The 72,089-nt window shown below is 34.9% G+C and overlaps 4 protein-coding genes and 1 pseudogene across 6 annotated transcripts; 3 read left to right on the top strand and 2 right to left on the bottom strand.

Moving 5' to 3' along the window:
• Nucleotides 1–19,492: 19,492 nt before the first annotated feature.
• On the top strand, nucleotides 19,493–24,930 carry LOC120166983 (annotated as a pseudogene).
• Nucleotides 24,931–25,247: 317 nt separating this feature from the next.
• Nucleotides 25,248–28,239, bottom strand: LOC120167041 (L-Ala-D/L-amino acid epimerase-like). 3 transcript variants are annotated; one of them, XM_039176167.1, is made up of 6 exons: nucleotides 27,653–28,239; nucleotides 26,550–26,716; nucleotides 26,251–26,483; nucleotides 25,720–26,053; nucleotides 25,506–25,567; nucleotides 25,248–25,413 (listed from the first exon to the last, which is right to left on the bottom strand). In XM_039176167.1, exons 1-6 carry the CDS (start codon nucleotides 28,214–28,216, stop codon nucleotides 25,337–25,339), a joined length of 1,437 nt encoding a protein of 478 aa, XP_039032098.1. In that variant the 5' UTR covers nucleotides 28,217–28,239; the 3' UTR covers nucleotides 25,248–25,336. The 3 variants fall into 3 exon arrangements, with proteins under 3 accessions (XP_039032098.1, XP_039032099.1, XP_039032100.1); XM_039176168.1 differs by having other exon boundaries at nucleotides 25,249–25,413; nucleotides 26,251–26,467; nucleotides 26,606–26,716; XM_039176169.1 differs by lacking the exon at nucleotides 25,248–25,413 and having other exon boundaries at nucleotides 25,528–25,603.
• A 2,676-nt stretch (nucleotides 28,240–30,915) lies between these two features.
• Nucleotides 30,916–32,553, bottom strand: LOC120167054 (guanine nucleotide-binding protein subunit beta-like protein). Its single transcript, XM_039176184.1, has 2 exons — nucleotides 31,633–32,553; nucleotides 30,916–31,102 (listed from the first exon to the last, which is right to left on the bottom strand). Exons 1-2 carry the CDS (start codon nucleotides 32,509–32,511, stop codon nucleotides 31,001–31,003), a joined length of 981 nt encoding a protein of 326 aa, XP_039032115.1. The 5' UTR covers nucleotides 32,512–32,553; the 3' UTR covers nucleotides 30,916–31,000.
• A 4,035-nt stretch (nucleotides 32,554–36,588) lies between these two features.
• Nucleotides 36,589–37,510, top strand: LOC120166997 (protein C2-DOMAIN ABA-RELATED 4-like). The gene is made up of 4 exons (XM_039176141.1): nucleotides 36,589–36,607; nucleotides 36,688–36,926; nucleotides 37,012–37,107; nucleotides 37,186–37,510. The coding sequence occupies exons 1-4, from the start codon at nucleotides 36,604–36,606 to the stop codon at nucleotides 37,489–37,491; spliced, it is 645 nt and encodes a 214-aa protein (XP_039032072.1). The 5' UTR covers nucleotides 36,589–36,603; the 3' UTR covers nucleotides 37,492–37,510.
• Nucleotides 37,511–65,649: 28,139 nt separating this feature from the next.
• Nucleotides 65,650–66,547, top strand: LOC120166998 (protein C2-DOMAIN ABA-RELATED 4-like). Its single transcript, XM_039176142.1, has 4 exons — nucleotides 65,650–65,668; nucleotides 65,739–65,977; nucleotides 66,053–66,148; nucleotides 66,227–66,547. Exons 1-4 carry the CDS (start codon nucleotides 65,665–65,667, stop codon nucleotides 66,530–66,532), a joined length of 645 nt encoding a protein of 214 aa, XP_039032073.1. The 5' UTR covers nucleotides 65,650–65,664; the 3' UTR covers nucleotides 66,533–66,547.
• The last annotated feature ends 5,542 nt before the right edge of the window (nucleotides 66,548–72,089 follow it).

The following is a 72,089-nucleotide window of genomic DNA, read 5'->3' on the forward strand; positions in this document are numbered from 1 at the left end:
TCATTGAAGCCACCGATATAAATCTCAAATGACACACAATTGTGTCATAAATCTATGGCGCGCATTTATGACACGCATTATGACGCGTATTGAGCGTCATTGAAGCCCCCGTCATAAATGAAGATGACACATATTTTTGTGTCATAAATTTATGACACGCATTTATGACTTACATTACGTGTCATTGAAGCACACATCATTAAAAAAGATGACACACATTCGTGTGTCGTGATTGTATGTCGTAAAATATATATATTGTAGATTGACAAATAATCAAACTAAATCACATTTAATGCCTCATAATACTAAATATATATATATCATTTATATATAAGCAATCCATTTGCATATATATTAACATTAAGTTATCAAAAATATTATAATCTATGTCGATACAAAATCACGACATAACAAAGTTTGCCACATAAGTACCCATTCTTTGCGAGTATCATATCATCATCGTGTATTCTTCCTTCCCATCGCCAACCTAAGTAAAAAATATGAAATAAGTATATAATTTATACTGATTTAAAGTGAAGTATATAACTATCAAAGAGTTAGCAAGCAATTGAATTATATACAGATGTCACTTTAATATGCTGAGTTAGCAAGCAAACGTGTGATTGTTAACATAACATGCTAACTTTTGAATTATACATGTCACTTTCCAATTTAATCTCTCATCAGGCCAACTCGGGTAATATGATATATGAGTGTGCATGTGTACCATCCACAATTGTTTCAAGCCATCAAATTGAAAACAATAACATTTATTTCTAACCATAAATGCACTATACTAGTAATTGATGTCAAATGCTGGCTTGTGACAAAAGACATCTCAAATGCTCTGCACATTGCTAAGATCGTAGAATAGATGAGGCTAGTCACTCAAAACTTCAATTGAGTCTATTTCTTTAAGCATGACCTAAGGATTAAGGAGAAAAAACAAATATGCAATTACCAAGGCAAAAGAAAGTTATAGGATAAATACTCTCCAAAAAATAACAGGTTATTTGTATACATTCTTTAGTTCTAATGTCAGACATAGAGTAACGATAGTTGTTTAATTGTTGATATGAATAATAGATTTAACGGTGAGATAATAGACTTAGTGCCATGTACAATATAATTCTCATCTTTACAAGTTTATCTTACCAAAAGTAAGTTGAATTTCTTTTTAATGCTTGTCCTAAAAAATAGAGTTATGTGAAATAATAATATTATCCTGCAAATTAAATTCCTTCTACTTCTCAAATTAATTTCTACATTTTAGAACTGTAATGTCCATAATTATAACATTTTCACACAAAATCTTACAAAAACATAAATTTGACTATATTTTTCTCACCTCATTACAAATTTTCATGGCTCCACTACTCTTTTGCCTTTCATAAGCCATCAGCCATTCATATGCTGCTAGAAGACCGAAATGAACTGTTACGGTTGCTTGGGCTCGAATGATCCTTCCTCAGCATTGCCTCTTGATTTTGAAAGCACTTTGGTGGTCTAATATGCACATATTGCAAGCAACCATAGAGAAAGTATTTCAGGCTAACTGTAAAAGAATGAAAAAAAATGGACCAAAAAGATTTGGTAGGTCAAATTAACAAGATGATCAATCATCTCTTCTACCCAACATATAATAAAAAGACTAACACTGGTACTCGTCAAACAAAACCAAAGAAGATGATCATGTTTAATAACGGCATAGAGTGGACTAATCACCTAGATTTGCTAGCCATCTAAGAGAAGTAAATTTGGTATTTTTTCAAGACATTGGAACGCGAGAATACTCTTTCATCATAACTTCCGACTGTTCATTTGGTGTCCTATTTATACAGCAGGTGATAAAAAGCTTCCTATAGGAGAAGCTTTGATAGTAATATGAGTGCGAGAGAACGGTAGAGTGGGACTTTGACGAAAGAGAGAAAATACCTTCCAACGCTTTTTATGACTGAAACTGTTGTGAATAGATTCCAGCTTGGTATAATCCGTTCGAATGTTGGTCGCTTGGTGGGATTCTCATTCCAACAATCCTCATTTACCTCCTACTGCAAAACTTATAATGTTCCAATAATAGTAACCCAACTTCAGCTTTTCATGAGATGTAATAAACTCCTACATTCACTTAGAATTAGCAATAATTAAGCCATGAAGTCACCAAACCAATCTCTGATTGATTTCAGCAACCAAGCAACAGCGTAGGCCCTAAATCATTCTGAATTCAATCAAATTTGTCCTGAATCATCTGCAGTCAGATCTTGACAGCTGAATACTTACTGTGAGTTAAAAAACGAAAATCACGGCCTTATAAAGACTGATTGCAGCAGAAAGTAAATTCTTAACGACTTGAATTGTTTTCAAAACAGGATCCGAAGTGTATACCTTCATTCAAATTGCCCAAGTTCTAAAGACCTTGCGAATGAATTAACAAATTAAGACATGGATCTATCCTTGTTTCAATATTATGCACTAAACACTTCATTGAAATCAACCCAAGTTCTAGCTTTAACCTTGTTTTCAATTTTGCTCTAAAACACCCCCTCAATAATAAGCACATGAAAATAATCTGAACATTGCTGCTAGCGAATCATAATGAAAACATCAACTCTTTTAGCATATATAGAGCACCATCAATCCAATATTACTGATACAACAATAATCCACTGCATTTTTAGCTTGTTTTCAATTTTATGCTCTAAACAACCCTCCCCTCAATAATAAAGCACATGAAAATAATCTGAACATGCTGCTAGCGAATCAATAATGAAAACATCAACTCTTTTAGCATATATAGAGCACCATCAAATCCAATATTACTGAGTACAACAATAATCCACTGCATTTTTTAGCTAGTTGGCATCAATATTTCAAAACATTGCCTGACACTAGTAGTAACTTGTAAGATTCGCTACTACTTAACATTTGAATCATATATTTCATAATCACTTTCAACTCAGAACTAAGAAACCAGGAAATATATAGGGAATGCATTTGTGACCTTAGCTTGACACATTTTAATCCAGCATAATCGGGAAACAAGAGAAAATCTAAGAAATAGACATTTTCCTGCATTCCACTTTTAAATCACTCCTGAAAAAGCACATGAGTGTAAAAGCACAGTGATTTTCTATTTTAGCCATCTCCTTGCCCCTCTATCTTTACATTCTTCCAGTATTCAACACTCTTGACCAAGAAAGTTTCTAAGTTCAATAAAATGCAAAGAATTTGGAACTTTATTTGTTTGTACCAATAAATAGATGTTGTGTCATCTTTCAATAGACATTAGACTACATTGATAACTGATAAGGAAGAAAAATGCTAGTTAAGAAAAGTGTTGTCAAGGATGCAAGGCGCTGACACTAGACCTTAACATGGAAGTGCAAGGCCCAAAATAGATGTTCTCAAGCAGACACTTTTTTGCAACAAGTCCCTCTCAAAGCACATCAAACTGTATGAAATAAGCGCATTAAACAAAACCCAGTAAGTATAATCCATTGCACAAAAACTGCTCTATTTTAGTAACATGAAAACATCTAAAAGAACACAATAGCAAAAGCTCACTTCTAAACTCCATACAGACCTAACATAGAGTAGCCATACAATGTAGCGCAACTAAACACAACAAGAAATAAACCCAATTTGCAAAGTGCCAAACCCAAATTCCAAGCATAAGTCATCCAACATTTCATGATACGCATCACCAAATTTCAACATTTTCCCGATTTTTAACAAAAACAAGAAATTAAAATCAAAGAAAGAACACAATATTCAAATACTTCTAATTGAAAAAACTGATTAAAGCCTAACAAAGAGATAAATTGGAAAAACATGCCTGTAATTCTGTGTTTAACTTGGTCACATTGTAAATACCCCAAACACACGCTCCTCACCACAACAGCTGCTGATTTTACCGCCGCCATTGAGGACGAAAACCATAACGATGCAAATTGAACATTTTTTTCTATTTCAAATTGAACAATTGCGAGAGAAAAAAAAAACAAAAGAATCGAACACAACAACGGGAGAATAACATGCTTTCTAAAGAAAATAACGAAAACCTAGAAAAGATTGGGGGAGGAAAGGAGGCAAACCAAGCTTTATGAATTCACTGGAAGCCAGAGCATCGGCGTAGTACTTTTCGTTGTAACGAACGGGGAAGATATCAGTGTTGAGCTTCTTTAACAACATCATCTTGTCCCTCACACCATCGAGTGATATTGCACTTCTCGACCAACCACCATTATTATTAACTCTCCAAGAAAAATAAAAGATTTGGGGGAGGGATATAACAATGGCGTGGTGAGGGGATTGTGTGTGAAGACAGAGGAAAGGTAGGCTTTGAAATTTGGGGGGGGGGAGAAACCATGCGTACGTGATGAAAATAATGGGGGGGAAATTAAAATACGACTTTTACAGATGACACACAATTAAAACTGTACTCTGTGTTTTTGCAATTTTTTTGGATTATGACTATTAAATATGACACACATTATTGTATGTCATAAACCGTTCAGATTTTAAGAAACATGACATTTTTTTATGACACACATTTTTTGCAAGTCATAAATTAGCGTGTGTCGTTGTGTGTCATTAAAAGTATTTTCTTGTAGTGTTACAATTGATGTATCATCTAGTAGAGTATTACAATTGATCCATATAGATCTTTTAACTCTATTAGAACTACTAGCTTAGGGAAACAATTGTTTTTTTACTTGTTGATGATATTTAGATAATTGGGTTCTTTTCTTAAGTACAAAAGATGAAGCTTTAGAAAATTTTATCACTTTCTCTAAAATTAACCAAAATGAAAAAGGTTACTCAATTTCAAGTGTTAGGAGTGACCATGAAACCGAATTTAAAAATCTTGGTTTTGGTGAATCTTTTAATTCTAATGGAATTAACCATAACTTTTCAGCCCCTAGAACCCCTCAACAAAATGAATTTGATGTGAGGAAAAATATAACTTTAGAAGAAATGGTTAGGACCATGCTTTGTAAAAATAATTTGCTAAAGTATTTTTGGGCGGAAGCCACAAATACCGCTTGTTATGTGATTAATAGAGTAATGATTCGACCTATTTTAAAGAAAACTCCATATAAACTTTTCAAAAATAAAAAGCCTAGCATTAGCTATTTTCCTTCTGGATGCAAATGTTTTTTTAAACAATGAAAAATATAATCTTGGCAAATTTTATGCAAAAAGTGATGAAGATATTTTTCTTGGTTATTCTTCAAACTCTAACGCTTATCGGGTCTTTAATAAAATAACTCTGGTGGTAGAAGAGTTCATACATGTTGTTTTTTATGATAATCCCCTTTCGAGGAATGATTCTTCTATAGATGATGATGTAGGTACCTTAAATTCATATGAAGTTGGTGAATCATCATTGAAAGAATCAAAGAATGAGGAAACTCAAGATGCCCTCAAGAATCTAACTCTAGAGGAAAGGGAGCTCATACAAGGGAGTACAACTATATCAAAGGTGGAGAAATTTTGGGTGATTCATCCAAAGGGGTAACCACTAGATCTTATCTTAAGAATGTGTGTAATTATGTTGCATTTATCTCATGTATAGAGCCTATGAATGATAAAGAAGCATTAATGATGAACATTGGATTTTGGATATAAAATAAGAGTTAAATCAATTTGAGTAAAGTATGTACATTAGTTGAAATTCCTAGTAATAAGTCTACTATAGGTACAAAATGGGTTTATAGAAACAAACTAGATGAGAGTGGTAACATAGCAAGAAATAAAGCTAGACTAGTTGCTCAAGGTTACACTCAAGAAGATAGAATTGATTTTGATGAGACATATGCTCCCGTAGCTATAATGGAAGCCATTAGATTATTACTTGCTATTTGCATGTTTTAATAATTTTAAGCTTTATCAAATGGAAGTTAAAAGTGCTTTTCTAAATGGCTTTATTAATAAAGAACTGTATGTTGAACAACTCCAGTTTTGAAGATTCAAAATTTCCAAACCATGTTTTCAAACTTTCAAAAGCTTTGTATGGTTTGAAACAAGATCCTAGAGATTGGTATAAAAGATTATCAAATTTCTTAATTGGAAAAGGTTTTTTTAAAGGGAATGTTGATACTACACTATTCATTAAAATAAAAGAGAATGACATGTTAGTAGTACAAATTTATGTTGATGATATTATATTGTGTGCTACTGATGATCTTCTTAGCCAATAATTCTCTAAGTTGATGCAATATGAATTTGATATGAGCATGATGGAAGAGCTCTCATTCTTTATGGGACTCCAAATCAAGCAAAAGAAGGATGACATCTTCATTAATCAAGCTAAATAATAAAGGACATGCTCAAGAATTTGACTTGGAGAATGTGAAACCTCAAGTCACCCATGAGCACTTCAACAAATCTTTACAAAGATGAGGAAGATAAATGTGTAGATATTAAACTATATAGGTTAATGATTGGTTCTTTGCTTTATCTTACCTCAAGTATATCAAATATCATGTTTAGGGCTTGCTTGTGTGTTAGCTATCAATCATGTTCATGGCAATCTCCTTATACACCATTAAGAGGATCTTAGATACCTTAGAGACACTTCTAGTTTAGGAATTGGTATCCTAGAGACTCAAACTTTAGCTTGCATGCCTTCTCAGATGTTGATTTTGGAGGTTACAAATTGGATAGAAAAAGAACCTCCGATACATGTCAATTCCTAAGAAAATGTTAATTTCATGGTTTTCTAAGAAACAAAATAGTGTTGCAATATCAACCCTGAGGCGGAATACATTTCAATGAATAGTTATTGTGCACAAGTCTTATGGATGAAACAACAAATTTTAGACTATGGAATTGATATTGGTATATTCTAATCAAGTGTGACATACTAGTTCAATTTATCTCATAAGAATCTCATCGACACTCTAGAACTAAACACATTGAAATTAGGCATAATTTCATATAGATCATGTCCATAAGAAAGATATAGTTCTAGAATGTGTTGATACTTTGCATTAAATAGCTGATATTTTACCAAGCCTTAGATAAAAATATTTTGGACACTTAGGAGAGTGTTATGACTTTCTAGCATTCCCTAGGTCTTAGTCCAACATTTTGAACTTTTATGCTCTCAATTGATTTATTGGCTCAAAATTGATTATATACATGTTTGATTGATTTATATGGTTATCTATTGCATAAATTAAGGGGGAGATATGCATGTCATTTCATGACCTTTAGGACTAATTTTTTTAACATTTCAAAATTCATCAAGTATGCCTAAAACAAATTTGTCATAATTTTTTCAATTTTTTTAAATCATGCCATACATATTTAATCACATTTTACAATAATTCTAAAGTCTATATCCATGCATAATATATACTGGATAATTCTTACTCAAATGCAATCAACTTAGCATTAAGAAAAGGTTTTGAAACCCCCTACGTGTGGATTCGAAACCATTTGGGCAGAATGCTTTTTGGGCCAAAGGTTTTGAGACCTATTCATAATGGTTTCGATACCATTCAGGAAGAAACAATTTCGAGGTGCTAGTTTCAAAACCCCCATAAAGGTTTCGAAACCCCTCATTAAAATCACAAGTTTCTTTTTTAAAACTCCAAATTCTTTTTTTCTTCTTTTTTTATCCACACAAACAACCGAAACTCTCTTCTCTCACAAATCTTTCAATCCCCTTCTCGCCACCATTGATCCTTCACTTCGACCAGCTCTTCGGCGCCATCACTCTCGTGGTCCTCTTTTTTGCTTTCTTGCTTTATTTTTGATGATTTCAAAGGTAATTTTCTCTTAAACCTAAACATTTCTTTTTAACAAATTTTCATTATTATTCGAACCTTTAGTTAAATTTGTTACTAAATTGCTTTTAAATCCTATTGAATTGTTCTTACATGAATTTCAAACTTATTACAGTTTTTTTGTAATTTTTTAATTAGGGTTAGGTTTTATTTGTTTGGTGCACAAATTGACTTAATTTGTAATTGGGTTGTTATTTAGATAGTGTAATATATATATATATATATATTTGATGTAAGAGGTTTACCCACTCATTTTTGCTAAATACCCAACACTTAATCTTGCCCACCAATGTTTGTGAAAAGTCCTAAACGAAATATATTTCAAAAATGGCTCCTAAACGTCTAGGTCTAGCCTTTCATTGGGTCAATCTTCGAATCCTTTATCTTTGAAAGCCTTTGTTTTCCAAATTCTGAAGCTCTTGTTGTTACAATGAACATTTCATCACTCGTTCCATCTCCTCTGAATGTAATTTTGGTTTAATTTTCTGAGTTTGAGTGAATATCAATTTTTATCGTACTCTTGTGATTGGAAATGGATTCCATTTTCTCTCAATTAAGGAATCTTATCACCTTCAACTTGCCCGAGCATTCTATTGCAATGCTACTTTTTGTAGGAAATTTTGTTCTAATAAAATATTTGCCATTAAGTCCTTCTTATGGGTGATCAATTTAGTTTTTTCGTACTCTTGTGATTGGAAATGGATTCCATTTCTCTCAATTAAGGAATCTTATCACCTTCAACTTGCCCGAGCATTCTATTGCAATGCTACTTTTTGTAGGAATTTTGTTCTAATAAAATATTTGCCATTAAGTCCTTTCTTATGGGTGTAGAACTTGAACTATCTCTACAATCTATTTCAAAATATTTAGGAATTCCTTTTGGTCGCCCTTTTAATGAAAACCAAAAATTTCCATTTGAAAAAATTCTTAATGCTAATCCAACTCATCTTGAGTTTGAGGAACATCTTTTACAACTCTTTATCACTTGGTTCCTCCGTGCTTAGGGTGGTCGCACCACTCGTATGCGTTCCTTAGATTTTAGCGGCTTTATCATTTTCTCATCAAGGAATGTCCTAAAATTACAAAATTTATATTTCTTGAATTGGAGGGCACTATCTCTAAAGGCTCAAAGTCCACTTTTTCTTCACCTTACGCTTGTGTTTTGAGCAATATTTTTTGTTCCCACTCCATCAAAACCTCTTTTGATCCACCAATGCCCCTTTTGAGCCAGCTCGATTATACATTCGTTAAGAAAATGGGGTTCAAATTTGAAAATGGGAATTGGGTTAAAAATCCTGAAGGCGCTCCTCTGGTTGATGATCCGGCTGCTCATGACGAGGATGGTCCCTTCGATGTCGATCCTCCTTGCCCCCCCCCCCCCGTCACTTTGGACTCTCTTTATGACCTCATGGTTACTCATCATTATCTTGTCGATCATCAATTTTATGCCATGGAAGCTAATGTTTCTGACTTGAGAGCTAGTTTTCATGCTTTGGAGGCTCACTTTTCTAGCTCGTCTCCCTTCGGGTCCTTCTTCCTCCTCTCACAGGACATTGAGGATTGATCTTTTGAATTATTTATTGGACTTTTAGGATGCTTTCATATTACATGATATGATGGATATTTTATGTTTCTTTTGGATACTTTGTTGAATATTTGTCAGATATTTGCTAGTACTTGCTAAATACATTGCATTGATAAATTTGCCGATTATTGATTATCTTGATATTTGTTGGAAATTTTCCATTTTCAAAGTTAACAGCCAACATCTGAAGGCTTATCAAGGAGCTCCGCCCTTGCGTGAAAAATCGACACTCTTCTCGCACGATGTCGGAATCTGCTAAGCATTTTGAAGATGCCATTACATTTTAGATTTACTCTTGTGCATAAATAATTGTTTATTTTTGTTTTATATTACTTTATATTAATTTATTTTTGGTTAATTATTTTATTTAGCATTTTTTTAGGGATCACACAAAAGGCATGCGGAAAATCGTACGGAGTGGGTGTCACCAAGATAAAATTAGGAGGAAAATTTTTACTTTTGACCTTTTTAATTTTAGGGTTACTTTTTCATTAATGTTGTTTTTGCATTTTTCCCCAACCAACACCCCATCCACACGTTAAATAACCCCCCATTTTACCTTTTCATGTTTTTACTCTCTCACTTCATCTTCATCTTATCTTCTTTTTCCCTCTTTCAAACTGAACGCCATAACCAAAAAGCTTCAAGTTTTTTCATCTTTTCTTTATTTTGTCAATCAAACCATGGTGCGCTCACATCCCTCAAGCATGGCTTCATCTTCTCCATCGCGTTTATTCTATAAAACGAACGCAAAAATGATTTCAAGGGCTCAAGAACCGTCGGCCTTTATTTGAGTTAGGTTTTACCTTTTCCAGCGCTGAAGATGCTGACCTCATCAGTGATGTCATGGATATTGTTCACCAACACCGGTGGCAAAAAATTTCCAAGCATCCGGGGAACATGAATGCCTCTCTGGTGAAGGAGTTTTATGCCAACTTAACCGACCCAAACCAACATGACGTGGTGGTTCGTGGTATTTCTATTCGCTTTACCTCTTCGACTATTAATCGTTATTTAACTTGCAGGATATTGTTGATAACCACACCACATTCGCAAAAGAGGCATATCAGAAGACCTCTATTTTTCAAACACAAAGTGGAATGGACAAGTCAGCAGACGATCGGTGGATCGCAAGAGGTTACAATCGAGGGCTAAGTTGTTGAATCATTTCCTGAAGCACAAGCTTCTCCCTACTGCCCACAACACCACAGTCGCACTACAGAGGATACTTCTATTGCACTCTATTTTGGTAGGGCATTCCATTGACATAGACAAGATAATTATATAACAAGTTCATACTTGTTTGAAGTGACCTGCCAGTGCCTTGGTATTTCTAAACCTCATTATGACTCTTTATCGTAAGAGAAGGTGTTAGGGGAGCAGTTTGATGAGATATTACTTAGGATGTCTGGTATTACAAAGGTCAAGCTTCCTATGTTACTTGGATTTAAGAAAAACAAGGGCAAAGAAAAGAGGAGAACACCTCCCGTTGATGCAACCAAAGATGCCAGGGCAAACGTTATGCTCTAGAGGAGGTCACTAAGCGAACCCAAGATCACCTAGAACAACTGACCAATAATATGATGACCTTATTTACTTATGTAAAGCGTCGGGATGTCAAGGAGATTCTCCCGCATGTTAATCTTGATATCCCAGTCTTCCCTGATACACTCTTGTGCCATTTGAGAATGCCAAGGCATCAGAAGATGCTCACCAGCCCACTAATGAGAGCTAGTAGATCCTGATCCATTCCACTCCGTGGCAATAATCAAATGTTAAGAAACCAAGCTCCAACTCTCGACCTTACCAGTACCCACGCTACCCAAAGAGCCACTAAGGACGTACAATCAGAAATGTCGCAGCAAATTCCTTTGCGAAGGAGTAGACGCCGATTAAAGAAGGTGTCTAGACATAAGGAGCCTCAACTATCCCCATTCCTTGAAGGCCTTAGGACCCCTGTTGCACCAGCATCAATTCTAAACACTCCAGCCCCCACAAAATTATGCAAGCGCCCACGTCGCACGACCGTCGCACCACCACCAGCATAAGTAGTCAAAGTACCTTGCATTGCATTGCATGTAGTCTAGTTTTACCTTAGTTTTTATTTAGCATTGAAGATAATGTTTTTCTCAAGTTTAGGGGAGGCATGGTTCTTAATTCATTGCATGATAGTATTAGTAGAATGAATATGTCATGACATTAGCAAGTGTTCTAGTTAGTTACTAGAATAAATTAATGATGCCCAATGATAATGAACTCTTTATGCCTAGAATGTAAATGATTGTTGAGGGTGATAGAACCAACTCTAGGACTTGCTTCTTTAAAACCTTTGGATACATGATTGTATGTTTTAGCTTAAGGAACTTAGAAATTTGTTATAGATAACTCTTGCATGCCTTCGCATAAAAATTTGATAATGAATGATGAAAACCCCATATAAAAATAAAATAAAATTGAAAATAAATGCTTCGGCATATCTGTAGAGGGCATTCCTCTATGCCATGACATTGCCTGGAAATTGCATTTATATAAATGGCAGCCACGACATATAAGTGAATGAAAGTAGTCACATGATGACTCTACCTGACTAGCTCGGGGGTGGAAGCTTCCTTTCACCTAGAGTGTGGATGGTAGGTGTGATGGGCTGACTCCCCTCGTAGAAGTAAAAAAACAACGTGGAGTAAACTTGTAAATGTCATGGCAAAACAAGAGAGTTTTCTCAGAAATTTTCTAGGTTTGTTAAGCATGGACTTGATACAATCACACACATACTCACACAAAGGATCTTGCCCTAGGGGACAATACTTGATTTCTCAAACTAGTCTAGCATGTTAAAGCCAACTGTTCTGAGGGCTGAAATTCTATCCCTTATCACTTGCTTGAACCTGAACTTGTCATGGTATTTTTATTTGCTTAATATTATCCATTGCTTGAGGATAAGAAATATCTTAAGTTGGGGGTGTGATAACTCCGTAAAAATGTCATATTTAGGGCCTTTTCACTTAAGTTATTGCATGTCTAAGAGCTCATATAGGATCATATAGATGTATTTAGGAGCATATAGTTGCATGTGGTGGAAATATATGTTGACGCAACATTTTATTTTGTAAACGGTGTTGTCTATGTGGAAGGTGTTTTGTTTGATGATGTGTAGGATTTGGGAGAAAGGATAAGAAAAAAGGAATTGTCATGACATGATGAGACTACTGAGCAGAATGCAAATGTCAAATGGAAGACATTTTGGAAGTGAAAAAAGATGAAATATGATATTTTTATGAGCCAACTGTCCTTTTCTTTACATGCCCTCAATCGCTAGTCACCTAGGAAGAGACATCTGCCACCTGTGTTGTCCGATTCTGTCGGGACCATGCCCAGCTGCAAGCTGCCCAGGAGGGGACCACGTCTAGCTACCCTGGAGGGGACCACTGCCACAACTGCTCACCTCCTGACGAAAGGAACCTGATCAGGGTATCCTACGAATTTTAACACAAATTCCTAGGTTTATTCTCCCCCTATAAATAGGAGATGAATCCACCAAAAGAAAAGACTTTACACACACTGGCTTGGGCTTAATTTCATTGAGAAAAGTCTCTCCTTTTTCATCAATCATTTTTGTTGTGGCATTCCTCCATTAACAAGCTAGAGGGAGTGGCGAGCTAGGCGTCCGAGAGGAGCTAGAGAGCTGAGGCAGTTCATGGTGCCGGGGGAGCTTCGACAGTGCATGCCGAAGGTTTTTCCTCAATCCCTTTGATGTTTGCTCTCTTTTATCTTATTTGGGTCGTATGGAACGGATTAATTTCATGCCTTGTGCTTGGAATATTCGAACCCCAGCATGAACTAGTCTTATTGGTGGAGTTCCTTATGGTTATTTAAGTTTTATTTTAATGGATGGTTTTTTGTATGTTGTTATTTGTTTTGTTTATGATGTTTAATGCCTTAAGGTTGTAGGAGCTATGAGAGTAGTCATTCCTTAGGAGATTGCTCAGTGTTTGATAGAATGACTAAATATGTGTTCAAGAGAAACTAGGGAGGATCCACATAAGCAAAGGGTTATAAGTAGTAACTAGGCCTAATCTAACATTAGACATAAGGCTAGGATTTCAATCGACTAAAAGGAGTAGTGCTTGGTTGAGAGGTTAGATGTTAGTGCTACTACTAAAAGGTATTGTCAAACCAATAGGATCCATGCACTTGCTAACGCCAATAGGTTTTCCATGCATCCTGAACCTGTCGAGTCCCTTGATAGAGATAGCGTAGGGCACCCTTAGTAAACTCTGTCGGGTAAGTAAGGCATAGAAGTATCAACCTAAGAAGTAGACTTAAGTTTCCTAAGTGACTCCTTCATTCATTCCATAGTAGCTTGTTTGTGAGGAGTCTAATGTCATTATAATCAAATCCATTGTTACATTTAGTTTTTCCTTTACATTTTCAATTGATTCACTACACTCAATTTAATTTTGCCAAGACATTTTCATCATTTGCCACGACATTTCCATTTACTACTATATTCAGTAAAACCATCATTTCATTCCACCAACATCCATTTCATTTGCCACATCATTCTCATTTGTATATAACATCACTATACTTAGGTGAAATAGTAAATTGTTGTGATTAAGTTTATAAATTTCCTCCAATCCCTGTGGATACGATACTCACTCATCACTGTATTACTTGTTCGATTGTGTATACTTGCACATATTTTCATGACCATATTTAGTAGTCACAATTCGCGGACAAGTATCTAGCTCGAGTGTGGGACATCACTAATCTAGCTCGAGTGTGGGACATCACTAAATTGCCTTTGGGGCTAAAATTACCAATTTACCCTTATGGGCCTCTATGAATGAAATAACTTATACAAGTTACTTACGCATGACGAAATTATATCAGGCGTCTCTTCAATTCAAGGGTCAATCGAGGGGAAGCATGATGAGATTAACTATAGTGTCACCATTAATTAGAAAACCTGAGTCGAACGTCAGACTAATAGATAACCCAACAAATAAATAGTAGTAACACGATTACAGTTTGTCTATGTCACATATATCTTTGGAACCCTATTGATATGCATAATTGGTTAGTTGGGTTCATGAAGCATACAAATAATCCATGGTAAATTATATGTTTGATGTTTTTAAGCATGAAAGGTAACTCCTTTTGACCTCTAAGACCTCAAATAAACTCTAATAACGCTTAGAGCCTTAGCGGGTGAATGAGTGAGTTTAAGATACATTTTCATGTCCAAAGTAGGGCACTTCCGGTCGTAAGTATCGATATTGGAAGAATAGCACCGATAATGTTCTTTGAATAGTGTAAAAACAAGGGCATTTTGAGAAGGTAGTATCGATACTCTCTCAAGGATATCGATACTCGTGGTCGGTTTCGATACTCAAAGGGTGGTATCGATTCTGGTGGTAAATTAAGGATTCCAATAGCCATTTTTGGTATCGATACACATGGGTCAGTATCGATATTGCTGGTTTAAATGTTTGGATTTGGGGGTTTTGAGGTCGTATAAGCTTTATGTACCCAAATACAAGTGGAAACAATAAAGTTAATCGAAAACATACTTAGAAATCAAGCAAGTTAGGATGACATAAGATTTGCCTTTGTATGATGCTTGGATAACGGTAAGGACACCCGGGTTTCTCTAGCATTATGACAATCGTCCTCTTTTTGTGAAATATTTGATCATATTGATACTCATCTGATGCTCGTAAAATTCTGAATCATACCATATACTCAAATAGGTTCGGAATGTGAGCTTTTGATACACATAAAATGATGATCCTCACCCAGATCTTTCGAGTATCTGAGATAGACTAGGGTGATAAGTTTCAATGCACGTAAAATTTTGGTTCTTACCTCGAAGCTATCATGTTCAAGATAGGCTAGTGTGATTCGATGTGCACATAAAATTCCTCCGACCATATTGCTAACCTATCTCATGTTGTCGATATGTTTCTGTATACTCATGAGATGCTAGGTAAGCTAGGGGTTTCATTCTAAGATGCACATAAGATTCCTCTGACCACACCACTAGACTTACCTCAGTATGTTTTTCTGTGTATTTGTATGCACATAAATTTGTTTGTTAGCATAATCATTTAATGAATGCATGTAGTGTGGTAGAGGTATTGTGTGACGCGGGCTTGCGAGCTCAACGTTCAGATGTGTTTCCATTCGCAGGTTTAAGGTTTCGTAGAGTGCGATGGATAACGACATCATTGGAAGAGTGTTAATGAAGTACCAGAGTATAGTGATGGCGACATAGTGGGCATGTAGAGATCATGATTTGAAATTAGTCAGCTTGTAACATTTTAATTCTTTATTTTATTTATCAAAATTTTAAATTAGGGCCCCACTTTGTAAATTGTTATGATTTCATATGTTGTATAATATTTTAAAGTGAGTATGGTTTCTGGAAAAAAAATTGGGTTAACCCTTTGGTGGTCTTGTGGCATTCGAATCCGTGGGATTTGGATGTTACAAAACAAGTGCAAATATGTTCATGTATATGTATGATATGTAATATGAACACAATAATGAAGTTATATGAATATGTGTTGGGGAAAATGGGTTTTCCCACACGAACGTAGTTTTAAAATTGACCTAAAATGACAAGATTAAAACCACCAAAGGTTGCACAGCGGATACCTGTCAAACTATTGAATATTGATACACAATGGAAAAGAACCGAATAAAAAACATAAAAGGAGAGAACACCAAATTTACGAGGTCGACGAGAATATCGTCTACTCCTCGGGCACCACACCGGATGATAACTTCACTATATCGCAATATTACAACAAATGGAATTCTTTGGAATTCCCAAGTGGGAGAATGAAGATACAAGAGGAAGAGAGAACTTGTTTTTGGGATGATTTCTAAGGAAATACTTAGGCCTATTTATAGTTGAGTTTCAAGAATAATAAGTTCAAAGTTTGGCCACCTAACAAGAATTTTCCAATGTGTACAAGTTAGCCCACCAAATATGAAATTCACATGTTCAAAGTTTGGCCACCAACCAAGATGAAATTTCCATAAGTTGGCCACCAACCAAGATGAAATTTCCAACTTGTCAACTTAATTTCTAGACAAATCTAACAAATCTCCACCTTGGCTTGAAATACCTTATAGCAACCTAAACAATATCTTGCAAGCATCTTATCATGTCGTTTGTTTTCTATCTTCTAACCTAAAATGTGCATGTTCTGAATAAGGTGGTAATGGTATACCAAATGAGTGAATATGAAGTTATAATATGATTCTATACTTTTTCTGCCAAACCGTTACTATCAGTGGCTCCACCTCTTATGGGCCCTCACATGTAGGGGTGAGCGTTTAGAATAATGATTCGACAATGCTATAAACAAGCTGTTAGGAGTTCAAACTTGATGCTACAAACCAAAGTGTGGTGGGAGGAGTCTACGAAGAGCTGAAACTTCGTCAGGTCCAAAGAAAAAAAGAATATGGTGTTTGGGAGGGAGCTGATGAGGTGAGAGAGGCAGGGAGGGGAGGAATAAGATGGTGATCGATATTTGAAAATTATGAAAATTAAAATGTTTTTGGGATAAAGTAAATATAAAATATTTGTTTAAGGATTTATTTGATGTTTTAGTTTTAGTTTAGGGGTAAAACAAAATATTACCCTTTTTTTGTTAATGTTGCCATTTTGTTATAAATTGATAACATTAGTGGCTAATATGTTACTTTTAAAATTTCAATGAGGAATACAAAAACTTAATCAAACATTAATGACCATTTGTATAATTTACGCTTAAAAGTAATGTAATATTTTTTAACAAATTATATATATATTCCTAATTCTACTAGAAAGGAATGTGTTAGGTCAAATTTTTTTTATCAACACCCACTTGAACCCGACCTAATATTATATACTCTCCACCTGATCCGACTCGACATGAAAATATATAACTAACACCGATAGAGATTTCCTAGCACATGTGAAATGGTAGAGAAACTTTTGCGTTTCACTATTCGATTCGAGTGCATTACTTTGATTACCTTATAGCAACCTAGAACAATATCTTGCAAGCATCTTATCATTCGTTTGTTTTCTATCTTCTAACCTAAAATGTGCATGGTTCTGAATAAGGTGTAATGGTATAACCAAATGAGTGGAATATGAAGTTATATATGATCTATACCTTTTTCTGCCAAACCGTTACTATCATGGCTCCACCTCTTATGGCCCTCACATGTAGGGTGAGCGTTTAGAATAATGATTCGACAATGCTATAACAAGCTGTTAGTTCAAACTTGATGCTACAAACCAAAGTGTGGTGGGAGGAGTCTACGAAGAGCTGAAACTTCGTCAGGTCCAAAGAAAAAAAGAATATGGTGTTTGGAGGAGCTGATGAGGTGAGAGAGGCAGGGAGGGAGGATAAGATGGTGATCGATATTTGAAAATTATGAAATTAAAATGTTTTTGGGATAAAGTAAATATAAAATATTTGTTTAAGGATTTATTTGATGTTTTAGTTTTAGTTTAGGGGTAAAACAAAATATTACCCTTTTTTTGTTAATGTTGCCATTTTGTTATAAATTGATAACATTAGTGGCTAATATGTTACTTTTAAAATTTCAATGAGGAATACAAAAACTTAATCAAACATTAATGACCATTTGTATAATTTACGCTTAAAAGTAATGTAATATTTTTTAACAAATTATATATATATTCCTAATTCTACTAGAAAGGAATGAGAGACTTAAAAGAAAGAAATGAGAATGTCCTAATAATTCTAGAACTAATAAACTAAGAGAATATGAGAGAAAAAAGATGAACAAGGATGACAATGGATTGTGTTAGGTCAAATTTTTTTATCAACACCCACTTGAACCCGACCTAATATTATATACTCTCCACCTGATCCGACTCGACATGAAAAATATATAACTAACACCGATAGAGATTTCCTAGCACATGTGAGAATGGTAGAGAAAACTTTTGCGGTTTCACTATTCGATTCGAGTGCATTACTTTGATTACCTTATAGCAACCTAGAACAATATCTTGCAAGCATCTTATCAGTCGTTTTTTTCTATCTTCTAACCTAAAATGTGCATGGTTCTGAATAAGGTGTAATGGTATAACCAAATGGTGAATATGAAGTTATATATATGATTCTATACCTTTTTCTGCCAAACCGTTACTATCAGTGGCTCCACCTCTTATGGCCCTCACATGTAGGGGTGAGCGTTTAGAATAATGATTCGACAATGCTATAAACAAGCTGTTAGGAGTTCAAACTTGATGCTACAAACCAAAGTGTGGTGGGAGGAGTCTACGAAGAGCTGAAACTTCGTCAGGTCCAAAGAAAAAAAGAATATGGTGTTTGGGAGGGAGCTGATGAGGTGAGAGAGGCAGGGAGGGGAGGAATAAGATGGTGATCGATATTTGAAAATTATGAAAATTAAAATGTTTTTGGGATAAAGTAAATATAAAATATTTGTTTAAGGATTTATTTGATGTTTTAGTTTTAGTTTAGGGGTAAAACAAAATATTACCCTTTTTTTGTTAATGTTGCCATTTTGTTATAAATTGATAACATTAGTGGCTAATATGTTACTTTTAAAATTTCAATGAGGAATACAAAAACTTAATCAAACATTAATGACCATTTGTATAATTTACGCTTAAAAGTAATGTAATATTTTTTAACAAATTATATATATATTCCTAATTCTACTAGAAAGGAATGAGAGACTTAAAAGAAAGAAATGAGAATGTCCTAATAATTCTAGAACTAATAAACTAAGAGAATATGAGAGAAAAAAGATGAACAAGGATGACAATGGATTGTGTTAGGTCAAATTTTTTTATCAACACCCACTTGAACCCGACCTAATATTATATACTCTCCACCTGATCCGACTCGACATGAAAAATATATAACTAACACCGATAGAGATTTAATCCAAATTTTTAGAGTATAAATCTAATTTAACCTGACCTGATTTAGATACTAAAATATATCAAAATTTATAGTTTAGATATTAGATATCTAGTTTATGCAAACTTATATTGGTACGAGAAATCGAAAAGAAACTTAGAAATACTTAAAAATGGCGAGAGAAAATAAAGTAGCCGTTACGATCTAACTTTCAAATCTATTGGTTCGCGGCCCCGTCTCTCTTCAGTGGCTTTTCTTTTTTCCCATTAGACAAAGTTTCAAACCCTAATCCGTCTTCTCTTCTATTTGTCTGCTCCTTTCCAGTCTTCTGTCACTGGTTGTACTCTCAAACAATCTTTGATCAGATCCAGAAATTTGAGTAAGCTTCTCAACTTTCTTAGAAACATATTTTCTTTCTGTCTGTTTTGGGTAAGATTTGAGTTGGATATGGAAAATCATTGAAGGAAGTAAACTTTGCTTCGAAATTACTGATACCCAGTACTTAATTAAGTTCCAATTATCAGAAAATGCTTCGTTTTCAGATAAATAAAGGAAACTTTTTATGTTAGCAAACGTGTGATTCCTGGAGTTTTATTTATTTATTATTAATTTGCTAGAGAAACTTCAGAATTCACCTTTGGGATTTAGTCGATTTTGTTGCTGATATGTTAGTATGAGTGACCTCTTTAATTTTCGTATTATTTCCTATTTTGCTTAATTTTTTTCAACTGATTTATACAAACTGTGATGGACTGAAGATTTCAGGAGTCATAGTTTTTCCTCCTTCCGCTTCTTTAATATCTAATTATTGGAGTTGAGATTAAGCTTGTATTTATATGTTTTTTCAGTGTGTTGACTTTTGATTTTAGATTTTTCCATACTTGCTTATAATATGCTAATTGTTTCTATTTCTATTTCATTTCTCAGTTACGATTTGAGTCGATTTCCTTCGGCCCGGGAGGTGAGAGGGTTCTGACTGCATTTTCTTCGGTCTTTCTAATTTTCAAACACACAAGGAATTAAGAAAAGGGGGAAAAAAGATGACAGTTAGAACTCCAGGAACCCCAGCCAGGAAGATAGACAGGGCACCAGTAACCCCGGGAGGCACGAAATCAAAGGAAGAGAAGATTTTAGTTACTGTAAGGTTGAGGCCATTAAGTAAAAGGGAACAACTGGCCAAAGATCAAGTAGCATGGATTGTGTAGATGAATACACCATTGTTTCTAAGCATCCTTCTCAAGAACGCACAGCTCAGCTCCCATCTTTCACATTCGGTAACTTAACTACCAGCTTGTTATTTAGTTGGTCGATGCTTCGTGGTAACTTTATGTTTGAGGTTATTGTATTTCGTTTACTCAGATAAAGTTTTTGGACCTTCATGCTTAAATGAAACTGTGCATGAAGGAGTGAAGAATGTTGCCTTGTCTGCTTGGGAGGCATAAATGGTACTAAGTTGTGTTTTCTGTTATATCGATTTTATTTGGGAAGCCTGTCCATTAGTCTTTTGTTTCCCTTTATTGAACACTTCATTTATGTAATTTCTGGTGCAGCTACTATAAATACGGTCAAACCAGCAGTGGGAAGACATACACGATGAGACGAATAAGTGAGAAGGCTGTAAATGACATATACCATCATATTATGAATGTGAGACTGACCTTCCCTTGATTGAACTAATTGTTCTTGACATCTTCAACTTGCTTTGCATTTATATGAGTAGTTTGTTGCTTTAACATAAAACATTGCATTGAAATGGCTGTGATTTTTCGTAATCAATTTATTGTTTACTTGGAATTTTTGCAGACACCAGAGAGAGATTTTACTATTAAAATTTCAGGATTAGAAATTTATAATAAGAATGTTAGGGACCTGCTAAATTCAGAATATGGCCGCAATCTCAAGCTTCCTGATGATCCGGAGGTAATGGCCTCTCTTTTGTTAGCGTCCTCTTTCTTTCCTTAACTAGAACTTTAAGTTATAATCTGTGCCTGCAGAAGGGTACTGTGGTTGAGATGTTGGTGGAAGAAACAGTTAGTAACGATCACCATCTAAGACATCTAATTAGCATTTGTGAAGGTAACTAAAGAAGTTGTTGCTTTGAGAAAGTGAACTTTTTTCTATCCTTCTCTAAATGTGGAGCTAATCATTTTACCGGCATTTTGCAGACGGCAAGTTGGTGAAACGGCCTTAAATGATACTAGCTCGAGGTCACACCAAATAATAAGGCTGGTAATAATGATGATTTCTGTCGGTTTCCTTTAATATACGCAATGCCCTAAGGAAGCTAACTCATAAATTTGTTTGGATAATGATGCAGACAATTCAAAGTACTCTGCGTGAAAATACTGATTGTGTGAGATCATTTGTTGCAACCTGGTAAGAACGATTTTATCCCTTCTCCAGTAAAATGAGAAATTTTAGCTTAGAACCACACTTGTTTCGGTAGTTATTAGATAGAAGTTAAGGTTAGGGTTTCACTTGACCACTCCCATCTTATCCAAGTATACCCTAAGAGGATGTATAAATTCTTGTTCCTGATGACAAACTGTTCGGATTAAGACTTGCAGAACTTTGTGGATCTAGCTTGAAGTGAAAGAGCTTCTCAAACACAAGCTGATGGTGCAAGGCTGAGAGAAGGCTGTCATATTAACCTTAGTTTGATGAATTTGACAACTGTAATCAGAAAGCTCAGGTACTTCTGTTAATCTATCATCATATTTCTTGGCTTTTGCCCCCTTCATCTGTTCAAAAACTTTGTACTCTCGAATGGTATCTTCTTGTGATGAATGCAAGAAGAATAACGAAATGAAGAAAAAGAAAATGCATATTGTAATAATTTATTGTCCATTACAACATCCCTTCGACCTATCTTGCACCAAAAGGAACTTTTTTTTTTTGACGAAAATCTAACAAAACTACTTTAACTTCTCTAAATGTCGCCTGTTCTATACTTGGCTGTACAATCAGTACTTCAATAAAGTTAAATGCAAATTCTCATCTTCTTAAGCTATTCTAATTGTCGAAATTCAGGCAGATCTACAACTTCTTACATATACTCTTAACTCTTCTCTAGATTGAACATTTTAATTTATATTTTTCATTTTACATTCATGATCGATTTGTCTTTTGTATTAAAGAAAATTTTCTCTTTTCAGTGTTGGAAAAAGAAGTGGTCATATACCATATAGAGACTCGAAGTTTACTCGTATTTTGAAGCATTCACTTGGTGGAAATGCACGTACTGCCATCATTTGCACTTTGAGTCCAGGACAAAGTCATTTTGAACAATCTCGTAATACTCTCTTCTTTGCAACCAGGGCAAAGGAAGTGACAAATAATGAGCAAGTCAATATGGTACTCGTTTTTTCTTTGTGCTTAATGAGATTGACATGGATTTCCAAATGCATGTCCGTTGAAGTGAATTGACAAGATTTCATTTTTCTCTTTTTATGAAAGGTTGTTTCAGATAAACAGCTAGTCAAACATCTGCAGAAAGAAGTAGCCAGGCTAGAAGCAGAACTTCGAACCCCTGATCTATCTAGGGAGAAAGACTTCAAAATACAACAGGTAACAACTAATAAGTTATTCAAGTTGGTATCATTTGGAATAATTTTATATTGCAAATGAAACTGAAACCATAATCACATTTTCTGTATTTTCTTTGTAGATGGAAATGGAGATTGAAGAACTGAAGCACCAAAGAGATCTTGCACAATCCCAAGATGAGTTACGCAGAAAACTCAGGAGCAGCAGCAGGTTTCTTCTATATCCCCTTACTCTCTTTCTTTCTCTTCTTTTTCGATTAATTTCAACTAAATTTTTATTGTTTGTTTAATATATCTATTCAGACCTCAAGCTCTATTAAATGTCTGTCGTATTCTGATTTGTTGTCTCCGAAACTTGAAGGGAAGGAACTAAGCCGTAATGATAAATCGAGGAAAACATTGTTAAGGCAGTCTATGAGGCAATCATCAACTGCTCCTTTCACACTTATGCATGAAATTCGTAAACTTTAACACCTCCAAGAACAGCTTGTAGAAGAAGCAAATTGAGCTCTGGAAGTTTTCCAAAAAGAGGTGGCTTATCATAGACTAGGTAATCAAGATGCAGCTGTGACAATTGCCAAGCTGCAAGCGGAAATAAGGGAGATGTGCGCTGTCCGGTCTATTAAAAAGGAGGTTGAAGTTGGAACTGCTATAGCTCCTAACAAAAGTGTCAGTGCTAACCTCAAGGAAGAGATAACAAGACCTCATTCACAAGATAGCACAATAGCTAACCTTGGGAGCAATTAGAGAACGTTCAGAAGTCGATAGACAAATTGGTCATGTCTCTTCCCAGCAGTAATCAAGAATCCGAATATGAAGCAACCTCCAAAACTAAGAATTAGTCTATAAAGAAGAATTTGCTTCCTTTATCTTCAAGTAAGGTTACAAACCAGAAAAAAGTTATAAAATCTCTATGCTCACCTCTATCAACCTCTCAGCAAATGATGGAGCCTGATAATGAAGAAAACAGACCTCCAGAGGATGATGAAATTGTCTCCAAGGAGACGCAGAGTCCAAGAAAGGAACACCTGCTAAGAGTGAACAGGTTGGAGAAGTCTCTTCAATGGAAGGCACACCTCAAGGCTATAGACGTTCAAGTTCAGTTAACATGAAGAAAATGCAGAAGATGTTTCAGAATGCAGCTGAAGAGAATGTAAAAAGCATAAGAGCGTATGTAACTGAACAGAAAGAGCGTGTTGCTAAACTGCAATACCAGAATAGCTACTTGTTTTTCAGGTAAAATGATTGCCTTTTCTCCTTCTTATATGTTGTGTCTTACATTCTTTATTTTTCTTTTTCCCGTTCATAGAGACTTTACTTATTTTTGGACTTGTTTTTAGGTGCTTGAACTGGAAGCAAACGAAGCTGCTGGACACAATTTAGAGGATGACAAGAGTGAAATCGAACCAGAGGAACCCCAACTTCCATGCCATGTAACCTTCAGGGAACAAAGGCAATAGATTGTTGAGTTATGGGACGCCTACTACGTTTCCATCATCCATAGGACACAGTTTTATTTGAGATCCTGCTGACCAAATATACATGGAAGTGGAGCTTAGACGCTTAAATTGGATGCAGAACCATTTTGCAGAACTTGGAAATGCAAGCCCAGCTCTAGTAGGAGATGAGCGTGCAGTGTCCATGTCATCAAGGTTCTCTCTCTTTTTGTCTTTCTCTCAACCACACATCTCTTGTTGCTTTCAGCTTATTATGTTAGCTTATGCCTGCTTGAAAGTTCTCTGTTCTCTTACAGCATCAGAGCATTGAAGCACAAAAAGGAATTCCTCGCAGAGAGGTTGACCTCGCGTTTGAGCGCAGAGGAGAGAGATGCATTATACGTTAATTGTAATGTTCCTCTGGTCGGAAAGCAGAGTAGGCTGCAATTCATAAACAATCTCTGGACAGATCCCCATGATGCCAAAAACATTGAGGAGAGTGCTCAGATAGTGGCAAAGCTTGTAGGGTTCAGTGAAGGTGGTAACATGTCAAGGGAGATGTTTAAGCTCAATTTTGCATTACCGGCCGATAAGAACCCTTGGATAATGGGGTGGAATCAAATTTCAAACCTTTTAAATTTGTAAGTTCTTCCCCCATTCTATACAAATATGTAAATGAATTTTTTGGAGGCATTTCTGCAAATGTTGTATTTTTTATGGTGTGACAAATGGAGCACACTGTCGTTGTTTGAGTTATTCTTTGTTCGTATTTCAATAAAGGAATAAAATGTATCTACCTCTAATTGTGCACAAATCATAGTCAACTTTCATTTACTAGTATTGTTTCAATTTTTATTTATCATTAACACACTATAAATAAATATGCATTTTTTTATTCTCACATTCCGTGAACCAAATTGAAATATCTTATATTCTACTACCCGAACCCTCCCCATATTATTATTGTTCCCCTTACAAATATGAACACCCTGCTACTTGATCTTTGACCATATGCTTCCTTCTAAAGGAAATTATGTGGTAAACTAGAGGCTTACAATGTGACATTTTCCCAGGGAAGGAAACTACCATGGCCTGTAGCATCTGTGAACTTGTAAACAGCTCCAAGAACTAGCCACAAGAAATCAAACATGGTCAAATGTCGAATTCGGTATCGTAAAATCGGACAAACAAAAGGTGAGTTCAAAAGTAAAATATAATACCCTCATATCCATCAAGAACTGGATCTTCAGCCAGCAGAAGGGGAGTATCCAAGTCAACAAATCTGCACAGCATATCTTCAAGTTAAAACTTGAAACAACTTCACTGGACTTATAAAACAGAAGAAAAGTCAAAATTATGACAGCCGAAATGTACATGGGCGAGCTACGGTTGCACAGTTGTACTCATTTCTTTAACAAGAAATAAGATACTCACTTGAAACATCCAAGGCCGGCGGCAAGATGGCCCGCAAAGCCCATAGCCAACCTGGTTTCCACCATACCACCAATCATGAGGTCTAGTCCTGATGCCCTGGCCAAATCGATAATTTCAAGAGAACTGATGACTCCAACTTTAGCAAGCTTAATGTTAATAACATCTGCAAGTTCTCCCTGCACTATTTTCTTAACATCAGCTAAGTTTCGACAGCTCTCATCTGCAGCAACAGATACCCCGTATTTGCTTTTCGCGAAATGACTAACACGACCAAGGCCTTCCCAATCATCTCTATGAACTGGCTGTTCAAAAAGAACAGGAGTCACTCCCATTACTGCCATGAAAGGAAGAGGAAAAGGCTTAAGACTTTAGATACAAGAAACCTACTTGCTGAAATGTTGTTCATAAGAGAGAATGTTACAAATATCAAAATTTTAGATCATGCAAAAGCAAATAAATTGTTGATTTTTGCTTGTTTTTCCATAGCTAGTACGCATGCTGCAGAATCTTTAACTTTTATACATTCCGTACCATGTAATTTTTCAAGAACTTGAATAGCCTCCTCAGGTCTATATCCCTCGTTAGCATCCAGAATGAATGAACAATCAGGGTGGGCAGCACGTATTGCTTGTAAAACGTCAATGTCAGCTTTCAGGTTCTTTCCCACCTTAAGCTTCAAAGTTTCGAATCCTTGTCTGCGATACTTTGAAGCTAATGCAGCAGCTTCGGCTGGGGAGACAATAGGAATCTGCAAATATATAAGGCAGAATTGACAATTCTGGAAGAGACGATATACTATAGTAGGTGATTTCTCCAAACTTTTAGTCATCTTCTTAAAAGATGAAAGGGGAAGTAAACTGAAAATGAAAAGGGAAAGAAACTGAACTGTTATATCTGTGGTTATCGTATTTGAAGCTCCACCAAATAGTCTCCATAGAGGTATACCAATGCTCTTAGCAACTGCATCGATCAATGCCATCTCAACTCCTGCCTTAACCTTCAGTTGTAAGAACAGTCAAATGAAACACACAAAAAAAAACCCTCCTATTACGAGAATTATAAAAATGAAACAGAATAAAGGAGAACTATAATCTTCCAGTATACCATAATTTGGAGTCCAAATTTTGGACATACATGTGTCTGACTAAACTCTCATCCCAACCTTCAATTGTTTGAACAGTATGAGAGATGCTGAACCCTCTAGGCCGAGACATCTAAGAAATGAACTGAGATATAACATGTTCGTGTTGATAGACCTCAGCTTAAGACTTTAAAGAAGAAACTGAAAATCAAAATGTGTACGTTTGACAACTGCATCTGCTCACTCTCTGTGTCTCTCTTTCTCGTATCATTTCCCTAACTTTATATTGCAAGAACAATCGAACTGGGGAAGAACCCTCTCACATACAAGAACTAAAAGATGGAATTGAAAGTAGATATCTATTTATGGCCATAAAAGTATAATCTAATTTGACCGAAAAAAAAATAAAAAACACATGTTTCAGATGTTTAGACGCAATTTGCAGCCATACACTATCTTACTTACCCCATTTTCCTTACCCTTCCTGATTCATTCAGCCAAAATGTGAATTCCAAACCCTCAGAACCAGCAACAACTCATTACGTTCTAAAGTAAGTTGAAATGGACTGAGCGAGGCTGACGGGGCAATCACCTCCTAAAAAATTCAAATTCTCATATAACTTAAGTATATATATTTTTATATTTCAGAATCTGTTTTCGCCCCTAAACTTTTATAAGTTTGCACATATAGTGAGACCAACATCTACATACAATGCTTCCAGTTCCATAGTTCAACGGCTTAACATGAATTTATCTAAGTCGTACATAAGAACATTGTATGAACATATTAAGAGTCATTACTAATAGAAAATACCAGCTCAGTTGAAAAAAGAAAAGAAAATATAATCTCACTGAAGCAAACTGATGGCCAGGCAAAAGATCAGAAATTTCACCAAGTAGTGCCCCAAGAGTCATGAAAGAACAACTCTCGAGCATCTCACAGGCCTCCTTGGCTTTAACCATGGCAGTAGGCTGATCCTCCGCCGTAACAAAAGGCAGAATCGGAGCCTCACCCCAACCAACACATCCATCTCTCAGCTCAATCTTGATGGCCACGTTCTCCACCTTATCAAGCCTAGAATTGGCTATGGTGAAAGGGGCAATCAAAGGTACATTGAGTGGTCTGTTCTCAGCTTTATGAACGTCAACCGTGAAAGTTTCCAACAAACTCTTGAACGCAGAATTCGTTGCAGAAGGAGGAACCGGGACTTGCATCGAATATTTGACACACTGATTGAAAATGGGAAGCTGGAATTTGAGGGGTTTAGGGAAAAAGGGAAGGGCCGATTGAGAGAACATTTGGTGGGTCTTGTTCTGAGAGAGTTTGATTGGTTTAAGGGAGTGATGAAGTGATGTGAAGAGCAGCTGCCATAACCACCGCTCATGATTCTCGGTTTCGAAAGGGTTTTGTTTCATCTGACAATATTTTAAAGTGTCAATTTCCGTTCTGTTGGCATTTTGGATGGTTTCGGCGGTGCTTGCCGGCCACCGTATTTATTTAGTGAGTAAAATTCAAAATAATGGACAAATTATCTTAGACTTAATCCAATAATATGAGCTCAAAAAAATCCAATAATAAATATTCAAATTATACCTTAAGTTAATTTTAGTTATTTAAAATCGTTAAGTGATTTTTTATTTTAAAAAAAATCGTTCTACATTTATATTTTTAAAATCTTTTATTTCTTAAAAAAATATTTTAAGAAATTTATTCCCTCCAGCCCTCGTCGAGGCACCACCGTTCATCAATCTTTTCTGCAACACTCAAAGATTCACTAAGTGGTGGACAACCTCAACCTTCTCACTCTTCATCTTCTCTGGCCGATGAAATTTTCGGGCCAAATTTATAGTTAAATTTATAATCGTAACATGTTATTTAATAATTTTTTTTGAATTATTACGATCTAAACACTTCAAAGTGTCCGAAAAAATGATTAAATGTTTATTTTTTTTAAAAATAAACACTTAAAATTAATTTAAAATATATATTGTACACTTGTTCTTACGTTAATTTATTATCTTAAAATAACTTTTCAAGCGTTAAACTTTTAAAATTTATAATATGAATATTGAATGTTTAAATAGATTACTTTTCTTTGTAGCCGTTATTTTGCATTTAGGAAATTACTACCAGTTTTTGGTGTTGAGGGCGGCAGGTGATGTTGGGCTGGTGGCTTTGCCCGGCCACTACGTTGTTCTTTTTTATTCTTCAATCAATTGTTTCGTTTTTGTAATTATTTACTTATTTTTTAAAATATATTTACGATTATATTTTTTTTCTTGGCCCTTTATTTGATAGAAAACATCATAGTTATTGACGTTTTTAAGTTTTCGCTACAGTTTTCTTTCATTGGTTTTGTTTTTGTGATTGTCTCGATACATATTGATTTTTTCTTTCCCCGTGAGTTTACTATGCGGACTGGAAATTTAAATTCTTTTCGGTTCTTGATCTTGTTTTTCTTGCCATCTCATTCTTTGATCGTGATTTTTTTTATGGGTCATGGCTTATTTTCGACAGTGTGTTCTTTGTCATCCGTCTGTTTTTTTGTGATGCTAGATTGAGACTACGATTAATAGAATATTGATTTTTCATTCGATCATTTTAGATATTCTTCGAGTTCTTCTCCTCTATTTGATGTTTGAAGATGTCGGAATAATCTATCTCTATCTACCCTTATCTCAATAATTTACGTTTTTGTTCGTCAGTCTCTCATTATTCGTTCAATGTTATATTTTGTCTTTTATTCTCCTAGATGTATTATATATGATATTATTATAAATGGTGGCTTTTATGGTTAATACAATACGCATATCTATTTCAAAATAGTAATAACAATAATAATAGTAGTAGTAGTAGGAATATTGAAATTTTAATTTTATTAAAAATTAAGTTTCTATCATTATTATTTTAATTGAAATAATCTAACACATTAAAATTAATAAATAATATTTTTATTAGTCTCTCAATTGTAATGAAAATTTTATTTTAATATTTTTTGTATTTTTAATTTTTTTCCCTCTTAACCTAACCTAATCACAAGTCAGGTAAACACTAAATCTCTAATCAACATGAATCGCCAAAAGCCGAAAAACAAAACATTTTTTTTCCTTCGTCATTTTGTTTGATTTTTCCCAACTCAATATTGTTTTCAAAGGCTTCGATTCTCGTTCTGAGTCGACAACTGTTTTGGGTTTGTTGTGGTTTTAAGTGTTGAAGGCTATGAGCAAATGGGATGGTGGCTAGGATACAGAACAACTAGTGTTCGTATAAGGCCTAAACTAAAATTAATTACCTAAATTATGTTTTCTAGGCATTTAAATTATTTTTTTATCAAACTAAATATTTTTTTTTGAATAATCTAGAGTAAATACCTGACAATATCTGTTCAAAGATAACTTCCAAATTTTTGACATTAATCACTCACACCCATGATATCTATAGTGTTCGAACCTAGGTCATCAAAGAATAACAACAATTCTTTTACCACAAAAGTCACTTTAATTAGTACTCATACTTGAATTATTATATTTATTTATTTGAAGTCATAATAATTTAGTTAGAAAATTATTTTTCATCTAATAAGATGATGACACTTCACACAAAATTAAATATTTGTTTTGACAAAAAAAATGATTTAAGAGCTTAAAGAAAAAAAAAAGGTATAGTTTAAAATTTTATTTTGATAAAAAAATAATTGAGATCATTAAAATAGTTACACAAACTAGTTCGAAAGTTTATTTTGATAAAATAATAATTCTGGTTCCTAAAGCAAAGAAACAATATAGTTTAAGTACTAATTTTTAGTGGTGAACAAAACTGGACTCGACTTAAAAAACTGAATTTTTTGACTCGATTCGATCTAAATGAGAAAAACGATATAATTTGAACACTTTTATATTAAACCTATAAAATAAGATTCACCTATTCGACTAATACAACATTTTTCAACTCGATTCAATAAAATTCTCATCCCGTCTACAACAAACTAAATTGTTCTACACCCTAAAGAGAAGAAAATGGCATTCGATTGATAAGAAACAAGCAGATGACTAGCATCACTTCCTCTTAAAGATTTTCTTTGTAACAAATTGAAAGGAACAAAGAGAGGATGAAATAGTCGAACGGCTCAATATCCAACCACATAAAAAACAAACAAAAGACACTCCAACATTCGAAACAAATTCTTAACAAGCTCATGTCTAGTAACGTCCAATCCCCCAAACTCTGATTACACCATCAGTGTAACCACTAAACAAGGTGCTTCCATCTGCGCTCCAGTTCAAGCTTGTGCAATATATCACCTGTGCAGATACCCCACCGCATTACTTTTACTTGAAATACAATGAAAACATAATTCATTCATTATACAACTCATTATGTCAATTAATAACAAATTATTTACCGTCAAGTGATACCCAAATGAAAATTAACTGAAAATATACAACAAGAAGGATAAGAAAGGTGCGGTGGCAGGATATTAACCTAAAATATTCAACCTAACAATTGATAATAATTTATGTTACATCCTATATTAGTTTTAACCTAAAATATTAAACCGTTCAACATAAAAATTTTACAATTATAACCAATACAATTTTTAACCTAAAATATCATCAGTATATTCCAAAAAGTTAGACAATTGACAACCATTTAAGTTATAACCGAGAATATATTGACTAGGTTGCAGCCGGTGTAATTATGCAATATAATAATTTTTTATTTCATCCAACCAATTTTCCCTAAATAATTAGACTTGGTTATAATCAATTTCTACTCTAACCCTAAATTAGCCGGTTGTATGTTAACTGGTGCAATAAAAAAGCATCATTACCTTCTTCTTGTTTCCGGTGTCAGAGACGTCAGATTTCTCGGCCTCAGTCTTAAGATCAACCTTCAAGTCCTCCACAACGCTCTTGCTCTCCAAATCCCAGATTTTGATACTCTGTTCAGTGGCAGCACAGAGCCAGTACCTATTAGGACTAAAGCAAAGAGAGTGAATGATCGAACCAGCATCGAGACTGTAAAGCTTCTTCCCTTCAGCCAAATCCCACAACAGAACCACTCCATCTTTTCCTCCACTGGCACACAAAGACCCGTCAGGAGAAACCGCCACCGTATTCACATAACCGGAGTGTCCGACCAATGTATTACGAAGCTTACAGTTGGTCAGGTTCCAAACCTTAACAGTTTTGTCCCACGAGGCTGAAACAATGGTGGGTTGGAGAGTATTTGGGCTGAAACGAACACAGCTAACCCAATCGGTATGAGCTTCGCCTTCTTGAATTGTGTATTTGCATTCTCCAAGTGTATTCCATAGCTTGATAGTCCGATCGCGAGAAGCCGAAACGATCTGGCGGTTGTCGATGGAAAAGGCAACGGAAAGAACATCTTTGGTGTGGCCGACGAAGCGACGAGTGGAAGTGCCGGCGGTTAAGTCCCAGAGACGAAGCTCGCCGTCCCAGGAACCGGAGAGAGCGAACTGAGAATCGGAAGAGAGGACAACGTCTTGGACGAAGTGTGAGTGACCGGTGAGACGACGACGGGGGACGCCGTAGGTCTTTTCGTCCTTGGTTAAGTGCCAAAGGACGATGGATTTGTCGCGTGAGGAAGTGACGATCATATCGGAGTTGTCGATCGGAGTGGCGATGGCGGTTACCATGTCGGTGTGAGCGCGCATGGTACCACGGAGAACCAGTCCTTCACCGGCCATTTTCCAAGGCGTTTTGCGAGGCGAATGCGGCTACTAGGGTTTTCAAGGGAAAATGTGAGACCGAAGGGAGCACAGTAGGTATATATAGTTCCGGTTTGTAGGGAATTAGGGCTTTGGCAATAAACTATACTATATTATTTGATTAATCAATCGAATTGAATTATTAAAAATTCTTTAATTGAGTTTTTTAAAACGTTAATTAAGTTAAAATTAAAAAAAATTAATCAATTCGAATAAAATTCAATTAATTCAGTTGATTTCCAAATTAATTAAAATTTATTATAATTTTTCTATTTAATATATAATATATTTAATATTTAATTGAATTAAACGAAACAGACAAACTAGACTAAGGGGTTGTTTGTTTACTTCAGAATGATTAAGCGTTGAATGATTTAAATGCTGAATGATTCAGAGGCTCTGTATGAATAAGCTCTGAATGTGACATGATGTTTGATAATTGCTCTGAATCATTCAGAATGTACTTCTGTGCTGAATCATTCAGCACTATTTTGTTGAATCAGGCAGCACTGAATCATTCAACACTGGATCATTCAGCACTGAATCATTCAGAACTGAATCATTCAGATATGAGAAACAAACGCGCTGAATGTTGAACGATTCAAAATTCAGCGTTGAATGGTTCCATTCAGAGCCAAACAAACAGCCCCTAAGACAGAGTAGTATATAAATAATATATATAATATATGAAATATTTAATATTTTTAATTGACAGATTAATTTAGTTAATTAACTAATTTTGAACCAAATTAACTGATAATCAAATTTTGAAAGAAAAAAAACTATTAATCGTTAACCGATTAAACCTAAAATCGATTAATTGATTAATAAAAAATTAATTTAATTGATTAATTCAATTAAAATCAAAATTTAAACACCCCAAATTCTAAACACTTTTCTTTCTTATTTTCAATCTTTTTAATCCAAATGTATTTTTTGAAATCTTATCTCGAGTATTGTATAGGCAAGGGCTCCATTAGCAATCATTAGGATTCGAATTCCTGATCTTAAAAGATCTAGTGTCTCACCCCACTAGACAAACTAATTCTATATAAGAGGTCTGATTTTAGTCACGTGATCAGAGCTTATGATCTTATAATATTTTAGGACATTTAATGTTTATATAATCTCATAAATTCCATCTAAATATTTTGATGGTATCATAAAAGTCAGAGTAGCCAATGGAGTACCTTCGAAAACAAACCAAATATTTTCGTTTGTTTAAAACATTAGTAAACATGTTACTGAAATAATATACATGTCACAGTTAAATATAGTTTAAAAGGATTATATTTTCGTACTTCAATTTTGAGAATGATACTAAATCTTCAAATACTGAACCAATCTTACATCATAAGCTTTGATCAACTTAGAATCCATATTAGGGTTTCACTAACACTAGGTATCAATGTGAAATAAGGGGTATCGATATTTAACCTCAAGGTACCCTCACTTATAGTCTTAATATGGTACCTATTTTCAGTAAATATTCTTTAAACTTAACAATTTTCTTTTAAACTTAAGAAATTACAACATTACATCAAATTGTATTTACTTCCACTTGAAAATAATAAATTTCTTCTTTCGAAGGCTCATACGATTTTTTTGTAGTTCTAGATATAGTACTCGCATTAGCCTTTTGCATTGTCAAATGAGAAAAGTATTTCTTATGTTTAAGTATTGTGTTAGTACATGCATTTTTGTTATCCTTGCGTTGTCTCGAGTCCTCCAGTGTTCGTTTTGTCACCATTATCGTCGGCGTGTGGAGCGGGTGAGGAAGAACAAGTTTTTGACGAGTTGATATCGAGCTCTCTGCCGTTCAACGACGTGAATCGAGTCTGGTAAGTGTCTCAAAACTCCTTAAAATGCATGTTAGATTTTTTTCGTGATTTTTCCAACCCAAAAAGACCCCGAACATGCCCCCACATGTCGTCGTTGTGCGTGGGGCTTATTCACCGCTTGGTGGGCTTCTAGAAGCGGGTCACCCAACCCACAGACCCGTGTCCGAACCGTTTACCTATATGGCTCAAAATCCAAACCAGCCCACTACCGAACCTGGCCAATCGAATCCGAAAAAATCGGTCCAGTCGAGTCGAGCCACACCGAGCTGTTGATCGTTGACCTTTGACCAACATTGACTTTGACCATCGAACGATGTTGACTTTTTTTTGAAAGCCTCTTTCTTAACGTTTTTCGACGTCTTGAATCCGATTTTTCGGTCTGTTTTGCCAAATTCTGACACGAAGCCCTCGAAATAAGCTTGTTAATCCGAAAATGCTTTGTATTTTTAGTATTTCTGCAAGATTATTTTAGTTATGAGTATAATATTGATTTGAGAATATATTTTTTTGAAGGTACCCAAGTTTCCCATGATCGAGGGTCGACTAGATCCAACGCTTCCCGTTCAGCAGATCTGTACGATCCAAATTATTCGAGGGTTATTCGAAGATTTTAGTAAATTGTTTAATTAAAGTCTATTATTTATTATATTAGGATTTTGGTACAGTTCTTTAGACTCGTAGGGTCTAGCACTACCGCCGACCGTGATATGAAGCCTCAACAGTAGGCTACCTTACCAGACTTCTCAAACTGATACATGTGTGTTCCTGATGCTATTACAATATTGTTTTGAATTTCCTATCTGAACTATTTTGGAGTTCTGATGAATACTAAATATTTTGATTTCATGATATTTGTTTTACAATATGTATTGAGTTTTAATATCTGATTTACCGTATACTTTTGACATGATCTCTGGTTACTGTATTTCTGTATATGATTTTGGAACATGGAATGTTTTCACGTTTTAAAGAATTAAACTATTGTTTTCACTCAAACACATGCATATTTACTGTCATTAGGGGATACTATTGGAGTAAGTGTCTCAGGCTTAGTCTATGACTTGTAAGACCTTACTATAGATTCATCTGCTTTGCGCACAGGGTAAGTCCTTAACGCATGTCTTTATGCTATCATCGGTATAAGGTCCTTACCGAGTGTACAATTGAGTGTATGGTTTAGGGGAATCTACACATTTTAGTGTTCAAATGAGGGTATTGTTCATGTTTTAATAGCATGTTTTATAAAATAATTTTTACTGAAGTATTTATCTAAATGTTTTATACACAGTAAGGAGCACACTTGGCTTTTTAGCTCTCTCTTTAATTTTTAACTTTTTAGATATTACCCGACAATAGGGTAGCAGACTTAGCATCAAGAGGGTCGATCGTTCTCCCTTTTGTACCCACTGTATATTTCTATGTCTTTTCTGATATATTTTGGTGACACAAGTTTTCACTTTCTTTATGTATCTATATTACTGATATTTTATTCTGAACCTGTTTTTATATGAACTTTGATGTTGGTATCTTTATATATATGTTTACCGTATGAATCCTATGTTGTATATTTTTGTATTTTTTACCGTTATGTATATATTATCCACTGGAATAGATTTCAACTACATTTTGACCACGAAAAATATTTTTGAATATGACATGTGATCACCTAGAATCGATCGTAACATTTAGGCCAGGTCTAACGGGATACAGAAACGCTTAGAGGATATTACTTTCCAATTACTTGTTATTTGCAAGTTTGTATAAAATCATTAATTATAGGGCTTCAATCATCAAAGATAAAGGTTGAGTGGGATGAAAGATTAAGGGCGTCATAATGGACATACAGAAAAATAATATCCATAATAAATACAAATATAACTAAATTCTTCACTTATAAAAAGGATCAACCAAGACAAAATTTAAAATTTATATTTATATTTATGTTAAACAAAAACAAAATATATAATGCGTGAAATTTTCTCTAAAAAAAGATTGGAATAAGTTAGAGTCAAACTATAGATACATAACAATGTGTGGGACGGGAATTGAAGAAGCTTCATAATCGGATGACCATTCATTTGGCAAGCAAGTACCGCATCTCTCTGTCAGGTCGTGAGATATAAAACCTACATCCCTTTCTCTGCATTTGTGTCCAAACCTCCAATCATTTGGCAAGAAGTTTCTCTCATTCTCTCAACCAAAGCGATATTGGGTGAATCCCAGCAACGCAATGAGTAATGCATCCTTATACCCTCATTCTTCTTCTGTTACATTTAAAATTATTCCTATTTATCTTTTTATCTGTTTTTGATAGAGGTTGAGAAGGAGACGAGAAAACTTCTTCAGAAGGCTGTACAAAGGAGGAGAAAATTAAGAGCAACAATGCACAAATTGACGGTAGGCTCTCCAAAAGAAGAAGGCAGCGAAACGACAGCATCTTTGATGGACAACTTGATGGGTCTACTACGAGTTCATGTCAAACGGGGTGTAAACCTTGCTGTTCGAGATGTCCGAAGCAGCGACCCTTATATTGTTGTTAAGATGGGCCACCAGGTTTTCTTTTTGTTCTTCTGTTTCAATATTAATTTTCACCTTCATAACAATGATATATATCTCATTTGTTAATATTTTTTTGTAGAGACTCAAGACTCGTATAGTAAAGAAGGATGTAAATCCTGAGTGGAATGACGATTTAACTCTGTCCATAACAGATCCTAATATTCCGATCAAGCTGGTAAGTATCTTGAATACTATATACCATAGCTTGATCCTTAAGGCATTCGTTTGTTAACATGTTTGTGCATGAATCCAGACGGTGTACGACCATGACACATTCACTAAGGATGACAAAATGGGAAACACAGAATTCGAGGTTAGCCCATATATAGAGGCCTTGAAAACACATACCAATTTGGATGAAATCCCTAATGGAACCGTTCTATCAAGATTACAACCAAGCGCCTCCAACTGCTTGGCACAAGAGAGCCCCATATACTTGAATGAAGGGAAGATCGTCCAAGACCTTGTCCTCCGATTACGAAATGTGGAGTGTGGTGAAGTGGAAATTCAACTCGAATGGATTCACTTTCCTGGATCTAAAGCCTTCCTAAGTCATTGAATGTTTGTTTTGTCTGTCCTTTATTTCTTCTCCACGTTTCCACAACTGGATGCCCTCTCACTTTATTGCTTGTTCCATATACGGAGAGTGTGATTCAGCCGATATTCAACCGTCCTCATCACGACCCGTAAAGGAATAGGCTCGATAACTGAGATCATGTTTATATCAGAGCTCGACATACCAAGGATTGATGCTGCAATATAGTGTGGATGACTTTCTCGAACATGACATACATGTTTTGATTAAAAAAATGTTGCTTGCTCGAGGGGTAACACAATAGTTAGAGGCAAAGGAGGGGCTTTCTAATCACCAAAAGTCTCCTGCTCCTCTTCATTTTGAGATGAATCACTTAAGACTTCCCAATCAGTGACTCTTCGGGATTCAGTTGGCATTTTTTGTCTCCTAGGTGGCATGTATGGACAATTACAAACATAATCAGTTGAACTTGATTTTGATATCAATAAATATAACACCACATATGCTATTTTGTCGTACACTAAGTCGAAGATGTTAAGTTCAAATAACATTGGTAAATATTTGATTCTGAAATCAATTATTTTTTAAACGAACAATCAATCATGCATTCAATTAATGGAGAATGACTAAATCATAAAACACTGGCCCATCATACATACAATTACAATTATGGGAATCGAACTATAAATTTATGAAATTTTGCTTCTTTACATCCATGCTGGCTCCAAATATCGACACCAAAATTAGATATATATATTTTCGATGTTTTTAAAATTTAAAAAACAGAAATTACTACATCTATTTAGGTATCAATATTTTTTGACTAATCTGAGTAATATAATGCAGTATCTGTTCGAAGATAAATCTTAGCATTTCAACATTAAATGCTCACAGTTTTAGCATCTATGATACTCGAATCCAGATTTAAAGAAATAATAATAATTCATTTAAATAGACTCTTACCGTACTCCAGCAACGAGACCTGCTATGACCAAGGTAAGATTAGAAGACACTCTTTCTCCTATTCTGACTCTAAAACCAAAGCTAGAGGGCTACGATAGCCTACCCCTAGATGGTCGAGAGACCTCCGATTCCTTTCACTCCTAGCACCGATGGACCTAACTCCGGTGACGACTTCCTCTTCAAGGTAAACCAGCTAATATTCTATGTGCTTCGAATGAAAGAAACAAAAATCTTCTCAAGATTGAATACCTCTTTTCTTTTCTTTTTTTGGTTTGCATTGCTCGTATTTCGAATGGGAAAGACTAGGCCTGTAAACGAACCGAACACATACGAACGGATGTATGTTCATGTTTGTTCATTTAATAAATAAACGAATAATTTTTTTTTGTTCATGTTCGTTTATTAAGGAATCTAACTTGTTCATGTTCGTTCATTAAGGAATCTAACTTGTTCATGTTCGTTCATTTAATAAATAAACGAACACAAACGAACACGAACATAAACGAACACGAAAACACGAACATAAACGTTGGAGACCATACCTTCCATTGTTCTTTCATGAAAAATAGTCGACAATTCAAATCAACCAAATCTACAGTGACGTAAGAGATGATTAGCAGTAATGAAATGTTTAAAGATATCAAATATTTCGATCAATCTTTTAAATATATTAAATGATTCACACGGCTTTAATTTAACGCTATAACATTTATCTTAGTGGTCCATGATTACATATGAACAATCATTTTCCACTACGTTATTCTAATAAATTCGCCAACTAAAAATTTTGTGACATCAATGTCAGACTTTAGTGAAGTTTGTTAATAATGGTCCTTTCCGTTGGCAGAGTAGAAAATTTAACAGCATGAAGATTTTGAACGGTACAAATTGGACTACAAGGCAATAACATAGATCTGAAAACCCTTCGATGCTACATATCGTAACTGATATTATTGCTAAACTACTATTCAAAATTTTAACGTACCTAAAGTCTACTCCACAACTAAAGGTCACACAAGAACTATGAAAACAAAAGTTCATTGTCAAAGTGTATTTTCTATTTATTAATGTGTTCTTCCTAGAAAACCCATTACTTCCGCTATTACACTCTTTTTCAAAAATTGCATAGAAACCTTTGTTTTGTTTTCTGGCAAATTCTATATATTTTTCTCTTTACTGATGCTCATATACTTCCGATTGCTACCTTTATATTCCCATCTATTTCTGGAAAGAAGTATGATGTTTTATTGAATTTTAAATGTGAAGATACCCGCAATAACTTTACATATCAACTATTAAGCCAAATAAAACAGAGAAAGAGATGAAAACAGACCTGTAAAACTTCAGATTGCACCATAATATAACTAGTTTTGAAGCTTTCAGCGATCGTCTCCACTCTCTAGTGAACACTAGGGTTTGAGAAAAAAAGGGGAAAAATGAATATAGGCGTGAGGTGCCTCACGGGTTAACATATTGGATTTAATCTCCAAATAAAATTGAGTTAAATATAGAGTTGATCATCAGAATATCAGATTAATTAATAATTTTAAGATACTTACAAATTGGTCACCAAAATTGATTTAAGAAGATTGGGTTAAACATAAATGAATGAACATAAACGAACATAACCGAACGAACATAAACGAACATAACTGAATGTTCACGAACGTAAATGAACGAACAAGACCTATGTTCATGTTCGTTCATTTAATTAAACGAACACAAAATCTTATTCATGTTCATTCATTTAATAAATAAACGCACATAAACGAACTTTCCGTCGCACGGTTCATGAACGGTTCACTGAACGTTCAATTCATTTACAGGCCTAGAAAAGACCCTAAAACTTTTTTTTTGTATTTCTCTCTGTTCTGAAATCAGGGGAAGCCCCTTTTACATTACTTTTTATTTTATTTATAAAGAACCCGTACGATTATAAGGGTATGTAAAAATATCTAATCGGAATGATCCGATTTATTTATCCGATGATCCGATTTGAATTTTTGAATACTTAATCTGATTTTTGTTAGAATAATTTGGATAGGATATTAAGTTAAAAATTTAGATATTCGAATAGGATATGGATAGATAAAATAACAATTTCGGATTATAAAAAAAAACAGGCCTTTTTAGTTTTTAACCCCAAGCACATTTAATTTTTTCTTTCAGGGAAAATTTTCCCATCCAACTTCAACCGTTCTCCAAGTCACGATAGTTTTCTCCTTTCTCCTTTCTCCCCAATTTTTCCTCTTCATCTTCAACCTTCAGTTATCACTCCAGTTACAACGCCTCACTCTTTCCTTCATCAATCTATGACGAGCCAAAATCCACAGCAATCTCGGGTAAGTTCACTGCAATGGTTTTTTACTTTCAGTTTCAAACAATGTTACTTTTCCTTTCTTTTTTAGTTTCAGTTTCAGCCTTTATGTTTTTGGTGGTTCTTTTGAGATTCTTCATTTTGCAGTTTAGCTAGCTTGTTTGATGTGTTTGTATGCGTTTTGAGATCCATTTCTTTGAAGGGCCAGGTTTTAAAAAAAAATTATCTTATAAAGGAATTAAAAAGAAAGTATAAAGGAGATGTTTTTGGTGGCAGCCATATCGTTGTTTATCGGAGGAGTTTCCATTTCTGGATTTGTCTTACTTTTTTCCAGCTTCTGTTCGTACTACTATATTCATCTAAGGTCGTGGACATGTTTTTTTTTTCAGTGTTTGGGTTTTCAGAGAGAGAGAAAGAGAGGGCAAGAAAGTGGTTTTTTTTTTTTGTTGAGCAAGAAGATCATGCAATCGGCTTGGTCATCTTTAAAGCTTTTTTCTTTCTGGACTATTGTTTCCTTTTCACCTTGCTCATCTACGGTAGAGATGCAAGACAACTACTTTCGATCCCTTGAATTCTACCTAGAGTTGAAGAAAAATTCAGTTTATATTACTTTTTAAAGTTGTTTTTTTTTTTCCGGATTGTTGTGAGAGTGGAAGCCATTGTTTTTAAGCTTCTCTGAAGCACTTACTTTTCTAGATAACTAGGTATTTACTTTTTTTCATTTTGCCTATTTTTGTTCAAGTTCTGTCTATCTGGTGTTTGTAAAACAGCTTCAATAATACACATACAGAAACGAGCTGCCAGGGGTAGTTAAATGTTTTTAGAATCTTTAACAGTATTATGAACGAGTTCGAAGTTAAAATGTTTATCGTATAAATTGGTATTTAAATTTTGTTATTATTTTATATAAATGAATCTTATTTTTTTATTACTTTGTATGTGTCATAACCATTTTTCGGTGGAACAATCAAATATTATTTTTAAAAAACACTTACGACCTTTAATTTGAAAAATTCAGTGATTTTAAATTAAATTAGATAGAGTCTGAAAAAGAGTCAACATCGACCTTTGAGTTAGGTAGGTCGAATACCTAAAAACGTCTTTCAAAAACAATATTAAGAAAAATTATTTTTAAGACGAAAAACTAGTATGCGTTTACAAAGATTCGATGAAAACAGGTTCGGGAGTCGATTATAGTCAAGAAATGATTAACACCCTTGAACTACCCTTTCGGTACTATTTAATTTGTCGGTTGTCTTAATTGCAAAAATTAAAATTTAAATATTCAATCATAACTATTTACCTTTTGATCGATTAAAATTATCCTAAAATTATCATGAATAAAGTAAAAAAAAATAAAGACAAATAGTTAGTATAAAAAATAAAATATAAAAGGTAAATAAAAAGGAATGAAAATTTTTAAATTAAAACAAGATTAAATTGGAAAAAATTAAAATTCATAGATCAAATTAATTATAAAAATGAGATGAAAGAGAAAAATCAAAGACTTAAGGGATTAAGTAGCAAAAGGAAAAAAGTAAAGTACTAAAATAACATAAATAGAAAATTAAATGATTAAAATAGTATTAATAGAAACTAGAAGGACCTAATAATATGAACAAATAAGATCATAAACAATCAATTTAAAATAAATACAAGAGATTAAATTATAGTAAAATCTAATTATATGGAATAAAATGCAATAAAACAAAAGACAATAACTAAATAAAAATAAACAGTGACTAAATTCAAAGATTATTAAAATCAATATGCATATTCGAAACACATAACAAAGTATATGACCAGAGTGCAAAAAGCATTAAAATAAGGGAGCTTAAAGGTGATTTTACCCTGATAGGACCAAAGCACAAAACACACTGAACATGAGGACCTTATGCATGATTTAACAATTAATATATATGAACAAAACATAAAGCTCCTAAAAACTAGTGGTCTGACAAGTGATTTAACCAAAATTCTTTAAGCTTAATATCTTTCTTTTCTTCCTTCTACACGTGTACCAGATCGGTTTTTCATTTCTAGTCTTCTGTTTTTTTTCCTTCACCAGCGCAACAGAGCAGACATGACGACCAAATCTCAAGTGAACTCGAGAGCCATACTGACCACTCAACTCTAGACTCGACGACGGCGACACCTCTACTCCGACGTACTGCAGCAAGGTAACTTAACTCCCTATCTATATTTTAATTATTATTTTTTAAACTCATGGAATTTACGTTAACTACGAACAAAATTACAAACTAAAATTCCTATTATTAGTTGCATTCGAATTGAACAAATAAATTAAAGAAACTAAAATACAAACTGAAATACCTTAGGATTGCTGAAAATTTTCTATATTTTTATTCCCTTCTCTTTTTCATACATTTTGCTATGCTTTTATAGCCAAACTTTACATAATTTCAACATAAAAAAATTACAAATTGTTCATGCGCAAATTTATGTAGGAAACATGGGATGATGAGAGCAGGTGTGGTGGGTAAGCTATTTTTCTGACTTTTCATTTTGAAAATTGGTGATTACAGCTGTCCCTCTTTGCTTGTTGTTATGAAACATAAATAAAGCAAAGACGTAAAGAAACAATTTTCATCTGTTTGGCTCACAAACAAAGATTGATGCCCTTCTTTGCGCATTCTTGTGTCAACAAGAATAGGGCAAAGATGAAAAAAACAACCAGTTTTTGTCCGATTCTTTTTTTTTTGATGTGTTTATTGTTTGAAAATAACTGTAATTGGGCTTCAGGTTGAGACTGGAATTGGGCCTTGGTCTTCTTCTTGATTTAAAGACCTTGGTTTAAAATTTTGACTGGAAAGTAGTCAATATGTCATCGAGCTGAACGGAATCGGACTCGAAAGTTTTCATAGATAGATAACCCTTATCGCCTTGAGTTATGATGTACTAAGCTGAGAGATTGCCCCAGATCTTCTTCTTGAGTTGAAAACCTCGGCTTGAGCTATGCTGTAAATTTGATTTGCCTCTGAGTTGAATGCAATCAAACTCGAAGGTCTTTGATGACAAATACCCCTTCTCGCCTTGAGTTACGCTGCAAATGATGTGCCTTTGAGCTGAGTGTAATCAAACTCGAAGGTCTTTGACGACAGATAACCCTTCTCGCCTTGAGTTACGTTGCAAATGATATGCCTTTGAGCTAAGTGTAATCAAACTCGAAGGTCTTTGACGACAGATAACCCTTCTCGCCTTGAGTTATGCTGCAAATGATGTACCATTGAGCTGAGTGTAATCGAACTCGAAGGTTTACTGACAGATAGCCCTTCTCGCCTTGAGCTATGCTATAAAATGATGTGCCTCGAAAGGTCTTTTGTTGGCAGATAGCCCTTCTAGACTTAAGCTATGCTGCAAATGATGTGCCTTTGAGCTGAGTGTAATCGAACTCGAAGGTCTTTGGCATATAGCCTTTCTTGCCTTAAGTTATGCTACAAATGATGTGCCTTAAGTTGAGTGTAATCGAACTCGAAGGTCTTTTATTGGCAAAAAACCCTTCTAGCCTTGAGTTATGTTGCAAATGATGTGCCTTTGAGCTGAGTGTAATCGAACTCGAAGGTCTTTGACGACAAATAACCCTTCTTGCCTTGACTTACGCTGCAAATGATATGCCTTTGAGCTGAGTATAAACGAACTCAAAGGTCTTTGACGACAGATAACCCTTCTCGCCTTGAGTTATGCTGCAAATGATGTGTCTTTGAGCTAAGTGTAATCGAACTTGAAGGTTTACTGACAGATAGCCCTTCTCGCCTTGAGCTATGCTGTAAAATGATATACCTCGAAAGGTCTTTGGTTGGCAGATAGCCCTTCTCGACTTAAGCTATGCTGAAAATGATATGCCTTTGAGCTGAGTGTAATCGAACTCGAAGGTCTTTAGCAGATAGCCTTTCTTGCCTTAAGCTATGCTGCAAATGATGTGCCTTGAGCTGAGTGTAATCAAACTTGAAGGTCATTTGTTGGCAAATAACCCTTCTAGCCTTGAGTTCTGTTGCAAATGATGTGCCTTGGAGCTGAGCGTAGTCGAACATGAAGGTCTTCGATGACAGCTAACCCTTCTAACATTGAGTTATGTTGCATTGGGCACGATATCATTTGTCGTGAAGTGGAAATCATGGATGGCCCATTCATTGTGAAGTTGAGCCTTTAATTGGATGTCTTTCGTAGTGAAGTTGAAATCCAATATAAGGATGTGTTGTTTCGAGTCCAATATCCTTCGCCGTGAAGTTGAAATTGGCTCTGAATGAAACTGGGAAGCCCCTTTGCTATGAAGTTGAGCTTTGAATTGGATATCATTCGTCGTGAAGTTGAAATCCATTATTGTGTACATGGGCACGATATCCTTCATCGTGAAGTTGAAATCGTGGATTTGTGGGCATGATACCCTCCGTCGTGGAGTTAAAATTGTGGATTTGTGGGCATGATATCCTCCGTCGTGGAGTTGAAATCTGGCTTGAAAACATTAACTGGAAACCTGGTACTCATTGTTGAGTTGAGATGAACTGAATTTGTTCTTAATTGGTTCTCGAACCTATCTGAAATTGATTCTGAGATCTGTCAATCTTTCAACGTGTCAAGTCGGTGACTTCTCATTATTGAGTTAAACAACCACCATCGTTCTTTAAAGGCACTTTTGAATCGAGTATCCTTCATCCTGAAGTCGAAACTTGACTCTAAAAGCTGAAAAAATAATATATGCTAAAATGATGAATGTGATGCTCTTAAATATGTCTAAGATGCATGCAATATGAATGAGGATGGAGTCTCATGCTTTGTCTGCCGATCTAGTCCTGGGAATCGATCGTGCCCCATTTTCTTCTCGGGTTACAGCTTCAAGGACCTTTCATATTTGAGACTGTCCTGTTTGAAAATGTTTTTCTTCCTTTTAATTTTCAAAATTTTGAAATACATCAAAAGGAATTTTGAAAAATATTACCTCCTTATGGGTTTCACAAGCAAATCATAAAACATGAGTTCATTGGATATCAAAGAATTAACTACTCTTTTAATCTTTGAAAACTACGAATCTTTGACAAATATCAAGATTAAAAGGATGATTTAGAGGTTGGCAACCTAAACTCTAGGGTTTGTTTCCCCAATTCAGTCATCATGAAGATCATATCATGCCCCTCTTTCTTGGTTTGACATTTTAATTGGAGGTGGAAAAAATGACACAACTAGCATAATCAATATCTAGACCTTTCAGAATAATTTTGTTTCAGTTCTCTGAAATCTTCCATTTGTTCAGGCTTCGTTGACTCACCTAGTCAAGGTAGTGAAGAAATATCGGTCTAAAATTGAGATTTCTGAGTGCTCGTGTGAGTTTAACTATAACATGTGTTCCTTTACTCCCTTAGTCCATATTCACCGAAACTTCTTATTTAGTAAATTTGATAAAATTTGCCATTGTCTGGCTAGCTGAATCTTATCCATAAAGCCGAGGCGTTTAACCAATTGCTCTAGAGGGACAACTCAAGCTTTATTGTATATATTATAATCACCTTTATTAGGCTAGCTGAAGGATTCATGTCGTCACAAAGTCTTTGACTTGACAATCTCAGTGGAGCATACACCGAATTGCCAGGTACCCGATCAATGTCATGGTTTGAATATAATCTATTCATAAAGCCAGGGCTTTCGATTTTCCTCTATAACCAATTGCCTTAGCGGAATAACTCAGCTTTATTGTATGTATATATATATATATATATATATATATTATTTTTTGTTGGGTAACCGGATTCTATTTCTTAAGCTTGCTGAGGAGAACCTGTTATAGTCTAAGTGTTTGTTGAAAGTCAGAAAATCTCATCGTTAGAGTTCAATTCCCAAGCAACTGACCTAAACTAAATTCACCCACTTGACCATTCCATCTGAAAAGATCATGATCATCATTGAACGTTATAAACAGAGGTTGAAACCAATTAGTTTTGCAAATCTCATGTTCTAGTTGTCCCATTATGTTTGCTCCTAACACATACTTGAGTATCAAACCTTTGATTGGCTATACATGCAAGGAGAAAGCTAGCTTAGTCCTTTTAAGGGAAGAGTATGTATTCCAGTGTATGTTCTAGATCAAACGGGGTCCTTGTTTTATAGGGATTCAATCTAGTCATTTGTCAAAGATTTACAACCTCAAATATTAACAAAGTTTTTAATTTAGCTGATATTCAAAGAATTTCAAGTCTGTAAATTTGATTCATTGTTTCACCATCTTTAAAGCAACATAAATTTATTTAAATGTTCATAATAAAAAAGGAAGTTCAAAAACAAGTTACACCAAAAATATGAGAAAGTTCAAAAACAAATTCAAATAGGATGCTGCAAATGATGAAATGATCCTCCTCCTCACTTGGATACCCCCAAGTTGTTGAAGTTGATCCAGTTCTGGTTACGCATCTTCTGTACGACTCTCTTGAATGCGTAACAATTCTCAATTGTGTGCCTTGGGACACCGCCGTGATATTCACAATGAGCATTCTCATCATACCACTTGGGGTATGGGGGCTTCATGGGTTCTATCGGATATGGTGACATTACATGGGTGTCAAGAAGTTGCTGGTAAAGCTCCTTGTAGGTCATAGGAATAGGGTCAAAATGTTTCATTTCCTTCCTAAGTTCTCTGGAATCTTGTTTAGAAGTACCTGACGATACAACTGCAGTTGATTTTGGTTTGGAGATTATAACACCTTTACTGACATGGTTGATGTTGTTAATTTCTCCATCTTTCTCTCTTGCATAGGAGGTTTCCTACTGACCTCCCCATCCTTAATTTTTCCTTGCTTTATGGCTGACTCGATCATTTCTCCGGCCATAACCAAGTCTGAAAAGCTTCCTGATGTGATCGCAACCAGGTGTCTGAAGTATGAAGCCTTCAAGGTTTGTACCAAAAGCTTCCGGGTTTCCTTTTCATCCAAATGTGGATGAACTTGCATAGCCAAGTCCCTCCATTTTTGTGCATATTGCCTGAAACTCTCATTATGCTTCTTTTCCATTCTTTGTAGCATAACTCGATCGGGCTTTATGTCATTGACATGCTTGTATTGTTCCAAAAATGACTTGGCCAAGTCTTGATATGGGATCGACTTAGCTGGTTGTACCACCGGATGGCTGAGCCCGATAGACTCTCCTGAAAGTAGTGGATCAGGAGTTGGTCATTTCCTCCATATCCTGTCATCTTTCGGCAGAACATGGTGATGTGGGAAGATGGGCAATTGTTCCCGTCAAACTTCTCAAATTCTGGGGATTTGAATTTCAGATGAAGAACCAAGTCTGAGACTAAACTGAGTTCTGCGGCATCGACTCCATGGTAGTCATGGTCTCCCTTAACTACTTTCATTTGGTCCTCCAATTGCTTGATTTTCTCCTCCATCTTCTTTGCTTTGTCCTCTTCGTCCAAATCCGGTATATGGTAATAACCCGGATTGTTCCTAGGGTTAAATATAGCAGTTTGTATCTTTGCATCAGATGGGGTCTTTGCCTTTGCAACGGATGAGTTCCCTTGAAGTTCCGGTAATATTCTAGGTGAGAGAATAACTTGCGGGGTAGGTGGTATAGTTACCCTTTCCGGTGAACTTGCCCCAGGCACACTGGTCTGTTGTAGGCCAACTAACTTGGCAACGATCTGATCAACCAAGGACTCTTGGTTCTTTGTGATTGTATCTAGAGTATTTCGACTGTTCTGGTTTATCTTGTCTTCCAACTCCCTCTGGAGCTTCAACAGGTTTTCCTCGATATGAGTGATTCTTGCTTTCATCTTCTTCTTTTTCAAGCGGGTGTTATGCGGATAGGGTGTGTCCAACGCTTGAGGTGGTGTATCCAGTATTTGTTCCTTTTGACGAGACATTCTTCAGTTAGTTAATGCGAATGCAAAGGAATGAAAATAACAAAATGCAAAATATGTCTAAATGCATGATGCATGAAATGTTCGAGGCATTGATCCGAGAACGTGCATGTTATTATAAATAATCTTTATTGGGACAAAAGTGTTTTATCTCTTAAGATACAAAAATATCAAAGGTATACTCTGACTAAATCCTCTAGACCCCGAACGACTTCTAACAGGTTAACTAGTCCTCTGCCTTTTTCTGTCGCTGGTTGAACACCCTGTCGAACTACTCCGGCTTCTCTGGTTAAACTGTGCAAGTGTTGAGCTACTTTTTTTACTTGTTCCAAGAAGTCTCGAATGACTGCATCTTTGGCTTTCATCTTTGGTTGAACCTGTTTCTTACGAATAAGTTATTGGAGCCCTCCATCGAAAAGGAAGTATCTGAACCTTACTAGCTTGCTTCTTGAATTCGTCAACAATGGCCTTCAATTTCAGCTATCGTTTTCCCATCCTGCTCTTGTTGTCTTTGAAGGGACTCTCCAAATCAGTAGTCTTTTTCTCGTCTTGCCCCTTATAAATTTCGCCAACTCAGAAGGTCGACTTTTGATGTGTTCAGTGTAAATCCTGATCCGTTCTGAATCCTTTATAAGGCAACAATGTGTCATATTCTTCGATTATGGGTACTATGTCTTCTTGGTTGAACTGTCTTACAGATTGTCTCCCTGACCATATCCTGACCTCTGTATTTTTCACCTCTTGTATTACAACCCCTTTGTCCATTAATGCAAATTATTTAGGTTTAACGAACATGTTTTAGTGGATCAACACCTCTTTTAAATGATGCAAATGACAAAAATAAAATGAAAGAAAACAAAATTGAAAAGAGTTAGTGAGGTAAGGATAATAATCAAAACAATAATGAAAAAAAAATCCTACCCCACATGCTTATTAGTCCTACCCGGATATGATCTCTATCCCGTATGTTAATTTTGAGCAAGTCATAACCGCATAAATTTCTAGTTCACATGCTTTGAACAGAAAATAAAGTAGGAAATAATCTCAAAATAGCCTAGAGTTTGAAATGAGGTTTTAGGGTGGGCTCTAACTCCTTGTAGTCTCTCGGTTTATGTTTTAAAAAAGGTACTCGATTTCTCCTTGCTGGTGCCCCCTTGGGCTAGCCAGACCCTTAGTCCTAAGCCCATTACAAGCTTGTGTGGACTAAGTTAAACTCGGGAGGATACATTCCCTTATGTCTGTGCGGTGAATAAATTCACACGAAGACATAATGTATATGAACCCCGAAGGCTACTTGCTAGGCCTGTGCGGAGAATAAATTCTCACGAAGGTTCGCTTTCACCCCCACTTAAAAAGGGTTCGAAGCTCGGGTATAGAGCCTGAGATGAAAACTTTTGAAAATCTGAAATCATTGAAAAAACGTCAGTACAACTATTTATTTGAAAAATAATCAAAGATAAATAATTAGAATCAAATAAATAAATTAAAATTTTAATTTATAATTTTCGCTTAAAAAGACAACCGGAAATTAATTCGGCCTGACTCACTTACCTGAAGTCCCCAGCAGAGTCGCCAAGCTGTCATAACCATTTTTCGGTGGAACAATTAAATAGTATTTTTTAAAAACAGTTACGACTTTTAATTTGAAAAATTCAGTGATTTTGAATTAAATTGGATAGAGTCTGAAAAAGAGTCACCATCGACCTTTGGGTTAGGTAGGTCGAATACCTAAAAACGTCTTTCAAAAACAATTTTAAGAAAAAATATTTTTAAGACGAAAAACTGGTATGCATTTACAAAGATTCGATGAAAACGGGTTCGGGAGTCGATTACAGTCAAGGAATGATTAAAACCCTTGAACTGCCCTTTCAGTACTATTTAATTTGTCAGTTGTCTTAATTGCAAAAATTAAAATTTAAATTAAAATTTAAATATTCAATCATAACTATTTACCTTTTGATCGATTAAAATTATCCTAAAAATATCATGAATAAAGTAAAAAAAACAAAGACAAATAGTTAGTATAAAAATAAAATCTAAAACGTAAATAAAAAGGAATGAAAATATTTAAATTAAAACAAGATTAAATTGGAAAAAATTAAAATTCATAGATCAAATTAATTATAAAAATTGGCTACAAGAGAAAAATCAAAGACTTAAGGGATTAAATAGAAAAAGGAAAAAAAGTAAAGTACTAAAATAACACAAATAGAAAATTAAAGGATTAAAACAGTATTAATAGAAACTAGAAGGACCTAATAAATATGAACAAATAAGATCATAAACAATCAATTTAAAATAAATACAGGGGCTTAAATTATAATAAAATCTAATTATATGGATTAAAATGCAATAAAACAAAAGATAATAACTAAATAAAAATAAACAGTGACTAAATTCAAATATTATTAAAATCAATATGCATATTCGAAACACATAACAAAGTATATGACCAGAGTGCAAAAAGCATTAAAATAAGGGAGCTTAAAGGTGATTTTACCCTGATAGGACCAAAGCACAAAACACGCTGAACATGAGGACCTTATGCGTGATTTAACAATTAATATATATGAACAAAACATAAAGCTCCTAAAAACTAGTGGCTTGACAAGTGATTTAACCAAAATTCTTTTAAGCTTAATATATTACGTTTCTTCCTTCTACATGTGAACTAGATCAGTTTTTCATTTCTAGTCTTCTGCTTTTTTTTCCTTCACCAGCGCGACAGAGCAGACATGGCGACCAAATCTCAAGTGAACTCGAGAGCCATACCAACCACCTGACTCTAGACTCGACGACGGCGACACCCCTACTCTGACGTACTGAAGCAAGGTAACTTAACTCCCTATCTTTATTTTAATTATTTTTTTTTAAACTCATGGAATTTACGTTAACTACGAACAAAATTACAAACTAAAATTCCTATTATTAGTTGCATTCGAATTGAACAAATAAATTAAAGAAACTAAAATACAAACTGAAATACCTTAGGATTACTGAAAAGTTTATGTATTTTTATTCCCTTCTCTTTTTCATACATTTTGCTCGGCTTTTATAGCCAAACTTTACATAATTTCAACATAAAAAAATTACAATTGATCATGCGCAAATTTCTGCAGGAAACATGGGATGATGGGAGCAGGTATGGTGGGTAAACTGTTTTTTTAATTTTTATTTTGAAAATTGGTGATTACAGTATGAAATGAATCTAATTTTTTTTCTTTCTTGTAGATTATTTCATCCTCTCTCGATGAGAATGAAGATATTGACTCTGTATTTGTGGATTCAATGATGGATGATTCTGATAAGGAGGAATGACTATCATCAAAAAAAGGAAAAAGGAGAAGAAAGATCGACCTTCAATTGATAAGAAAAAGAAGAGAAAGTCCAAGTGGTGGGCTCATTTTACTGATAATGAGGAGGATCCCGGTTTCTCTTCTTATAAGTATTGTGAACAAGTTATTGGTTGCAAAACTAAAATGGCACCACTCCCTTAAACAAATCACATTAGTAGGTGCAAAAGGTATCCCCAAATTTAGATAAGAAGCAAAAGATGATTGATTTTGAAACTAAAGCCCTAGTAAATGAAGATGGAACTACTGAAACAGTTATTGTTCCAAAATTGGGTGAATTTAATCAAGGCTTTTGTAGGAAAAAGCTTGCTAAAGTGCTTATTGTGGATGAATTGCCTTTTGCTTTTGTTGAATGTGAAGGCTTAAGTGAGTTTTGTAAGGCATTAAATCCCCGCTTTAGTTTTCTTTCTCGTACCACTGTCACTAGAGATTGTTATGCTCTCTTCATTGAACAAAGAAACGAGCTAACAAATTCTTTTAAGAGCTTGAATTCTAGGGTTTCTCTAACCATAGAAACTTAGACATCAGGTCAAAATTTAAGCTATATGTGTTTGACTTCTTACTTTATTGATGATGATTGGAATTTACATAAGAGGATAATTAACTTTTTTCCAATTGCTGGTCATTCTGGGTAACTTATTGGTAGAGCAGTTGAAAAAAGCTTGAATGAATGGGGATTGAAAAACATTATGACTGTGACAGTAGACAATGCTAGTTCAAATGATTTAGCAGTTGCTTACAAGACTTACCATTTGGGAATCTAGTTTGTTGGGGGTAAATATTTACATATGAGATGTGCATCTCATATTTTGAATTTGATTGTACGGAAGGGTATGAAAGACTTGATTTATCGATTATGAAAGTTCGAGCTCTTGTAAGGTATGTTAGGTCTTCTCCTGCAAGACTTCAAAAGTTTAAAACTTGTATAGAAGAAGAGAAAGAGCATAGTAAAAGTCTTGTTAATTTGGATGTTGAGACAAGAAGGAATTCAACCTTTTTAATGCTTGAATCTACTATCAAGTTTAAAAAAGCGTTTTCTAGTTTGTACATGAAAGATTTTTCTTGTTTCAAGGAACTTAGAAAGCTTAGTGGTGGCCTCAATAAAGATGATTGGAAGAGGGTGAGCAGTTTTTTACCTTTCTTCAGTGTTTTTTATTAAGCAACATTGAGATTATCTAGCTCTCGTTATATGACTTGCAACTTATATACACATGAGATTTATGGGACTAGATTCATGATTTCAAACAACATAAATGATGATGATGAAGGGGTTAGGAAAATGGCAGGCCAAATGATGTCTAAGTATGACAAGTATTATGGAAACATCAATAATATCAATGTTTTGGTGTTTGTGGTAGTGATCCTTGACCCTACGCACAAATTGAGTTATGTTGATCGGAATGTAGGAGATTCTTATAATGAAAAAACCAATCTTTTGTGCCTCAATATTAAGATGGCTTTGCAATCTTTATTTGATGCATATGCTTCTTCAATGCCTTGTTCAAAGATAAGTGGTACTTCTTCCTCCACTTCTACATCTTTCTCCACTTTCACTCAAAGTGGACATAAAATTGACCTTCAACAACTCATGACTTTAAAGTATCAAAGGGATACGGGTTGTTCATTAACTAATGCCAACAAAAATGAATTAGAGAAGTATTTAGAAGGTGCCTGTGAACCTAATGTTTCAAGTTTTGAAATCTTACAATGGTGGAAAGATAAACCAAATAGATATCGCATTCTTTATAAGATGACTAAAGATACGCTTGCCATACCCATTTTGATTGTAGCTTCATAGTCGATTTTTGGTATGGGGGTCGTGTTCTTGATTCTTTTCGTATTTCATTGACTCCAAAAAAGATTGAAACACTTGTTTGCACTAAAGATTGGTTACACACTTCTCGATCACCTTTTGTAATAGAGGAAAATTTGCTTGCCTTGGAAGTATTGGAGGAAGGTTAGTTTAGTTTTAATTACTTTATTTGTTGTTTATTTAATATTTAAACATAAATGCATATTTTAACTTTATTTTATTTTATTTCATGTATTGTAGGCATGAAGAGTTTAACTTTGGAGCAATCAGACATCATAATTGATGAAACAATTAATACTTTGGATGATTTCTAAAGTTTAGAACTTGAAACTTTAAAGTACTTACTTGGTACTATTTGTTTTATTGTGTTGTTAAGACTCATTTAAATTTGGAATGTTTATTTTGAACCTTTTGCACTCTTGTGATATGTTTATTTTGAACTCTTATTAAAACTCTTTATTGTGTTGTAGATTTTAACATGTTCTTAATACTTTGGATAATTTCATTTCGGCTTGGTTAATGATCTGCTATTTGTTTTGGGTGTTAAAAAACTATTTAATTAATTTGGGGTTTAAAATCCAAATTCAATTAAGCCCATGTCAGCATTCATGGCTGAAATTTCTCAAAATCTATAAAATCCCACGAGATATCTTTCACTCAAGTCACTAGTGTCGTAGTCACACCTGAGCAACTTGTTAGTCTTTGATCACCTTTGATTCAATCAGATAAGATTAGGATATTACCTTAACATATTAAAATACCCAAAACATATAGAGTTGTTTATGCCAAAGACAAGAAAACCTTGTGCATGACTTTTACAAAACGCGGTGAAGGCTCCCATAAAAAGCCCTCAGGACCCTCCACAGGGAAACAAGCGTAAAGAATTAGATAGCCTTCATCTTCAATTTCCACAATGAGAAATTTCTTCTATTAAATTTTTCAATATCAAATTTCGTTGTCATAGCTTCTATTACGGATAGCTCCCACTATTTCACTATCGTGAATAGTTCTCTGGAACCTTCAAAGAATGGGTAATACCTTCTTACTTTCTTATGTTGGAGGATCCACCTTTTGGTGGAAACCACAAAGACAATAAGCATATATTACACACTCAAATCTGGCTCAGGTACCAATTGTTGCAGAAGACGACTATCGGATAGAGCAAAATCACAACTGATAATTTGAGAAAATAAAAATGAAGATAAAGAAGACACAAAATTTACGTGGAAACCCCCTAAATAATATAGGGTAAAAACCACGGGCAACGGTATAAGTATTTCACTATGAGAAAATAGGAATTACAACCTCTCTCGATCTACCAAGGAGAAAACAATTATAATTCTCTCTTGATAAAAAAGAAAAAACAACTTTCAAGAAACTCTCTAAATTCTCTCTAGTATTGGAAGAAAGCTAGAATGCTTTGGGATGATTTTGAAGCTAAATGAGCTAGGGTATTTATAGTTGAAACTTAAGGACTAATTTGTAAATACCCTAAATTACAATGACTAAAAATGATTTTACCATTTCCAAAAAATTCAACAAATGCCATGTGCCATTAATTGTGCCCACTTTCTGTGCATTGTTTAATCCACCTTTCGGTGGATTTGTTTAGTTTTCAACAATCTCCCACTTGAAGATTTGATTGGAACAATCATATTTTCACACTATTCTTTCTACCTTGTACCATCATGTTGCTTACGTCTCTGACAGGCCACAAGAGGATCGACACCAAGTAAATTTATCAGCGTTGATCGCCTTCGTCATGAAATCTGCTATATTATCTTTGGTATGGATCTTCTGCATATCTACCGTTCCTTCTTCCACCTTTTCACGAATGAAATGGTATTGAACTTGTATGTGCTTTTTCCTTGAATGAAATGTTGGATTCCTTACTAAATGCAAGGCGCTTTGACTGTCACAAAACAGAGAGACATACTCTTGATTGTGCCCAAGCTCCTCCAATAGCATCTTTAACCAAATTGATTCTTTACTGGCTTGTGTAGCTGCTACATATTCTGCTTCTGTTGTGGATGTAGCCACAACTGACTGTAATTTTGTAACCCATCTTACAGCTCCACCAGCAACTTTGAACACATATCATGTAGTAGATTTTCTTTTATCCAAATCCCCTGCATAGTCAGAATCTACATACCCATTGATTAGTAAGTTTGATCCTCCGTAACATAATGCAATATTTGAGGTCCCTTTGATGTATCTCAGGATCCTCTTTACTATATTCCAATGCTCTTTTCCTGGATTCGCCATGTACCGACTAACCACTCCCACTGCTTGTGCAATGTCTGGTCTTGTGCATATCATAGCGAACATTAAACTTCCCACTGCTGATGCATACAGTACTCGAGACATCTCCATCCTCTCTTCTTCACTTCTAGGACTCATACTAGAGGATAATTTGAAGTTAATAGGAAGAGGGGTAGAAATTGGCTTACAATCTTGCATGCTGAATCGTGACAAGATCTTCTTTAAGTAATTCTTTTGTGAAAGTCAAATCTTCCTATTACTTCTGTCTCGGTGAATTTGTATCCATAGAATCTTGTTTGTTGATCCAAAGTCCTTCATTTCAAATTCCCTAGCCAGTTGTGCCTTCAATTCTTCAATATGATCTTTGTTGGGTCTTGCAGCCAACATGTCATCCACATACAACAACAATATAACAAAATCGTTATCACCAGACCTCTTATACCAACACCTCGACGCCTTCTTTAGACCGTACATAGATTTGTTAAACCTGCAAACCAAGTTCTTCTTTTCTTTTTCTTCAAAACCTTTAGGCTGGAGCATGTAAATCTCTTCTTCAAGATTTCCATGAAGAAAAGTTGTTTTAATAACTAGCTGCTCTAGATGTAAGTTCAATGTAGCACACATTTCCAAAACTACTCGAACTGTTGTTAGTCAAACCAAAAGAGAAAATATTTCATTAAAATCAATACATTCTTTTTGAGCATATCCTTTGACCATCAGTCTTGCACGATACCTCTCAACTTGATCGTCACCATTTCTCTTGATTTTGAAGACCCAATTGTTACCAATTGGTTTCCTTCCTTGTGGTAGTGGCACAAGGTCCCATATATTATTTTTATGAAGGGCTTCAATTTCTTCTTGCATCGTCATCATCCACAGTGAAGCATCTGAGATGTTTATTGCCTCCTCGTATGTTGATGGCTCATCGTCCTCTGTTAAAAGGCAGTATGCAATATTTCCTTCTATAATATAATCTGAGTGCCAATTGGGACATCTTCTCACACGATCTGATTGATGACTTGTTGGAGCTTCAGAACTCTCTGGTTCTTGTTCATCATGTGCTGGTTCTGCTTCAGAAGAATCTCCTTCTTCAACCTCCTTTTCCACATGTATTTGTGTAGTCTTTGACTTTTCAGTGCTATCATCGTCTTCTTTTCTTTGTAGTTTATCTTCTACAAAGATAACATCCTTGCTAATGATCACTTTACGGGCAGTGGAATCCCACTAGCGATACCCCTTTACTCCATCAGCATACCCCAAGAATTTGTATTTCCTGGATTTTGGATCCAACTTTGAAATTTCTTGGGTGTTGTACATCACGTACACAATACTTCCAAATACATGGAGGTTTGAATAATCAGCTGGTTTACCAGTCCACATCTCCATTGGTGTCTTCAGCTCTATTGCAGTTGATGGAGCTCGATTCACCAAATAACAGGCGATATTGATTGCTTCTGCCCAGAATGATATTTCTAGGCCTGCATCCCTCAACATTGCTCTTGTTCTTTCTAACAAGGTTTTGTTCATCCGCTCTGCCACTCCATTTTGTTAAGGAGTGTTTGCCACTGTGAACTGTCTTTTGATGCCTTCTTTCCTGCAAAAGTCATCAAATTCTTCACTTGTACATTCTCCTCCATTATATGTTCTGAAACACTTGATCTTATTCCAGAATCAAGTTCCACCCGCGCTTTGAAGTTTTTGAAAGTGGAAAACACATCTGACTTCTTCTTAATAGGGTACACCCAACATCTCCTGGAGTAGTCATCAATAAATGAGACAAAGCATTTTGCTCCGCCTAGGGATGTAACTGGTGCTTGCCATACATCAGAGTGAACCAATTCTAGAACACTTTTGACTCTAGAATTTGACGTGTTGAATTTCAACCGGTACTGCTTACTTGTTATGCAATGCTCACTTGTTATTCAATGCTCACATAAAGGAAGTGATACCTTTGTTAAGCCTGGAAGTAGTTTTTTCTCCACAAGGACTTTCATTCCTTGTTCTGACATGTGTCCAAGTTTCTGATGACATATCATTGCAGAATCTGAACTACATGAGGTAACAGAGGCTTCTGCTTCTAGCAAAGTTTCTCCCTTTAGCATGCACAAGTTTGCAGCTATCTTTTCGCCTTTCAACACCACAAGCGTTCTACGGAACACCTTCATGATTCCTTTTCGTGTTTCAATCTTACTTGCATTATTATCCAATAATCCGTAGGATAATAAATTTTTCTTCAGGCCTTTCACGTGCCGCACATCTTGAACAACTTTAATTGTTCCATCATACATCTTCAATTTGATGGTTCCCACTCCAATGATCTCTAAGGCATGATCATTGCAACTATACACAAATCCTCCTGAGACAGGTTCATAATGATGGAACCATTCTCTTCTTGAGGTCATGTGATATGTTACTCCTGAATCAATGAGCCATATGTCTGCATATCTCTTTCTACCTTCCACGGTGGTTGACGCTTCCCAGCATAGAGCATCTCCATCATCTAAAGTGTTTGCAGTATTGCCTTGTGGATTGGAGTTTTTATTTAGACTCCAACAATCCTTCTTCAAGTGACCCTTCTTTCCACAGTTGTAGCACTTTAAATTCTTCTTGCTTCTTGACTTCGATCTACCATGTTTGTGACTGCTGCTTTGGGCACGTTCTGTTGATCTCCCTCTCATCATTGTCAACACTTCTGCTTGTTGCAGATTTACTTGTCTGTCTTCCTTATTCTTGCGCCGATTTTCTTCTTGTAGAACAGCAGCTGCAACATCATCGAAGACTAGACTGGTGACATTACAATGAGAAATTTCCACAATGAGAAATTTCTTCTATTAAATTTTTCAATATCAAATTTCGTTGCCATAGCTTCTATTACGGATAGCTCCCACTATTTCACTATCGTGAATAGTTCTCTGGAACCTTCAAAGAATGGGTAATACCTTCATACTTTCTTATGTTGGAGGATCCACCTTTTGGTGGCAACCACAAAGACAATAAGCATATATTACACACTCAAATCTGGCTCAGGTACCAATTGTTGCGGAAGACGACTATCGGATAGAGCAAAATCGCAACTGATAATTTGAGAAAATAAAAATGAAGATAAAGAAGACACAAAATTTACGTGGAAAACCCCTAAATAATGTAGGGTAAAAACCACGGGCAACGATAGAAGAATTTCACTATGAGAAAATAGGAATTACAACCTCTCTCGATCTACCAAGGAGAAAACAATGATAATTCTCTCTTGATAAAAATGAGAAAACAACTCTCAAGAAACTCTCTAGATTCTCTATAGTATTGGAAGAAAGTTATAATGCTTTGGGATGATTTTGAAGCTAAATGAGCTAGGGTATTTATAGTTGAAACTTAAGGACTAATTTGTAAATACCTTAAATTACAATGACTAAAAATGATTTTACCATTTCCAAAAAATTCAACAAATGCCATGTGCCATTAATTGTGCCCACTTTCGGTGCATTGTTTAATCCACCTTTCGGTGGATTTGTTTAGTTTTCAACAGAATCGCATACTGCTATGCGAACTGCTTGGTATAATTGTTTTGAGATTTATTCCAAAAATATTGATAAAAGGAAACTCATGAATGTGATCCAAGATAGCGCAGTTCCAGCCTGATCGTTAATTCCCTAACCCAGCCACCTTTGAATCCTCTCCAGCTCTGAAAATAATAGCACCAGATGTGCCAACCTCATTAACATCATCATAGAAAAAGATCATCAACCCAATATCAACATCATTCGATCCAGAGTCCTTGGATATCTCTGGGAAAATCACCTGTTTGACCAGGGCCTAAAGGGATAGTGAAAGAAAACAATGTCTCCATGTCCTCCCCCTGTCTATGACATTATATGTATTTGCACCTTGGTACGACCAAACCTGTCTATAATATCTAACAACCGAAGGACAACCTTTACAATACTCTTCTTTAACCTCATGAAATCAAGCTAAAAAAATAAAGGGTAAACTACATAGTTGGTCACTAATGGTTGGGGTAGTTTTTTTTTCCACTGATGTTTCAAAAGTTACAAATCGGTCACTAACATTATCGATTGATTACAAACTGGTCACTCGTTAAATGCTAACAGCGTGACGAAAAACATGGACTTGGTTGACCACCTTTGACCACCACGTGAATTACCCAAATATCTATAATTGTCACCTTCTCTTCTCCTTTTCTATTTAACCCAATCCCAAACACACGCACGCACGCACGCACGCACACAGAAAATTAAAAGTAATTAGAATGTATATAAGATTAAATTGCATCGAATTGAAAATTCAAGAAGATATTTACAATTAAACCATGACTAAAATGAAAGAAATCAAAAATCAAATACAAGTGGAAAAGTGATGATTATTGGAGGAGCATGAGCCTAATTAACCCAAAATATCTTTCCAAATAAAATCTCAATTTCCCTCCTAATTTTTCTATTCCCTCTAAATTCTCAATTTCCCTCTAAATTCCCAAATAAAATAAAAACATTTCACCCAAAAATATCTTTATTTAAATAGTTTTCTTCCACCACTCACTTTGAATAATATATATACTATATTAATATAAATTATAGTTTATAAACTATATACTTTTTATAGTTTATACATGTATAGTTTACATATATAGTTCATATAAACATAATTTATATATATAACTTATAATAATTATATAGTTTATAATATAAATATAGTTTATATATAAACTTATATATTATATACATACATATATATAAACTTATATATTATATACATACATACATATATATATATATATATATATATATATATATATATATATATATATATATATGAACTAAGGAAAGCACCTTACCCTTTCCAATATGAATATGGGCTCCCCGAGTCCTCTCTTCCTCTTTCTGTTGTTTCTGATCTGGATTTACCTATTGCCTTGAGGAAAGAAAAGAGATATTTGAGTTCTCACCCTATTAATCACTTTGTGTCCTATCAAGCTTCCTTCCCTTAAAGCTTTCGTTTTAGCGATTTCTTCCACCAAGATACCCTCCTATTTTGAAGAGGCCCTCAATCATCCCACAACATCAATGGGGAAGAAAGCTATAATAGAAGAAATGGAGGCTCTAAAGAAGAACGACACTTGGGAACTGGGAAGAAACTACGCCACAGCCGTAACTACGAAGATCAAGCAGGCCGCGGAAGCCAAATCCTAGGTATGCCAATGCAGCATTAGCTGAAGAAGCATCTCAGAGTGTCGATTGGCAGAGGGCAATGGAGGATGAGATTCAAGCCCTGAAGGAGAATCAAACTTGAGATTTGGTACCGAATGTAAAATATATATATTATATTTTTCAATTTTTTAAATGAATGTAATTTACTATATTTTTCATTATTTCTTCACATTTTGCATTTATTTCGATTTAATCTTTTTTGTTTTTTTAATTTATTTTAATTTTAATTCTTTCACTTTTATATGTATTCAATTTAGTCCTTAAATTTATATTTGCATCTTCATTTGGCCCATTGTTAGTTGTTATTTTTATTTTTGTAGCTGGCCCATAACTTTTTAAATGTGTTTAATTTAGTCCTTTTTATATTAATTTAAACCTTACATTTTAAATTTATTTTGATTTAGTCCCTTACCTATGTGTGTTGTTTAATTTATGTTTTAAAATTTTATTTGTAATTTTACATTTCTTCAATTTTATCCTTAAATTTATATTTTTTATAAAATTGATCCATGATATTTATTTTTCTCTTAATTTACTCGAAATCATATACAATTACAACTTGCAATTCAACAATCACGAAAGATGACAAAATAATTAATCCAAAAATAAAAACGATCCGACATGAACTCAATCCATATCCGGTAAACATCCGACCTGAATTTTATCTGTCAATGATGTGACTCGATCTGAACGAGATCCGACTAAAGTCCACCCGAACCTAAATTAACCTGGTCTTTTTCTGCTTCGGACCTGAACTGTTTTGACCTGAATTAACATCAATCTGAACTGAAAATGACCTGACCTGAACCCGATCTGGATCTGGTGTCAAATCAACCTGAAAATAACCAGAACTGATTTGAACTGACCTGAACCCGATCTGGATCTGGTGTCAAATTTACCTGACTTGACCTGTATCCGATTTTACCCGACCTGACAAGATCCGACTGAAACCTGAACGATTACCCGATTTTACATCCCTAGTTATTTGTATTAATATTGGCTCCGTGGCATCAATACCCAATAAAATTAGATATCTATATTTTTTTTATTTTATGTTTTGAAAATTCAAATAAATTAAAAAGTAATCCATAATCTTATTTAAGTATATAAACTTACACCCTAAAACATAAAATTTCAACAAGACATGTCAAACTCAATCTCAACATGCCATTTAAGAATCTAAAATGTCAGTAAATCTTCCAAACATTTTTTTTACATTTTTCTAATGTCAATTTCTATAAGCATGCCAATTTTCATATCAAGTCATGCATTGAAACTCAAAATAATATAGCATGTATGAATACAATGTTCGACACTAATTCTAATAGACATGCAAAAAATCATTGAAAACTTTTAACGTAAATTAACCAAAATTATCAAGACATTACGTGAAAATCTAGAAAATGTGATTCTAATTTGATAAATTGAGCATGTAACCTCACAAACACTAGATTATATGTTGATAACAAGAATTTATGTGAACATTAGTCGATGCATCAATCCGACATAAAATATTTAAATGTTCACAAAGAGGATGTATGATCCCACTTATATCACCCCATACACATTTCAGAAAAGGGATAGGTTCTTCTTTATCTTGTAATGTCTTTTTTAGCTTGAACATTGGGAGTTAAAGGATATCAAAACAAAGAGGAAGATTATAAAGATTCTTACGAATCATATGAACTTCATTGAGGAATGCATTTCGCTGCTATGTGATGATATTTGTGTCCCTGTTAGAGTAAGAGAAGCTTCTCCCCTAGTGTTGGTTCGATTTCCAGTCATGTTTTTCTCAATTCCCCTTTGATAAAATCTTCTGTTTCGGCTCCTTGCAGCTGTAGAAGTAATCCTTTTCCCCCGGGAAGCATGCGGGTGATTCGCTCTCAGCTCCTCTCTGTCTGGTGGTGCCTGAGCCATAGTTGGTGGCCGGAAGTCAGTCTAAAAGTGTCGCTTCTCCTCCTTGAAGAGGTTTCAGTGCAGTTGTTCTTGAAAAGGAGCATGTTGTCGGTGTTAATTATGATGGGCATACTAGTCCTCCTAGGCATGAAATAGAAGAGTTGCAGAGTCCAAATAGGAGGCTGACAACATTCATAAAACGAACATTGCAAACGCTGACGCTATATTAATGGGCTTTACCCAAAATGAGGTGGTTGAGTCGGGTACTTAAGGTCCAGGTTACGGGTGAGGATTGAAATTGCAGAAGGTAACCTTTTTTGACTTTGTGAAAATTCGTTGCAACCGTTACTGCAGGTGCAAAAGCAACATTTGGAAGCGTTCCTATTTGCTTGCCTTTACTCAAGGAAAGAATCTGTCAAGAAACAATATAGTCATATTTGTCCATGTAGTAAAGAAATTAGGCGGTAAATAAAATAATAAATTCTTAGTCAAATCGACTCAGAAAAAAGGAAAAGCGCTAATTCCACTAAGGAAAAAGGAAAAACGAAGTTTAATATGATCCTCGGGTACTTCCTATGGTTTCATACTTGAACAAACCATGTGAAATTTCGTAAGATATTTGTGCAAATTTTCACTTGGCAACTAATGGAAAGTAGACAATATATAGATAGACCCGTCTTAAGTTCGTATGGTGTTTCGCCATGTGGGAAGGTGATGCATAGTGATTGTTGTAGGCAGGTACCACAACTAGTTCTCAAATTGTTTGATCAGCCATCGAAACAGGTTTTTGTAGGTGAAATGTGTTTTGGAGTTCGAGGTTGCGTTTGAATCTGGTTCTGGTTGATGTTGGCGATGTTGTCACTGTTGTTTCCTTTATCGAATTGTTTGTCAGTGTATTCTACGAACTAGTGCTTCGATCTCAGGTTCATAATTTACTAGTTCTCCTAGATTCTTCCTACCATAAATCAAAACAAACTATATCAGTAACTTTGCTAAATCCTCGACAACGGCGTCAATTTGACAAACATCATAATTGTCAAATAAATATATCTTATTCTCAAATAAAAATGAATAAAAGTGTAGTGAAGAGAAGGGTCGATCTGTAGGGACTCGACTCGAAATATCAATTTTTTTTTTTTAATTTTGAGTTATTCGAGTCACTCAAATTATCAATTCGTTTTTTAGCTCGAGTCAAATTAAAATTTAGAGATTTCGAGTTACTCGAAAAACTAAAAATTTGACCAAGTATTTTGACAATTTTACGATTTAGTCATTGATTTTATATTCATTCAATTCATCCTTCATTTTAAGCCTAGTTTACCAAATATGAACCACATACTCCTAAACCATAGTAGTTCGTATGTACTTTCAATTCCACTTTTCGATAACAATTTTTTTATTTTTCAATTTAGTCCCTCAATTTTTCATATTTTTTATTTCTTCAATTCATCCTTTATTTTATGTTCGTTTTTACCAAATTTGAATCACATGCTCATATACCACTATAAAATACCTATATAACTTCAATTCTTATTTTTTTTTACTAAAACATACTCTCTTTTTTTTAATCCCTTAACTTCGCATTTTACTCAATTTAGTGTTTTCACTTCAATTGTTTGCAAATTCTTTCTTTACATCAATTCATTGACTCCTTTATACTCTATCAATATTTTACCCTCAAAATATTTTCTTTTAAATATAATATTGTAAGTATATTTTATAATTTTATATTGTATTTGATATATTAAATAACATTATATTGTGAAAATAATATATAGTTAGAGAAAGTCGAAAAATTAGATCAATCTTTACCATAATACTATAAACAATTATAATAAAATTAATATAGAAATTTGAATAACCCAACTCAACTTGAAAAATTTCAAATTAAGTTCGATTTATAAAATAACTTGAGTTAGTTGGAGGAAGGTGTGTTTAATTACCTCAAAGCAAGGGTGGGGCGAGGGTAGTTAATCTTCAAGCGAAGAACAAAACGCTATTAGCAAAATGAGATTGGTGTTTCGGCTAAATACGGGTGCCCCTTTACTGAATTAGGCATGCATCCAAGTGTTATCCGCTTATTAATGAAATTTTTAGCCGATAAAAAAATTAATTTTTTGTTTTGATTTGACTCGGTCGAATGCTAACCCATAAACCTAGATAAAATTTGAAACTAGTATTTATGTTAAACCAAATCAAAATATAAATAATGGGTTTCTAAATCAGACATTAATTTAATCAAACATATCATGCGTGGAATTTTTATTTCTAAAAAAGATTGGTATAAGTTTGAATAAAACTATAAATACATAGAAAATTGGGGAACATGGATTGAAGAAGCATCATAATCGGACGACCAATTCTTGTCCAATCATTTGGCAAGCAGCCTCCCGGTATATAAACCCTACATCCCCTCTGAATTTGTGTCCACCATTCATAGTCTAAGCCTCCATTTGTTCCAAGCTACATCGTCAAGAAGTTTCTCACTTTATCTCAACCAAAGCAACACAATGAGTAATGCCTCCTTATACCCTTCTTCTTCTTTTGTTACTTTTAAAATAATTGCATTCACATTTTTTGATAGAGGTGGAAAAGGAAACGAGAAAACTTCTTCAAATGGCTGTACAAAGGAGGAGGAGATTAAGAGCGACAATACACAACTTGGTGATATGCTATGTAGAAGAAGAAGGTGGTGAAATGACAGCATATTTGATGGACAACTTGATGGGTCTGCTACGGATACACGTCAAACGAGGCGTAAACCTTGCCGTCCGTGATGCCCTAAGCAACGATCCTTACATTGTTGTTAAAATGGGACACCAGGTCTTCTCTTCTTTTTTGCTTTTCCAATGTAATTTTTCACGTTAATAACAACCATTTGTAAATATTTGTTTGCAGAGACTGAAGACTCGTATAGTAAAGAGGGATGTAAATCCTGAGTGGAATGACGATTTAACTATGTCCATAACAGATCCTAATATTCCAATCAAGCTGGTATGTCTCTTGATTACTATACACCATAACTTGATCCTCAAGGTATTCGTTTGTTTACCTCTTTGTGCATGAATCCAGACGGTGTACGACCATGACACATTTACTAAGGATGACAAAATGGGAGACACAGAATTTGAGGTTAGGCCATATATAGAAGCCTTGAGAATGCATACCAATTTGGAAGAAATCCCAAATGGAACCGTGCTATCAATATTACAACCAAACACCTCCAACTGCATGGCGGAGGAGAGTCACGTATACTTGAACCAAGGGAAGATTGTCCAAGACCTCGTCCTCCGATTACGAAACGTCGAGTGTGGTGAACTAGAAATTCAACTTGAGTGGATTCATTTTCCTGGCTCTAAAACGTTCCTAAGTTCATGAATGTTTGTTTCGTCTGCCTTTTGCTGTTTGAAATTCGTTGCCCTCTTACTTTCATAGTGATGCATATATGACGCTTCTCTTTAGAAACTGTCGATTGTTTGTTGATTTTTTTGGGGGACCAAACAATTTATTGAATTGAATATAAATTCCCGATCATCGCTGCAAACAAATTTTCACATACTGTTGGCTTAAAACCGTCACTAAAAAACAAATATTGTAAATAATTCAGTATAGCTCTAAAAATCCAATGCTCTCATTTCCACGAAAATGCGTCGAAAGTAATTTTAACAGTAATTTTCTATCAGACTGTGTATATGATTTCATGAAATAAGTGTGAATTGGACCCAAACAAATTGTCTAAATGAGAGTCATGTAGACCTCAAATTTTCTAAGTTAGTGAAATTATAACGTGGTCGGAAAAATGGAATCTAGAGTTGAGGATTACCTGGGTGGAATTTTCTGGAATTCCATCACATGGTTGGAATGAAGTTACCTTGAAAAGAATATCAGAATTATGGGGCAGCGTTGAAGCGTATGGGGAAAACCTTAACCACACTATGAACTATGAGATCACTGTGATGATTTCAACATTACAGAGGAGGCAAATCAATGAAGTTGTGGAGTTGATGGTGGGTAACATAAAATATGAAGTGGGAGTTAGGGAGCTTGGCTTCTCAGGTAATTCGGGTATGACGGTGAAGGACTTATGGGCTACGTCTAGTAAAGAGGAAGTTGAGCAAGTGGATGAAGGTGGTAATGAGTCATCGGAAAAATCTTCCCAGGATTTAATCACGACTCCGGCGTCGGAATCGAATGGGGAACAATAAATTCATTTGGTGGCAGACACGCCATTAAATGATTGTATTGGAAATGTACAAGGCGTGAGTCAAAAATATGATGAGGGCATAGTGCCGTTTGGTAAGGGCGGTGGATTCGAAGAAGAAAGAGGGATGAGTATGGCCGTTAACCAAAATTATGAACTTCAGGTGCAAGAATTAAATGGCAGTGGGAGCGGTGAGAATGCAAGTGGACTGGGCCATGTTATTGGGGGAAGACCTGGTTCTTGAGCCTGAGAATGAATTGGGTAATGCAGTTTTGGGTGGTCCGAAGGTCTTGCAGTCCAGTGAAAATCCAAGAGCGGGGAGTTATAAGGGACATATAAGCAGTGAAAAAATTGACACTTTCTTTCTCGAGTGAATCAATTTGTGCAGAAAAAAAAATCAAAGAAATATGGGTCTCTGGCTTTACATGAAAGAGTTCTTTCAAGAGCAAATATTAGGAAAAGAGATCGAGCCCTGGAAGAAAAAAAAAAAGAACAAGCTGAAGACTAAGGATTTGGAAGCTTCGGAACTCTCGGGGAGGTCGCTGCCTGATTCGGATATCAGGAAAAGGCGTCAAGCGGCGATTAGGGAGGCAGAAAAGACGCTAAATCTGGGGAAAAATTGGGGATACAAATCACTGGAAAGGCGGATTCCGAGGTAAGGGCGTGCAAATGAGGTATTTTAATTCTTTGGATTTATGTGGTATTCGATTTCAGAGAATCTCATGGGTGGGATTGTTAGGGGGATCCGTTGTAGTATGGAAGAGGTTGTTTCGACTCCAGAAAGTGGGTATGGTTTCCATTATAGAGACATAGAAGAGTTCGTTGCGTGAAAAAGAATTTAGAAGCATGTGGCCTAATGATGAATTTTGATTTCCAATGGTTGAATCTAAAGGTACATAACAATTCCGTGGGGAGAATGGGGGCTTCTAAAATTTTGGGATATAAAAATTTTAGCTCGAAGAAAGTTTCATTAGTTGGTAGATTTTTTTCTGATCAAAGGAGAATATGGTATGTTGATAGTTTTCAATTCAAAGCTTCTGTGGGTGTGGGGCGTTAAATGTCTATTTGGGGCAAGAATAGTTTCAAAGATGAAAGCTCTTTGTTTAATTGGGTAAGGTATGTTGATGGTTTTCAATTCAAAGCTTCTGTGGATGTGCTGCTGTTATGTCAAAGCTTCTTTGTTGGGAGTGGAGGTAATGGTTGGATCTAGCTGGTTTCAATTCTGTTTCGGTTGGGTCCTAAGCCTTTGTTTATTGCTGAAAGATAAGGTGGATTTCAAATTTATTAATGCTTGGTTATCAAAAAAGGATGGCTTTGAAGTAATTTAGGAAGCATATGGGAGCACGTGGGCAGCTTCAAAGGGTGGACTCCATGGAAAATTAAGATATGTGAAAGCAAACTTGAAGAAGTGGAACAAGGAATCATGTGTTTTGATAAGGAAACAGAATTGTTAGAGGTAAAGATTAATGAGATTGAAGACTTAGGTGATATAGGGAGATTAGATCCAAGGAATTGGAAGAGTTAAAGCAGCTTAAGATACAATATTGGGATGTGCTGAAAGCGAAGGAAGGCTTATGGAGACAAAAAGCGAGAATGAGTTGGTAAGCACATGGGGTCTTAAATTCTGCTTTCTTCCACCGAGTGGTTAAGGACAAAGAGGAAGGAAGTTACTGTAAGAATCTTGGAGAGTCTGGTTTGGGGGATCCAAAAAAGCTGAACAAGTATATTGATGCCAAACGGCTAGCGAAGGTCGAAATGGTGAGATCTAATTGTTTCAAAGCTTGGTGGTAGATACTGGTGGTGTTAGTTTTCTGCCCTTACTTTTTGTTGATCTGTCTGTTTTGTTTCGGGTTGACCTATGTATCCTGGTTGAATTTTTGGCCTGCGGTGCTGCTTTGTGTTTTGGGTTGTGTTGCAGCTTGTTTGTAGTTGTCGTTGTTATTAAGTTGTTTTAGGGTGGTGTGAGTACTTTTATAGGATAGTGCTTGTTTATTTTGGGAGCTACATAGCAGTTTTCAATTCATGCTGGTTTGCAAGTCTTCTTCAAATATTTGAACTGGCAGGTGGCATCATCTGAAGAAGCTTTGCACAGGTAGTTTCTTGCATTTGTTGATTGGTTCATAGCAGATCAATAGGGATGCTTACACTTCCAAGCTTGTAGTTGTTGATGGTTTGGTGTTATTTAGTCATGTGTTGTATTGTATAGCATCGGGTAAGGTGTCTTTTTTGTGCTTAGGTGTGGGTTTGCAAGGTTTTAGGACTGTTTTGGTATTCTTGTTGCGATATTGTCTTTTCGAGGTGTTGTATCTTTTGTCTAGTTAAGAGTTTTTTTCCCTCCATCTACGGCTAGGAGGTTTTTCATGAGGCTCTTAACTTTGGTCGTTTTTAATAAAAATTAATTTGCCGAGCAAAAAAAAAAAATGAAAAGCAAATGAGAAATTGAGATTTGTGTATCATATAACCCCAAATTTAAACTCAATGGGATTATAATGTCAAGGGTATCATATTATAATTTTTTTCCAAGCAAAACTATTTTTATTAATATAGAACAAGACCAACCCAAATTGTATATTTCATTAAAAACCTTCAATAATCTTTTAAAAGTTACAAAATGGTATTCCGACTATAGAGTGTTGCTTTGTTGAATCCTTGAACTATTAAAAGTTACAAAATAGTCATTCGACTATTCATTATGTTCCAAACTCGTTATTTTCCGTTAAAAAATGTGAGACCAAGTCGTGAACGGAGATAAAAGTGTGAGACCTGCGGGGCGGCCAAGCAATTAACCTTTAGCATCCTAAAACAAAAATGGTAATATGAAAGAGACAACTAATGCAAACAAACAACCCTTAGCTAGCTACTAGCAAATCGTTCAACCGTTCAACAACTTTGTTAGGGGGAATAAAAGGCTTCACATATGCAATTGCACAAACAAAGATGCATATAATCTCACTTACAACATGATCAGTCATATTCTGAACAAATTCTTGAAAATGATTCCTCATTAGATGCACTGTAACAAAATCTAAGAGAAAATTGCACATAAATTATTCCCAGCTCACTAGAGTTCAACATTAGAAGAACAAATTAGACTAATCCATATATATATATATATATATATATATATTTGAGATGATTACAAGCTAGTATCTATTCATAATTTTCTTAGCTTGATATTGCCAACGCAAACGAACAACCCTTAGCTAGCAACTAGTAAACCATTCAACAACTTTGTTAGGGGGAATAAAAGGCTTTACATATGCAAATGCACAAACAAAGATGCATATAATCTCATTTACAACATGATCAGTAAGATTCTGAACAAATTCTTGAAAACGATTTCTCGTTAGATGCACTGTAACAAAATCTAGGAGAAAATCGTACACAAATTATTCCCATCTCACTAGAGTTCAACTTTCGAAGAATGAAAACTATAAATACTCAAGCCAGTGATATTTCCTACTCAATGTGAGATAGTGTTTTTAAGCATTACCAACACTACCCCACTATTGCGAAAGAATTCTTCTAAAACTCGAAATATAATCTTCTAAGAAGATTAAAAGCATAATTAGTTGCTTAGGAGCTAGTGAACATATCTTGAACTAGTACATAGTGATGATGATCAATCCTTCTTTAGATAAGTGAAACTAATATTGAACTTTCTAACATAAGGGTAAACTTATAACATACAACTAACTCCTTCATCCACTGAAGTCCTCGACGTGTAAGATATATATACACAAGTTTATATTTGGCCATCTTACCTCAGGATTTTAGTAAGTGTACTAGAAAAACGGCCCAACATTTTTCATGGAAGATGACTAATCTTTCTCACTTACGTAGGTTATTTCATCAGGTTTATCTCAACATAAACACCCTTAAATCGGGATATGAAATAATTAAGAGTCTTTTACAATGGCTCAACCTCCAAAGGTTATGGTGATTTTCTTCAAGTTCATTATAAACAAACCACCCAAACTCTGGAATAAAAAATGTTAAGAATAAATATTCAACCTCATTAAACAATGAATTCATAATGAATTCAGCATGTCCTTTTCACTAGGACCATCTGAACTTTTGGATTTGACTTCATTAAGAGTTTTCATAAAACTCAACCTTTCAAGCGGTAAATTCATCATGTCCTTCTGAATTAGGACTACCCATTCAATTATGGGTTATGAACCTATTAAGAATAAATATTCAACCAAATTTAGTAAATTTATCAAGTCTTTCTCACTAAGACCACCCAAAGCCTGGGCTATGAATTTATTAAGAGTAATCAAGCTCATCTTGGGCATGTACAATGTTCGTAATAGGGATAGGTAGGTACATGTACACTATGAGTCTTTCCATGGTTTTGTTTTACCACATTGAACTTAGATAACTAAGTTGTGTATCCACTATGAATTCCTCAACCTATGGGCTTTAAACTCGTCCCCTTCGATCTAGGACCAGTTTCCAACTTAACCCTTTGGTAAGAGGATATGCTAGGTTCCTTTCCGACTTCACATACTCTAAAGAGAGTACTCATTCCTTATTAAGTTTCTAAGAGATTCATGCCTTATGCGAATGTGCCTCTTTTTACCATTGTAAGATTGGTTCTTAGCCACTATAATCGCAACTTGTAAATCACACAGTAAAGAAACTGAGGAGTCAGTCTTCCCTACAATGAATTTCAGCTAAAAAATTTCTGAGCACTTAGCTTCTTGCCCAGCTAAGTCAATAGCTATAAAA

Source organism: Hibiscus syriacus, unplaced genomic scaffold (genome assembly GCF_006381635.1).
Source record: "Hibiscus syriacus cultivar Baekdansim isolate YM2019G1 unplaced genomic scaffold, ASM638163v2 tig00111659_pilon, whole genome shotgun sequence".
Classification (NCBI taxonomy): Eukaryota; Viridiplantae; Streptophyta; class Magnoliopsida; order Malvales; family Malvaceae; genus Hibiscus; species Hibiscus syriacus.

Bases quoted from the DNA above. Each gene is read 5' to 3' on its own strand.
- LOC120167041 (XM_039176167.1), bottom strand. From the start codon at position 28,216: ATGAAACAAAACCCTTTCGAAACCGAGAATCATGAGCGGTGGTTATGG. The intron at 26,717-27,652 runs GTGAGATTATAT...TTACAACTGAAG, and splicing joins CTGGCCATCAGTTTGCTTCA to GTTAAGGCAGGAGTTGAGAT. The intron at 26,054-26,250 runs GTACGGAATGTA...CTTTCATGGCAG, and splicing joins AGTTCTTGAAAAATTACATG to TAATGGGAGTGACTCCTGTT.
- LOC120167054 (XM_039176184.1), bottom strand. From the start codon at position 32,511: ATGGCCGGTGAAGGACTGGTTCTCCGTGGTACCATGCGCGCTCACACC. The intron at 31,103-31,632 runs GTAATGATGCTT...GTATCTGCACAG, and splicing joins ACACCGGAAACAAGAAGAAG to GTGATATATTGCACAAGCTT.
- LOC120166997 (XM_039176141.1), top strand. The intron at 36,927-37,011 runs GTTTTCTTTTTG...ATTTTTTTGTAG, and splicing joins TTGTTAAGATGGGCCACCAG to AGACTCAAGACTCGTATAGT. The intron at 37,108-37,185 runs GTAAGTATCTTG...GCATGAATCCAG, and splicing joins CTAATATTCCGATCAAGCTG to ACGGTGTACGACCATGACAC.
- LOC120166998 (XM_039176142.1), top strand. The intron at 65,978-66,052 runs GTCTTCTCTTCT...ATTTGTTTGCAG, and splicing joins TTGTTAAAATGGGACACCAG to AGACTGAAGACTCGTATAGT. The intron at 66,149-66,226 runs GTATGTCTCTTG...GCATGAATCCAG, and splicing joins CTAATATTCCAATCAAGCTG to ACGGTGTACGACCATGACAC.